The 66,948-nt window shown below is 41.8% G+C and overlaps 3 protein-coding genes and 1 pseudogene across 3 annotated transcripts; 1 reads left to right on the forward strand and 3 right to left on the reverse strand.

Moving 5' to 3' along the window:
- Nucleotides 1-2,661: 2,661 nt before the first annotated feature.
- Nucleotides 2,662-27,905, reverse strand: TRIM4 (tripartite motif containing 4). Its single transcript, XM_090276701.1, has 6 exons — nucleotides 27,235-27,905; nucleotides 19,912-20,007; nucleotides 19,009-19,239; nucleotides 13,858-13,880; nucleotides 13,508-13,605; nucleotides 2,662-4,983 (listed from the first exon to the last, which is right to left on the reverse strand). The coding sequence occupies exons 1-6, from the start codon at nucleotides 27,619-27,621 to the stop codon at nucleotides 4,397-4,399; spliced, it is 1,422 nt and encodes a 473-aa protein (XP_090132827.1). The 5' UTR covers nucleotides 27,622-27,905; the 3' UTR covers nucleotides 2,662-4,396.
- LOC150008973 (NADH dehydrogenase [ubiquinone] 1 alpha subcomplex subunit 3 pseudogene) lies at nucleotides 9,678-9,991 on the reverse strand (annotated as a pseudogene).
- Nucleotides 27,906-32,761: 4,856 nt separating the features above from the next.
- LOC150008974 (gap junction gamma-3 protein-like) lies at nucleotides 32,762-38,843 on the reverse strand. Its single transcript, XM_090276710.1, has 3 exons — nucleotides 38,771-38,843; nucleotides 33,850-34,634; nucleotides 32,762-33,279 (listed from the first exon to the last, which is right to left on the reverse strand). Exons 2-3 carry the CDS (start codon nucleotides 34,631-34,633, stop codon nucleotides 33,272-33,274), a joined length of 792 nt encoding a protein of 263 aa, XP_090132836.1. The 5' UTR covers nucleotide 34,634; nucleotides 38,771-38,843; the 3' UTR covers nucleotides 32,762-33,271.
- Nucleotides 38,844-50,214: 11,371 nt separating this feature from the next.
- LOC150008975 (zinc-alpha-2-glycoprotein-like) lies at nucleotides 50,215-56,517 on the forward strand. Its single transcript, XM_090276708.1, has 4 exons — nucleotides 50,215-50,468; nucleotides 52,382-52,639; nucleotides 55,113-55,391; nucleotides 55,947-56,517. The coding sequence occupies exons 1-4, from the start codon at nucleotides 50,393-50,395 to the stop codon at nucleotides 56,270-56,272; spliced, it is 939 nt and encodes a 312-aa protein (XP_090132834.1). The 5' UTR covers nucleotides 50,215-50,392; the 3' UTR covers nucleotides 56,273-56,517.
- Nucleotides 56,518-66,948: the final 10,431 nt, after the last annotated feature.

Here is a 66,948-nt window from a genome sequence, read left to right on the forward strand (position 1 = left end):
CAACTCTATGAGATGTATTGGTCAGGATTCTCCAGAGAAACAGAAGCAATAGCCAATGGTCATTGGCCATTGTCTCACATGAACATAGAGGCTAAGTTCCACAATCTTCTCTCTGTAAGCTGAAGAACCAGGAAAAGATGATGGTATAATTCAGTTTGAGTCAAAGGCCTGAGAACCATAGGGACTAACGGTGTAAGTTCCAGGTGGGGACCAAAGGTCAAAGAATCAGGGGACTAATGTTACAGAAACAGGGGTGTTCCAAAAAACCCCAGAGTTTGTGGCTGGGGAATGGAAAGAAGGAAGCAGCTTTCAGAATGCCTCCATGAGGCTGGTGGCTACTTTCTTATGCAAAATAGCTTTAATGAATCCAAAGCCTCAGGTAGATGGGAGGGGTCTCGGACCAGGGGATGGTATGGAAAAGGCACACAGAGCCTGAGTGAGGTTCTGTGAATGGTCAGAACTGGTTACCACACCCACTGCATCAGAGGACATAGTCAGGGATTTAAAAATAAGCGGCAGACATTTTAGCCAGGCTGACCGTGCAGATTTAACTGGGGAAAGGCGAACCATGTGAATTAAACTGGGGACAGGCTGACTGTGTGGATTTAACTGGGACTGACGATGCAGTTTTAAGGAAGGGACATACCTTGCTGCTTTGAAAAGGAACAGACTGGCCATGTGGATTACAAAAGGACTAACTATGCAGTTTACAAGGAGGCTGAGAATCCACGAGGTTCTGGATTAAAAGCTGGTGGACCCCATAACACAGACAAGGTCTCCCCAATCAGAATTGAATGATTGGCAGCTACTAGTAAAGCTGAACTGTGTTTAGAAAGTAGGGAAACGATTTCTCTAACTTTTCTAAAACTAGCCTGGTTTGGTAGGGGCGAGGCAAGGATATGTGTTTATGGGTGTTTTAAAGAATATAAGACTTAACAACAGAAATCCGCAAATAACTAAATCTATATAACTGTTAAAAAAACAATTCTTTTTCTTTTCACTAAACTCTGGTATTGAGAGTTGTAATTTTGGCGGCAGGCAATCGGGCCCCTAACTAAAGAGCCCGTGGGTTTGTTTTCAATTGGAGCAGCCCAGGGGTTCTGTAACAACAGCACCAGAGGAATCTGCAAAGTACTACATTAGTTTCCTCACATATATTTACCCTCCCGCAGTCTGCCACCTTTGGAAGGCTGAAACTGCTTTCCTTTGAATTGTCATTTCTCCACAAATTTATTGTCCTTTGTTGAAGATATTGTGTAAGCCAGAATGCTAAGCCATCTATTTGAGCTACTCTTCATTTCTCCTGTGTGATGTGTGCTGCATGTGTTAACAAACTGTTTTTCTCTTGTTAATCTTTGTTAGAATCCCATCTGAAAACCTAAGATGGGTCGAGGTAAAATTACCTCTGCTAGAGTGGTATGATAGACAGCTCATAAAAGCTTGAGAAAAGAAAAAGTTTGCAATCACTGCCACCAGAGATATAAAAGGAAGTCAAGGGATAAAAAAAAGTAAAGTTTGTTTACCAAGCAGCTCAAAGAGACCTCTTGAAATCAGAGCAAGACTTTACAGCAGAATCAATCGTCCTGGTTCAGCAGCCCAGAAGGAAGAGTGGAGGAAAGGTACTGGTAAGTTGAGTCCTGACGGAATCTATTAACTCCCACTTAAAAGTACCACAAACTGATTGTCTTAAAACCACAGAATTTATTGTCTCACAGTTCTGGAGGCCAGAAGTCTGAAATTAAAGTGTTGGTACGGCCATGCTCTCTCAGAAGCTTCTAGAGGATTCTTCCTTACCTTTCCCATCTTCTAGCAGCTTCAGGCATTCCTTGGCTTGTGATAATCCTCTTCCATATCTTCACGTAGCATTTCCATGTGTGTATGTTTGTTACAGAAACAGGGGTGTTCCAAAAAACCCCAGAGTTTGCAGCTGGGGGATGGGGAGAAGGAAGCAGCTTTTCAGAATGCCTCCACATGCCTGAGGCCGGTGGCTAGTGTCTTTTTTTATGCAAAATGGCTTTAATGCATCCAAAGCCTCAGGTAGATGGGAGGAGTCTTGAACCAGGGGATGGTATGGAGAAAGCACACAGAACCTGCGTAAGGTTCTGTGAATGGTCAGAACTGGTTACCGCACCCACTACATCAGAGGATGTAGTCAGGGATTTAAAAAATAAGCGGCAGACATTTTAGGCAGACTGTGCGGATTTAACTAAGGTTAAGGCGGACTGTGCGGATTACAAAAGGACTAACTATACAGTTTACAAGAAGGCTGAGAATCCATGAGGTTCTGGATTAAAAGCTGGTGGACCCCATAACACAGACGAGGTCTCCCCAATCAGGATTGAATGATTGGCAGCTACTGGTAAAGCTGAACTGTGTTTGGAAAGTGGGGAAAGGGTTTCTCTGACTTTTCTAAAACTAGCCTGGTTTGGTAGGGGGGAGGCAAGGATATGTGTTTATGGGTGTTTTAAAGAACATAAGACTTAACAACAGAAATCCGCAAATAACTAAATCTATATAACTGTTAAATAAACTATTCTTTTTCTTTTCACTAAACTCTGGTATTGAGAGTTATCATTTTGGCGGCGGGCAATCGGGCCCCTAACTAAAGAGCCCGCGGGTTTGTTTTCAACTGGAGCAGCCCAGGGGTTCTGTAACATGTTTGTATGTATATACAAATTTCCCTCTAATTATAAGGATACCAGTGATGCTGGATTAGTCCCAACCTAATGACCTCATCTTAGTTTCCCAATAGGGTCATACTCACAGGTAGCATTTCAACATATCTTTTTAGAGGACACATTCAACTCATAACAGCAAGTATCTTGAAGAGGTAAGGAAAACGAAGCAGAAATCACTGAATGAGGGGGTTGCTCTGGCTGAATAGAAAGACAAGCCAGAACGGGCTGAGACACAGAGAGGGAAAGAAGGGTTAGGGAGAGGGCTGGAAGTTTTGAAAGAAGCCTTGTTAAATCACTGCGGGAAAATTTACTGCAAGTCTAGGAGGAAACAGTAAAACTTTAGTAATGGTGGGATTATTGATGACTTTAATTTTCTTTACACTTTTTATCCATTCCAAATTTTCTACAATAAATGCACAGCTTTTATAAAGAAAAACAATCATTATTTTTAAAATAACTATCAAGTAACTTTCACAATCCTCTTGTGTACAATCAAGAGTAGAAAGGTCAAATGAAAAAAACATATACATAGGATAAAAACATGAAAATAAACAAAGATGAGGCTGACCCACAATCTGCATTCAATAAATACTTACAAATAAAAGTAAAGTAGAAAAAAGTATAGCCCTCCACCTCAAACAGATTTGAATTTAATCCCAACACTCCCAACTTGCCAGTTAAGTAATAATGGGTGAGTTACTCTGAAGATTTGTTTTCTCACTTGTAAAAATAGCATTTTAATTTCCATCTCACCAAGCTGTTACAAGATTCACATGAAAGCATTATGTAAAGAGGCTAGCACAGTGTAAATACTTAAGTTTTTTTCAACATTTTCAATATATTCATAAAATTGTATATATAATATATGAAATTGACAAAGGGACAGCACAATGAAGACTGAAGGCTGAGACCTGGTCAGGTGAAGAAGAGTAAAAGCATGGGCAGAGAAATGGAGGACTGTCTCAGTTTTCTGATCCAGAAAAGTGAGGGATATCAGCACTCACTGGAAAGCAGATTAATGCAACTAAATTGAATTTGGATTCTATAAATTTTTCAAGTTTCAGAAAAAGTGACATAAGCCTAAACTGTGGGATGTCCATGCTATGTGCCTACAGCAACAGTTAGGATACTTCAGACTGCAACTAACCAAAATGCAATTAAAACTGCCTTAAACAAAAAGGGAGCAATAATCTCATATAATGAGAAGTAGGGAATTAGGAAAATTCCAACAGTTTAACGCTGCCAACAAAGACCATGTTTCTTCTTCCTTTCCACTGTTACTGGACTTTCCTCAGTTCCCATACAGCTGCTAAGGTTAGAAAAGGGGCTGTGTCTTCCCGAATCCCTCTTTTTAGAAGCTACAAAAGCATTCCCCAGAAAGGTTCCCCACCTTGGAAAATTTCCCATCCTATCTTATTGGCCAGAATTACCTCACATGGGACTGTTTCTCTTGAAGCACATACCAAACAGTTCAATTAGAAAGAACCAGAAAAAAAGTAGAAAAGTGGGGCAAATGGCTACTGGGAAGGCAACAACAGGGTCTGCCATATCTGTCTGAGCACAGAACATACAGGGAGTTAAACAAAACACGAAACTGGAGTCTGACTGAATAGTACTGATATACTGCCAAGGATCAATTATGTATAAAGTGAAAGAAGAGGATGGATGTTCCTGGGCTGGCATATAGGTCAGGATTCTTGGGCAAGGAAAGAAGAGCCTCATTTCCCACCAGTCACTGGTGGGAGGACTAAAGATGCTAATGGGCTCAAACAAAAAAACGGTTGGAGATGTGAGACAAAAGAACAAGAAAAAGTGTGTAAGTGCACTCCATCCACAGCATTGTAGAATGAAACATCCCCAGCCTCGTAATCTAGGAAAACTCCCACCCGTTTAAGACCTGGCTCTGGACAGGCGGAAATTACAGGGATACCAGTTAGGGGGCAATAGCAACTGGAACTCCAATAAATAGCCCAGATGCCCACCGCAGGGGATATTTCTGAATAGTCAACAATGCCCAGGATGCCCTCCCGACACACCCCAACAGCAATCATCAGGCTACCTTGGATCTCAGCTTCCCAGTAATGTTTCCCTGAAGTGAAAACATTTTTTCCCAAAACACAGGGTAAGTGTTGAAATCTCTTTACTGAGTGTGTGGTCTGCTGAGGATTCCTCCATGCAGTATAGTAGTTCCATGCTGTAGAAAATACTGGCCAAGAACCAGCTGATGCTCCGTTTTTCACATACCTCCCTTCCTGGGAGAAGACAAGTTTGGGATGAGCTGTGTCTTCAGCTAAACTGATAGCCACTGCAGAGAAAATGAGAGCTGAGATAAGTAACACATGAGCTTACCACCAGCCCTCCTTTTCCAACTTCAGTTCCATCCTTCTCCTCCTAGCCAGTACTGTCAGGGATAAGCCTCCTCATTGCCTCTCAACTATTCATCAGGTGGGCCTAGTGGGCCATAGTATGGCCTGTAGCAACCTGAAATCCTCATTTTCCTTTTGCTCTAAAAGACTAAGACCTAGAAAATGGGGAGCTCATTAGTTCATGGCTCTAACTCTTCACAATCAGCATAAAATTTGGAGAAACATTAACAAATTCTGACTTGTTGACTCAGAACTAGATCAAGGCTATTGACTAGCTGGTTCTTCATCCAGGTACACATGGATGTCATCGTTAACAAGGTTTCTCTCTCTTGTTCCAGTTGTTCACTGGGCATCTCCACAGACCCCCAACAGAAAACTCAAAACAGGACTCATTATCCTAAGTCCCCTCCCACCTACTTGGGACTTGTCCCCCCATAAATGTAGCCTTCGTTGTCTTCTATGTTCTCTAAGGTGGAAGAACATCACCTCTACCCAACTCTCACACTTTGATATCTTGAGGTTCTTCTTTCCTTCTGACCTTCAATGGCTAACTAGTCACTTAAGTCCTATCAATACTATCTCTAAAATATGTCAGGTTCTTTTCCTCCTCTCCATTCCCACTGCCACTATCTTTACCCAGACCTCTTCAGCATCTCTCACTTTAACTCTGTCTAAAACATCCTCCCTGGCCTCCCTGCCTCCAAATTCTCTCCCCGCCAATTCTCCATGTCTCTCTAGTTTGTCTTCTTTTTTAAAATCAGGAATGGATGTCAGGTTTTGTCACAAGCTTTTTCTGCATCTACTGAATTGATCAGTTTTCCTTTTTTTAGTTTGTTAAGTGGTAAATTACATTTGTTTTGCAAATATTAAACCAACCCTGCTTTTCTGGGATAAATCCCATTTGGTTGTGATGTAGTATCCTTTTAATATATTACTGAATTCAATCTGCTAAAATTTTTAGAATTATTCTATGTTCCTGGGAAACACTGATCTATATATAGTTCTCTTGTAACATCTTAGATTTTGGTGATGCAGGCCTCATAGAATGAATGGGGAAATATTCTCTTTCAATTTTTTTTTTTGCAAGAGTTATTTGAGAATAGATATTTCTTACATATTTGGTGAATTCACTAGTGAGGCCATGGGCAGATTTTTAATTATAACACCAATATCTTTAATAGAAATTAAGTTGTTCCAGTTATCTATTTATTCTTAAGTAAGCTTTGGTCATTTGTGTCTTTTGAGGACTTTGTCTACTTTACCTATTGTGCATTGTCAAATTTATCAGCATAAAGTTGCTCATAATAGTCACTTATTATCCTATTAATATCTGTAGAGTCTGTAGTGATGTTGCCTCTCTTACTCTTTTTTTATTGACTATTGGGGTGACATTGGTTAATAAAATTATATAGGTTTCAGGTCTAGCCTCTCATTCTTGATGTTAGTAATAGGTGTCTTCTGTTTTTTTCTGGTCATTCTGGCTATAGTTTATTAATAAAATCAATCTTCTCCAAAAAGCAGCTTTTGGTTTTATTAATTTTCCTGCTATTTTTCTGTATTCTATTGTATTGATGTCTATTTCCATTCCTTTGATTACTTGCTTTATTTTGTCTTCTTTTTCCAGTGTCTTAAGGTGGAAACTGGTCACTGACTTGAGAATTTTCTTCTTTTTTAATACAAGTTAGTGCTATAAATTTCTCCTTAAGGATTGCTTTAGCTGCTTCCCACAAATTCTGATATGTTGTGTTTTCCTTTTCATTCAGTTCAAAGTAATCCTTTCTACTTCCCTTTTGATTTCTCCTTTAATTCTCAGGTTATCAAGAAGTTTGTTATTTAGTTTCCTAACATCTGGGAATTTTCCAAGGATATTTTTGTTACTGACACCTAACTTAAATGCATTATGGTCAGAAAACATACTGTATATAGTTTAAATTCTTTTAAATTTAACGAGATTTGTTTTACAGCCTACCTTGTTCTATCTAGTAAAAAGGTCCCATGTACATTTTTTTTCCCTCAAATCCTCACATAGGATATATATATATTGATTTTAGAGAGAGAGGGAGGGAGGGAGGGAGGGGGAAGGGACAGAGGGAGGGAGAGAACAGCAGCATCAATGTGAGAGAGAAACATCCATCAGTTACCTCCCGTGCACATCCCAACAGGGGGTCAAACCCACAACCTATGTAAGTGCTCTGACCAGGAATTGAACCTGCACCCTTTTTGTGTATGGGACGATGCTCCAACCAATGGAGCCATCCAGCCAGGGCTCCATGCACACTTTTTTAAAATGTGTATTCTGGTGTTCTATTTATATCAGTGAGGTAAAGTTGGTTACTAGTGGTCTTCAAACCTACTATATCCTTGCTGATTTTCTGCCTACTTTTCTAAAAATTATTGAGAAAAAGTATTAAAAACTCCAGCTAAAATTGTACATTAGTCTATTCCTCCTTGCAGCTCTATTAGTTTTGGCTTAATATATTTTGAAGGTGTTATTAGGTGTGTAAATATTTAGAACTCTTATGTCCTCCTGATGAATTAACCCCTTCATCATTAGGAAATAACTTTTTAAAATTTCTAATAATATTCTTTGCCCTGAAATCTTTGATATTAATAGTCATACCAGATTTCTTTTGACTAATGTTAGCATGTAATATATTTTCCATTGTTTTACTTTTAACATATATGGGTCTTTATATTTAGTGCATGTCTTGAAAATTATAGTTGAGTCTTGCTTTTTTATCCAATCCAATTAATCTCCATCTTTTAATTAGGATATGCAGACAATTTATATATATAAATTTATATATATACATATTTTTCAATCCTCATCCAAGCATATGTTTATTGATTTGAGAGAGAAGGAGAGGCAGAGATAGAGAGAAACATTAAAGAAGAAACATTGATCGATCACCTCCTGATTGCCTCTTGAACACGCCCTGACTGGGGTTCGACCTGCAACCCAGATATATGCCAACCAGGAATCAAACCTGCAACCTATTTGGTGTATGCAATAACACTCCAACTAACTGAGCCACCCAGCCAGGGCAGACAATTTATATTTAATATGATTATCATCTTGCTATATATTTTCTTTTAATTTTACTTTTCAATTACAGTTGACACTCAGTATTATTTTGTATTAGTTTCAGGTGTGCAGCATAGTGGTTAAATAATCATATACTTTACAAAGTCTTCCCTGATATTCCAGTACCCACCTGGCACCATACAGTTATTACTACATTATTTACTATATTCCCTATGGTACTTTACATCCTCATGACTATTTTGTAACTATTAATTTGTACTTCTTAATCCCTTCACCTTTTCACCCAGTCCCCAACACCCTCCCCTGTGGCAACCATCACTCTATTCTCTGTGTCTGTGAGCCTGTTTCAATTTTGTTTATTCATTTATTGTGTTCTTTAGATTCCATATATAAGTGAAATCTAATGGTATTTGTCTTTCTCTGAGTGACTTATTCCTCTCAGCATAATACTCTCTAGGTCCATTCATGCTGTTTCAACTGGTAAAATTTCATTCTTTTTCTGGCCAAGTAATATTCCATTGTATATATGTACCACCACTTTTTTATCCACTTGTCTACTGGTGGGCACTTTGGTTGCTTCCAAATCCTGGCTATTATAAATAATGCTGTAATGAACATAGGGAGACATATATTCTTTCATTTTAGTATTTTTGGTTTCTTTGGATATATACCCAGAAGTGGAATCACTGGGTCCTAAAGCAGTTCCATTTTTAATTTTTTGAGGACCGTCCACGGTTTTCCAAAGCAACAGTCTGCATTCCCACCAACAATGCATGAAAGTTTTCTTTTCTCCACATCCTCGCGAACACTTGCTGTTCTTTGATTTATTGATAACCATTTTGACAGGTATAGATGATATCTCACTGTGGTTTTAATTTGCATCTCTCTAACAATTAGTGACACTGAGCATGTTTTCATATAACTATTGGCCATCTGTATGTCTTCTTTGTAGAAATGTCTATTCGAGTCCTCTGTCCACTTTTTAATTGGATTGTTTGGGTTATTTATTTATGCATTGAGTTGTATGAGTTCCTTATAAATTTTGGGTATCATCCCTTAAAAGATGTATTATTTGCAAATATTTTCTCCCATTCAGTAGGTTTCCCGTTCTATTGTTTCCTTTGTTGTGAAAAAACTTTTGTTTGATGTAGTCCCATTTGTTCATTTTTTTTCTTTTGTTTTCCTTGCCTGAGCAGATATATCAGGGGGGAAAAATGTCACTAAGAGAGATGCCAGAAATTTCACTGCCTATGTTTTCTTATAGGATTTTTATGGTTTCACATCTTACATTTAAAGCTTTAATCTATTTAAAGTTTATTCTTGTATACGGTGCAAGAAGGCTGTCTAGTTTCTTTTTTTTCATGTCCAATATTCCCAACACCATTTATCGAGTAGACTGTCTTGACCCCATTGAATATTCATCTACTTTATGAAATTTTAATTGCCCATACAGGCCTGGGTTTATTTCTGGGCTCCCTGTTCTATTCCATTGATCTATATGTCTGTTTTCATGCCAGTATCATGCTGGGTTTTTTTCTGTTTTTTTGTTTGTTGTTTTTTTTGGTTTTCACATTTTTATTGGGGGCCACAGGGGAGGGGATCTCCTTCCGGTCAGTGGAGGTGTTCACAGTTTCTTCAGCCACTCCAGGCTTGGGCCCTACGGATCCTGGGGGTGGCTGGGCACGTCAGGCATGTTCCCATCATCTCGGACGGGCACTGGGTAGTTGCAGGGTGTGGCCTTGTTGATCATGGCGGCGTACTTGGTGTAGGGGCTGAAGAAGGGCACAGTTACAGCGAGGCCCGCGATGGAGAAGGACGCGACCAGCACCGGCTCCTTGGCCCAGGCATTTCTGAGGAAGGCGGCGAGTCTCCCAGCCATCTTGGTCTCGGCGGCAGCGGCGGCAGCGGCGGCAGTGGCAGCCTGTTTTGTTTTTTTTTTTACTTATTTTTTTAAATTTGTTTGTTTACTTATTTATTTTTAGAGAGAGGGGAAAGGAGAAACAGAGGGAGAGAAACATCACTGTGTGGCTGCCTCTCATGCACCCCCAACTGGGGACCTGACGTCTCTCATGCACCCCCAACTGGGGACCTGACGTGCAACCCAGTAATGTACCCTGACTGGGAATCGAACCAGCGACACTTGGCTCGCAGACCGAAGCTCAATCCATTGAGCCACAGCAGCCAGGGCTGTATCGTGCTGTTTTGATTACTATGGCCTTGTAGTATAGTTTGACTATCAGGTAGTGTGATATCTCCAATATGTTTTCTATTTGTTCCTTTTTCTGCTTTCTTCTTTATCAAGTATTGTTTATGATTCCAATTTATCGCCTTTGTTTTAACTCTGTTTTAGTGTTTGTTTTGAGGCCTATCAGAATCTAGCTTCAACTAATACTATACCACCTCACATATAATAACCGTATAATAATATATTTCCATTCTCCCCCCCAACATTCATGCTATTGTTGTTGTGTATTTTACTTGTAATATGTTACAAACTCCACAATTATTTTTTGTCTGTCTGTTTAAACATTCAACTACTGTATTAGTCAGGCTTCTCAGGAGAAATAACAAATAGGATGTGTGTGCACACATAGAGAAATTATAAGGTATTGGCTCACATGAATATGGTGACTGTCAAGTTCCAATCTGCTGTGTGTGAGCAGGCTCAAGACCCAGGGGAAACTGATGTTCCAGTTTAAAGGCCATTAGGCAGGAAGAGCCCAAGCTGCAGATGAAGTCCAAAGGCACTTCCCTCTTGCTCTGGGAGCAGGGAGAGGTGATCCAGCCCTTTGTTCTGGTAAGGCCTTCAAGTAATTTGATGAGCACCACCAATATTATGGAGGACAATCTGTCTTATTCAAGTTTCCCAATTTAAATGTTCATTTCATCCAAAACACTCACAACAACCACCAAAATAATGTTTGACTAAATATCTGGGCATCCTGTGGTCCAGTCAAGTTAACACATAAATTAACCATCACTGTTAACTTTTAATGATAATTAACATACACACACACACATTTACATTATATTATCATCATTTCAGGCAATCTTTTAATTCTAGGTTTTTTCTTTCAGTCCTTTAAAGATTTTGCTCACTTACATTGTTTCCAATGAGAAACGGGATGACACCTTTATCTTTGTTCCCCTGTAACATATTCTTTTTATCCTGTTACATTTAAATTTTTCTTTCATCACTGGTTTTGATGTAGTTTTTATCATATTTCTTTTGCTTAGGGTTTGTTGAATTATTGGATCTGTGTACTTATAGTTTTCAATAATTTGGAAATTTTGGGGCCATCATTTCTTCAAATACTTTTGTTTCATCCCATCCCACTCCTCTCCTTCAAGGACCGTAACTACCACATATAACACTGCATGTAATTGTCCCACAGTTCACTGATGCTTTTTTCCATTTTTAAAGTATTTTTCTGTGCGTTTCATTTTGCAAAGTTTCCCCTGCTCCATTTTCAAGTTTGTTAATCTATTCTTCTGTAATCTCTAATCACCTTATTTATCCAAAGCAGTGTAGCCTTCATCTCAGTCACAGTAGTATTCATCTCTAGAACTTTGATCTTGGATTTTAAAAATATCTTCCATGTCTTTTTTATATCTCTATATGCCTATTACAGAACAGTTATAATAACTGTATTAATGTCCTCCTATGTTTATTCTGGCCAGTTCTGGGTTAGTTTTGATTGATTATTCTCATTATGGGTCATGTTTTCCTACCTTTTTGTATGCCTGGTGATCTTTGATTAGATGTGAAACATTGTGCACTTAAATTGTCAAGTACATACTTATTTTTTAAATTTTCTATCAGTCTTCTTTAGCTCATCCTAGGATGCAGTTACTATGGAATAAGTTGATCATTTGGAGTCTTCTTTCATGGTTTGTAAGGTAGGTCCAAAGCACTAATCAGTGTAGTTAATTATTCCCCACTAATGAGGAAAGAGTTTCCTGAGCACTCTATCCAGTACCCCATGAATTAAGAGTGTTCCAGTCTGGCTGGTAGAAACAGGCGTTGCTCCCAGCTGAGCACGAGGAACTGTTCCTTATAATCATTTTGGAAACTTCCTCAACCACAGGTAGTTCTTCATAAGCATATGTGGATAGGTACTCTGCTGATACTCAGGGGGTGCCTCTGTAGATCATCAGGGTTCTCTCTCTGTACAGCTCTCTCCTCTCCAGTACTCTGCAAACTCACTTTTTTTGTTCTCCCTGGACTCCCAGTTCCATTGCTCATCTCAGGGAGTCTACTTGACTCCACCTCTCTGAACCCTCTCTAAGATGGCCTGAAAACTCTCCCAAGGCTACAAGCTAGATTAATCACAGGGCTCTTCTCATCTGTTTCACATTCCTCAGGGATTATTGACCTTCACTGCCTGATGCCTAGTGTTTTAAACACTGTTGTTTCTAGTACTGTGTATGTTTGGGTTTGTTTTTTGTTCTTTTATTTTTAATCAACTAAAACAGTTTCAGGAAAAAGTACCTGTTACTTCATTTTAGCCAGAAAGGGATATTCACAACATGGTGGTCTTTTTTTTTTTTTTCAATCCTCACCCAAGGATATGTTTGATTTTTAAAGAGAGAAAGGGAAAGGGAGAAACATCAATGTGAAAGAGAAACATCGATTGGCTGCCTCCCACACACGCCTTGACCAGGGATTGAACCCACAACCTAGGTATGTGTCCTGACCAGAAATCCAACCCGCAGCCTTTTGGTGTACAGGATGTTTCAACCAACCACCTGGCAGGGGCTCAAAACATGGTTCTTAATCAGGGATGTGTATGAGAATTGCCTGCATAGCTTTTACAACATGTACATGCCTTGTTAACTTCCCTAGAGATCTACTAAGTTTGTCTTCAGCGTTTCCTACACTAATCTTCTCAGCATCAGCTCCTGCCTTACAGTTTAGTCCTCCACTCCATTTTCGCCATACCTTTAGCTCATGCTGCTACCTCTGCTTGGAAGGGTACACTCCCTTTCTCCATATGGTAAGCTTCTATTCATCCTTCAAATCCCAGAACTGTCAGCTCTGATGTGAACACTTCCTTGCTTCACCCCCTATCAGAGCTCTTCCTTGTACTTCTGTAATATTTTATTCATATTACCAATACACTGAATCCCACAATATTACAATGATATGTGTTTGTGTCCCCAATTTGCTTATGAATTGTTAGAAGGAATAGCTCTTTTTCTTTTTGTATCACTGGTGCCTTATAACACATAATACATGTTAAATAACTGTTTCTCGAATGAAGCATATATCCATTTATTCCTAAGTAGTTACCGTTTTTCCTGACCCTCCCATTAGCTGCATACACTGTATCCTCATTCCTTTCCACACTTATCTCTATCTGTTCTCTTATATCAAAGACTTGCAAGGAGCTCCAGCTCCTAGAAATTCTGCTCACCTTGGAATCGCTTTAGCATTTCCTTCATCATTGGTACATGGCACTGTATCTTCACCTCTGGAACTTCAAGGGAATAGTTTACATCCTGGTTCTCACTCCTAAAAAAAGTACAGAAGGCAGGTCCTCTTAATAGACAACTAGAGCCACTAAGACCTCAACCCCCATGTGAAGGTTCCAAGCCCAAAGCTTAGACAACTTCTCTTCTATTCCTCCTTGCAAAGGTGAATAGAATTCCTTCTCCATAGACCCCTTATTCATCTATGGAGCATGGCCTTGTTTCCCCTCCGCTGAAGCTGTATCTTTACTTTACTTTTCTGCGCTATCCCCCACAGGAGAGAAGAAGTTCATACCTGGTCAAAAGATCTTTTGGATTCTGTTAAAAGAAGAAAGAAATAAGTAAGTTATGTACCTTTCTCTTGAGATCTGGTGCTCAAATTTGTGAGCAGGTATTTTTCTGTCAGTTACTTTTGTTTATGTCACATATGATCTCAGCAATAACTTGACACAATGTAGTTTTTTCTCGTGAGCCCTCTGTACCATCTGACAATGTCGGTCAATCCTTTCCTTTAAATCTTATTCTTCCTCCTTTAGCATTATGACATTAACTCTTTCCTGCTCTTGCTAACTTCTCCACCTATTCCCTTTCAATCAGACAATAACAAATGTTGGTCAGAAGGTGGTGGGAATATACAATGGTTCAGCCACTTTGGAAAAGAGTTTGGCAGTTTCTTAAAAAGTTCAATATAAATACACCACACAGCTCAGCGCCTCTGTTCCTACTATCTACCCAAGAGAAATTAAAACATATGTCCACATGAAGATTGGCAAACAAAGTTCATAGCAGCATCATTCATAAAAGCCAAAAGGTGAACACAACCCAAATGCCCACCAACTGGTAAAAAGAACAAAATGTGGCACGTTCTACAATGGAATACTATTCAGGAATTTAAAAAGAAATGTAATATTAATATATGCTACAATGTGAATGAACCTCAAAAACATTACACTAGATGAAATACATACACAAAAGACCACATATTGTATGATTGTGTGATATATTCAAGAAAGGAAAATCTATAGCGTCAGAAAGTAGGTGGTCTGAGGCTGGGGTTAAGAACAGAGATTAATTATAAACAAACACAAAGGGATCTTATGGAAATGCTCTAAAACTGGACTGTGGTAAAGATTGCACAACCTGATAAAATTATAAATACCACTCAATTATACACTTAAAATAGATATATTATATCTCAAGGAAGCTGTTGTTTTTTTAAAGGAATATATAAAAATGGTTAATTATCATTTGAAAAAGGACTCAACCTCATTATTTATCAAATGCCATCTACATTTCAGGAGAAGGGAAGAGGTGCTGAGTAAGGTCATGAGGTAACATTACACATCATTTAGGATGACTAAAATTAAAGAACTGACAATTCTAAGTTGTCGGCAGCCGTCCGTCTCGAGAGACGATGGTGTAGCTTCTTAAGAGTCTATCTGCACCGCCGAGAATGGCTGTGCAGTCCGACTCGGGAGTGACACGGTATCTGTCTCCTCCCGTGTTGAATCGACATCTTACGATGACGCTGAAGTGTCCTCTCCAGTGAAGCTGAAGCTACAGAGCCTGGGCAGGGTGATATGGAGGGTCTGCTGTTGCCCATGCAGCAGACCCCCCCTCTCTTCGCAGCTGAAGGGCCCAAGGGAAAGACGGAGTCGATACAGCTTGGCTTCAGGTGCGCCGCAGGAGTTGCCGGTGTTGACTACAACGTCAAACCGCCTTAGGGACTCCGGCTCCGGATTTTCTGTCGGGGTTTACTCCCTTAGCCTTTCCCCTGAAGAGGTATGCCGCAAGGCAGCGGAGGTTTTTTGGAGTCAGAGTTTTCCTTCTCTGATGTGCCCTGACTGGAAGATCGAACCAGCGACACTTAGCTCGCAGGCCGACGCTCAATCCACTGAGCCAAACCAGCCAGGGCTGACAATTCTAAGTACTGATGAGGATATAGAGAACTGGATCTCTCACACATTGCTAGCTATGGTGTAAACTGGTACAACTTCCATGACCAGGAATTGCTCTCACTGGTGCATAACTGACAGAAGATGTACACATATGTGTACCAAAAAAGAAATGTTCAAAACTGTTTTTTTGTAACAGTAAACACTGGAAACAACTCAAATTTTGCTAAAGGCAAAATGAATAATATGTTTCATATATTGATATAATGGAATACTTTCACCCTGTCTGTATCCATGGTTTATCTGCAGTTGGTTGTATCTATGGATGCAGATGAAAAGACTAGAAAATATGTTAAATTTTTGCTGACTATGTAGTTAGACCTACCATGGTTATATCTGTACTAAACATTTACATTTTTTCTTGTTATCATTCCCTAAAAAATACAGTATAACAACTATTTACATTATATTAGGTATTATAAGTAATCTGTAAATGATTTAAGTATACAGGAGGCTGTCATGTTCTTTTGTTTTAAAAGACTTTATTTATTTATTTTTAGAGAGGGAGAGGGAGGGAGAAAGAGAGGGAGAGAAACATCAATATGTGGTTGTGTCTCGTGCACCCCCAACTGGGGACCTGGCCTGCAACCCAAGCATTTGCCCTGACTGGGAATCAAACCGGTGACCCTTTGGTTCACAGGCTGGCACTCAATCCCACTGAGCCACACCATCCAGGGCTGCCACGTTCTTATTAACATCCTTCTCTCCCTGAGCTGCATCTTCTACCCTTAAATGTAGATGCTGCAGGTAGGACCCCTGTTCTAGCAAGTCTCCCAGCTGCCAAATAGCTGTTACTGTTTAAATTCCAACAACCAGTGAAAAGCAATAAATGGAGCAGAGGCTGTGCATGTATGCAAATACTTTGCCGTTTTATAATAGGGAGTTGAGCATCCATGAATACTGGTACCTACAGGGGTGGGATTCCTGCATGGATACCAAGGGATGACATACTACACAGCAGGTTTTTCAACATCAGCACTTTGGGCTGGATGAGTCTTTGCTGGGAGCTGAAGGGGCAGAATGTTCTGTGCGTGCAGCATCCATGGCCTCTACACCTAGATGCTACTAATAACCACCTCTGAGTTGTGACAGCTAAAAGTGTCTCTAAACATTGCTTGCATCCTGCTATGCAGTGATGAAAACAAATCATCTACTGCTACCTACAACAATATGGATTAATCTCAGAAATATAATGTTGAGCAAAAGAAGCCAGACACCAAAAGAGTGCATACTGAAAGAATCTTCTTCAAAAACAGGCAAAACAAAACAGTGTGAGAAGTCTGAAAGGAGACTAGCTTTAAGGAGGAGGGAAGGGATGTTGATTGAGGGCATGAGGAGGGCTTCTGGGATGCTACTCATGTTGTGCTTCTTGACTTGGGTGATGGTTACATGGGTGGGTCACTTTATGATAATTTTTCAAGCTTATGATGTCTATATCTTTCTCTGAATTTTATACTTAAAATTTTTTTAAACATGTTTATTTTACTATAACAATAAAAATATTGTCAAAATCTGTGGACACAGTTAAGCAACACATAAAGATGAAAGCATACAACAAACAACAAGTGCTGGCGAGGATGTGGAGAAACGGGAACCCTACTGCACTGTTGGTGGGAATGCAGACTGGTGCAGCCACTATGGAAAACAGTATGGAATTACCTCAAAAAACTAAAAATGGAACTGCCATTTGAACCAGTGATTCCACTGCTAGGATTATACCCAAAAAATCCTAAAACCATAATTCAAAAAAACTTATGCACCCCTATGTTCATAGCAGCCCTGTTTACAATAGCTAAGTGCTGGAAACAGCCTAAGTGCCCATCTGTAGATGAGTGGATCAAAAAACTGTGGTACATCTACAAAATGGAATACTATGTAGCAGAAAGAAAGAAGGAACTCCTGCCATTTGCGACAACATGGATGGAACTAGAGAGAATTATGCTTAGTGAAATAAGCCAGGTAAAGAAAGCAAAATACCATATGATATCACCCAATACAGGAAACTAAAGAGCAACACAAACAAACGAACTAAATAGGCAAAGACTAGAATAGTAGTCAGTAGGGGGGAGGGAGGAGGGAGAGAAGGGGGATAAGTAAGGGAAGGGTCTAGTCAAGGAACGTATATGAATGACTCATGGACATGGACAACGGGGAGGGATATGATTGTGGGAGAAGGGGTGGGCTGGGAGCGGGGAGCAATGGGGGAAAAATGGGACAACTGTAATTGAATAACCAGAAAATATAAAATTTTAATATATCTTGAAAAAAATAAAAATAATAAAAATAAAGATGAAAGCATAGCTTAAATATACGTATGGTATCTAAATGTAATGATTTCCAAGAATTGTCTAGAACTTTTACAACTTGCTTGTGCGATGAAGTTCCAATCACATATCCAAACATATACTCTAGCAGAATCTCTGAAATAACACGTTCAAACACTTAAAAATACAGATTTAACATCTAGAATGCTTTTAAAAAAGTGTATCAGCCAACGCAAGTGTGAGGTCAGACAAATGATTAAAGAAGATGGAAGTAGATCACAGAATAGAATCTCAAAGCCTCTTAGAATTTATTTTACTGATCTATTTATCTTCCCATCCTGTTGTTTTTTACTTATTCCTTCACTTTTAGCTCACAACTCACTTCCATTCTTCTTAGAAAACACAGAAACACTAAAGATAAAAAAAAAAAGTCTGTTGAGCTTAATTATTTTTTTATTTGAATGTGTCCCTGCAAAATACATAGTATTGCTTAGGTATGTATTTTTAATTTATGCTGTGAATTAAAGAGTTCTTGATGGACTCTGTCTCTTGCTTTTTTCCTTAAGCATTCTCTTTTTAAGATCTATTCCTGTTGCTATGTATACACCTAATCCATGTCCACTTTTTGCCAGTCCCTCTTTCAGTAATGGATACCCAGATTGTCCCCAATACCATTACCACTACAAATAATGCTACAGTTGAAATCATTATCTGCTCTTATCATTATTTTTTTTCCTTACTACTTTTTGGTTTTGCTCTGTAGCTCTCTTCCCCCCTTCTTGAACTGGCATGCTTAGCTCATTTATACGTGTATTTACCCTTTTGTTTGCTGGTAACTACAGAGTGGGGCAGAAGTACAGTTGTGAGTATGCAAAACACAGAATTTATTCTTGTATTATTTATTATTGTATTATTTTCCATAAGAACTGTAAATCTACTTTTGCCCCACCCTGTACAAATGTGTAAATGAGACAAATACAAGTCTTAGATGTGCTTCAGATCTTAGATAAACTATTAGGCCAAGAGAATCATACCTACCTTTTACATTAATTTCCTTTGAGTAGTAAATCTTTGATTCTTTCATTGTATAATGACAGCAGTAATATAGTCATCAACAGAGAGAAAACATTTCTTCTATTAAACCCACTCACTAAGAAAGACATACAGCTCTAAAGACAAGAGAGTTCAGTTAGTGTTGTTAACTAACCTCCCCTCCGCCTGTCTCACCTGAAGCAACTCCAGGATTGAACTCTGGTTCTTCTTCTCAACCTCTAAGATGAGCTCCTTCAAGGAAGTGATTATTTGATTGAGTCTTAATGTGTTCTCAGCCTGTTTCTTCTTTGTCTCTTCTTCTTCTTCGCTAAACCTTCGGAGAAACAGCTGCTCTTCATCATCCAGGAAGTGGTGCAGCTTTGCAAACTCTGCACTGACTCTCAATTGCTGATTCTTCATCTTGTCCTAGAGCCACAAGAGATCTGCTCGGTCCTTATTTCTGTCTAGTCCTTATTCCTAAACTCTTTGCACATGACTCCCCAATAATCCATGGTCCTTCCATTTTAAACACCTCCTCCAGAAAAGCTCCTGCCCAGCTCCCACAAATTTCCACTACTCTATTTACACTTACTTGATATCTTTAAACTTGTCTTTATAGTAGTAATTCAATTCTTTGTAACATCTGAGTCTCTACTATTGCTAGCAATGCCTTCTTTGTATACCTTCTAAACTAAAAAGGATGTTCACATCTACTATTTAGGTTAGTCTTCTGAATACGTACTGTTCAGTCTTGTTAAATCTTTTGATATGCGTGTGTGCACACACATATCATGCCTCCCAACTAGATTAGCATCTCTGAAAGCAGTCAATCTACTTTCTGCAATGTCATGGACCCAAACCAATTCCAACCTTAGGAAAAAGTAGGAAAGGGGCACTACTTTAAAGTAGAAAGGAGGATGAAGTATATGGAACTCACAGGTCTGCAGGGACAGACACATACTTTCCATTCTGTCACCTTATCTGCAAGGGGCCTGACAACTGATGGCATCCTACAAGCTCCTCCCAGTGAATTACATAAGCAGCTGCAGACTGAAATGGCCTCAGAGGCAAGAAATGTCCAAACACTTCTGCGGTTACCTTCCACTCTGCAGCATTCTTCGCGTCCATGTCCTGTAAATGCTTGGCTTTCTCCATCTTGGCCGTTAGACTACATTGAGTCTTAAGAAGTTTCTCCTGTCAGCAGAAACACATATCAGAGAGAAATCATCTTTCCAAGCATCTTCTTTGGTCAAGAGCTAAAAGCCACCTAATCCAAATAGAAAATGATATCAAGAAAATGTTGAAGACGGTCACAGGGCATCTTCAGAATAAAAAATATTCTGGTCTTAAATAGTCACAACACTATATAGAGTTTGCCTATTAAACTGGCAAAAACTAAAAATTGTTAGAGGATTAATAAATACCTAGTATGGCAAGGGAAAAAGCCTCTGGCACCATAATAGTAGGAAAGTATAAAGTTGCCATCTTTTTGAAGGGCACTGGCAAGATTTAACAAAATTTAAAATGTGCATAATCCTACTTCTAGTAATCTATGCAACAAAACACTATCTAAAATAATGAATATATACAGGGATGTTCACTGCAGCATTTTCATTATCAATGGGAAATTATTAACTAAATTATGGTATATTGATATTCTACATCAATTTCAGGCAGCTCTCTCTATACTGACATGTTATATTAAGTTAAAACTAACCTATAAAACAACAGTATTTTATAATTCTGTTTTGCAAAGAATGTGTGTATGTGTTCGAATAGAAGGAAAATATGGGAAGATTTACACCAAAGCATTGTTAACACTGGTTATTACCAGAGGATAGAAATGGTTTGAAAGTTGGGGGCATGAGGAGGGGAGACTAGAAATTTTATAAATTTGTTTTGTTTGAATTTCTACAAGAGGCATATGCCATTCTGTAGTTTAAAAACCCAAATAAGCTATTAAAAAATAAAACAAGTCAGTCAGCATTACCCAAGTGGGCTGCAGAGGCGAAGCACCTGAGAGCAGAAGGTCAGACCTGACCTTGGAGACAGAGCAGGCAGGTTAGAGACCAAATGGCTGCAGAAAGGAGGAGTCCAGATTTACCCCTGGGTTCTGGCTTGAGTAACTAGATGGATTGTAGGTTATTCACCAAGTTAGAAAACATAGGAGGATGAGCAGTATGTAAATGGAAGGAAAGAAAATTAATTCAACTTGAATAAACTGAGTGTGGATATTTGCAGGACATCCAAGTGGATAGATATAGTTTGCAGTTAAGAGTCAAGAAAGAGACGTAAGCTGCAGAAGCAGATTTAAGGGTTAGAGCACAGGTAGCAGTTGAAGCCCATGGGTGTGAGTAAAATCACCCAGTCTAATTCTACAGAATAGAAAAAAAAAAGGGTTAAAGCTAATACTGGAAACAACTATAAGGGGTCTGCAGAGAATGAAAATCATGCAGAGAAGCTGCAACGAGTGGTTGGTGAAAAACCATGAGATAATGGTTTCTTATACATGAAAGAAAAGAATATTTAAATTAAAAACTGGTGAAAACTGTCAAATGCTGAAGAATGGTCTAGGGCAATTTTCTGTAAGTCTGCATGTATGTCAAAATAAAAAACAAGAAAAAAAAAGAAATGAATAGAACAAAGAAATTAGTATAATTAATTTTTTAATTCTTACCTAGGGGAATAATAAAAACTAACAGGTATCACTTTTCTTCCAATCATTTATAAATGGCAATGCTTAAAGTTAGATCATTTAAAACACAACACCAAAGTTGGCGGGACATGGGGCAACCAGAACTCACACAATATTGGTGGGTATGTGAAATGGTACAAGCACTTCAGAAAAAGTTCTAGCATAAAACTAAACATACATTAATCCTAGAGTCCAGCAATTCTACCCCTTATCCCAGGAAAAATTAAAACATGTCTACAAAAAGACCTGTATGAGAATATTCATAACAGCTTCATTCAGAAGAGCCAAAAACTATAAACAGCCCAGGTAGCTATTAATAGGGAGATGGATAAACAAACTGAGGTATGGTCCTATGAGGAATACTACTCAGCAGTCAAAAGTAACAGTACTGATAGGTACAAATGGATGAATTTCAAAATCAATGTGCTGAGCATAAGGAGCCTATATAGAAGAGTACAGACTATATGATTCCATTTACAGGCAAAACTAATCTTTGGTGGAAAAACAAAAAAACCCAGAAAAGGTAGTTGCATTGGGTAGGGGGAGGGAGCAGAGACTAACTGCGAAAAAGCATGAAGGAGCTACCTGGGGTGATGGTAATGTACTTTCTCTTGAGTACAGCTTGGAAGTGTACATTTGTCAAAGCTCAGCAAATTTGCACTTAAGATATGTGTATTCAATTGTATTAAATTTTGCCTCAAAAAGTACCATAAACAAATGTTAACTCTGATTAATGACAGGCACACTAAAATATGGGAGGAAGTGTACTGTCTGCAATTAACTTTAAAACGCGTCAAAAGAAAAGAATTGATGGATGCAGAAAGAATGTACACAGATGAATAGATAAGTGATAAGTAGAATAAAATGTTAATGGCAGAATCCAGATGTGGGTATAGTTATTATAAAATTCTTCCAACTTTGATGTATGTTTGAAAATTGCATAGTAAAATGTTGAAAATAATATTGGTTTATAAATGAATTTATATAGTTCTGTTATATATCACAAAATTATCTGAGCTACTTTCTAACAGTGTTTTCTAGCATTATAAAATCTATTTATTACCCCTAGTTGTTCACTTAAATAGGTATATAATCCTGCTCCTCAGTAAACTAAGTAATTATCTCAAATAATTTTATTCCTTTATTCAATTATACAACAGCCACTTTGTGATCACTGTCAAATCTGATGTACACATGAGGTTTGTAATGAGATAAACAGCTCCTTTGAATATGACCAAGACTTTTTTTTAAGTTTTCACTTCTGTTTGATAATGAAAAAATAAATAAATAATCTTTTAAAGTTTTTAATTATTCTAGTATGTATGCATTATCCTGCATGGTTGGTTCTGTTACCCAAGACTCTAACTAAATCTTTCCGAATCTTGCCACAATTGGTATATAAATAGGGTCCCTGAGTAAACTTGCGAACCCTTTGGGGAGATTAGAAAACTCCCTCCCTGCAATAACAGAAACTGCCAGGAGATGGCAGGAGAGCAACACCAAGCATATCAAAGCCGGCTAGTTTGGGGGGCTTTTTTTAAAGCATTTTCTCTTCATTTAACATCAGAAAATTGTATATAAGACCATATATATAATAAAAGTACATACACTTACAGAATGAAAATATTTTCTGCTTGTGATCATGTAGTTCAAATAACATTAAACTTTAAATAAGATATGAATTTCAAACTAGATCCTCACAAACTAGTTCCGTATCTGAGGAAGTCAGCCTCACACATTTCCTGGGTTGAAGCTGAAGACAAGTCGATTAGATGGTCTCTTAAATACCAACACTGCTCTTACATTCTGTACATTTCAGTCACTGTAACCTCTGCATTCAATCCAAGCAGATGTATCTCCAAAATAAACATCGAATCAGCGCACTTACTGTCCCCATTGTCACCCTTTAGTTCGAGTCACCATCATCTCGTCTGGACATATATAATAACCCCATGACTGGTTTTGTACTTCCAATCTTGTCCTTCCCTCATCCAATATCCACAAAGCAGCCAGAATAATCTTTCTAAAAACCAATCAGATCACATCACTACCTTGCTTAAGACTCCATAGGCTTTACGAATCACCAGGAAAATTCAAACACCCATAATGGCCTGATATAACCCCACCCTAACCTACATCTTCCTACCCATTTTATGCTGCTTTTCTTCTCACTCATGATGCTCCAGGTGCCTAGACCTTGTTCCATAAGTATGTCCAGCTCTTCCCAGCTTCAGCACCTTTTCACTTGCTCTCCACTGCCTGGAATGTTCTTCCCATAGTTCCTCGGATGGCAGGCTCCTTTTCATCCATCAAGTCTCAACTGAGATGTCATCTCCTCAGAGAAAGCTACCCTGTTACTTCTCTGGCATGGCACATTATTTCTTTCACAGTATATAACAGTCTGTGATTATTTCATTTATTTGTCTGTCTATTGTCTAACCCCTACTCCCACCCCAACTAGACTACGTGATCCATGAAAACAGTCTTTACCTATCTTGTTCACTGTTGTATTCCCAGTGCTATGACTGGTGCTGTAGTACAGTGCCTGACACAAAACGGATGTTTAAGAATTATTTGTTAAATGAATTAACAGCAATGGAGAGAGTAGCTTCGAGGATCAACATACTAAATACTGACACAGTGATAAAAAAAGCAGTGCTTGGAAGCCTTTTCCATGCAAATAATCTGCTCCCTCAAGTTTATGAAGCTATTTCTCTTTCTCTGTTCTCTTTTTCTCCTCCACCACCAATGCCTCATTCTCTTAAATAAAACAACTATGTTCCAAAAGACTTTTTGAGATTTCCATCTGTGAAAGTATTAAATGTAGGTCTATGGTTCTCTATCCCGTATGTACATTAGAATCACCTAGAGAACTTTTAAACAATGCTGATACCAAGGGCCCCACCAAGTGAATCAAAATGCCTAGGGTAGGGTTGGGGGAGGGGTAAGCCTGGCATGAGATTTCTTTAAAATGCTCCCAGGTCCTCCGAATGTGTATCCTGAGCCACTGGTGTGGCCCAAAGAGAGCAAGCAGAGTGGAATAGGAATTCATCAAAGGTGATTTTTTGGATGCAGAACTCAGGAGCTCAGATCCTGAGAGGAAGCATCTAGCACACTGTTTGTGGGGCTCAGGGGTAGACACAGGATGGGGGATATTTTCCAGGGATTAGAAACTCCCAACTTTTAAGGCACAGCCCACTCATCTGAGTATGTGCTGGAGATGGTATGCTTGGAAACGGGTAGCTCCACCCAAGAGCAACTTAATGTTTTTCTAACTAACTGGTGGTAGGAACACAGGGTGCAGAGTAGGTCACATACCAGGGAATTCCTCCTAATGATGTGACTCCTGAACTACCACCCAGTTCAACCTTGTGATATTCAATCCATCCCAACATTATTCTTACCTACTCACTCCCCACCTGTTGGACATATTTTTTAAACCTGAAATCTCACCTCTTTCAAGAAGTCTTGTTGGCTAGATTAGATGTAGCATAGTGAATAGTATAATAGACTAGGAGTTAGAGGACCACAACTTCAACTTTCCTACTTTCTAGCTCTGTGACCTTGGGCCAGTGACCTCACATCTCTGTGTCTCGGTTGCCTCATCTGCAAAATGGGGATAATAAAATCCATCTAATAGGGCTGCTATGAGGATTAAAAAATTACTGTATGGAAAATGCTTAGAACTGGATGGTACACAAATAATCAATAACTGATAACTACTATTATTATTTTGCTGAGGATTTAATATTTAAGGGCTATGTTCCCCTTTCATACCCATCCACGTTATTTGCCTCAACCCTCACCCACAAATGTCTTTTCTCTTCCATTTCTCTGATGGGTCCTTTCAATCTCTTTTACTGGTTTACTAAGCACTGATATTTCCCAAGCTGCTCTTTTTGCCTCCTTTTTCTTACCTGGACTGCCATCCTAGACTCCTCTCTCTTCCTCACCTACCAAGTTCAATTAGTCACCAAGTCATTCAACTCCAGCTCCTAATGAATCAATCCCCTCTTCTCCATCATGCCTGACCTGCACAAATTCAGGCCCTTACTGCCTACTGCTTGAAATGATGCAATGGCAGTCTAATTGGTTGTCTGCATTCACATAGATACCAAAGTGATCTTTCTAAAACAAAAAACTGATGGTATCCTTCCCTGCCTTTAAATCAATCCTTCAATGACTCCCCACTGCTGCAAAGAGAAAGCCATGAATAAGATCCTTCATGATATGGCCCTCAACTCTTTCTTCAACCTCCGCTCCCACCATCCTCCCTCCCACGTTCTACACTCCAGAAGTACCAAACAACCTTCAGTCCTTGTACATACTACATGCTATTCCACACCGCCACACTGACATGCTGTTCCCTTGGCTTGAATATCCTTTCCCCTCCCTTGCTATACTCATCCTTCAAGATTGAACTCATTTTTAATGCCTCTATGAAGCCATTCCTCACCGCTCACTGATCACTCTGACCTCAGATTTTCTGTGTACTTGGTACAAACTTGGGTAACTCTCACACACTGACACTACTGGTGTACATGCTTATGTACCCTATAAGACAAGGCCCATGTCTTTCTCACTGGTTTATGTCCAGATTCCAGAACAATGTCTGGCATACAGTAAGCATCAATAAATGTTATTGAATGAAGGATTTAAAGTATACTTCATTGTCCAGCTTTACATCTGTTTCCTGTCTGTAGTCAGCTCATAAAACTGTACAGCATTTTATAGTTTACAAAACACTTTAACTTGTATCATTAAATTAGTGCATTCAGCAGTACTTACTAGATACCAATTCTATTGGAGACCACTGGAGTTATACCGTCAGTAATGGAAGGGGGTAGGGCTACTCTGGAAAGGATGATCAAGGAAGGTCTTCAGACTAAAAGCAAGTAAGATCTAAAGGATGGAAGGTATGGGTAGAGAAAGAGAATAGCCCTGAAACAAAAGCAAGAAGGCCAGTGTGGCTGGAGCAGAGTAGGATAAACTGACTTATTTAAATGAATCTTAACTAACACACAAGATAGGACAAATAATCTACATTAAGTGATTTTCCCAACTGATGAAGGAAGCTATTAACAAAATCTAGCCTCATCAATCCACACCATGCTTCTACCAAATCATCAGTTGTCGATGACACCTATAGGATAGATCTGCATTGTCCAATACAACATCCAATTGCCACATGAGCACCTGAAATGTGGATAGTTTGAATTGATGTGTGCTATAAATGAAGTACACACAGATTTTAAAGACCTACTGTGAAAAAAAAAAGTAAACTATCTCACTGATAATTCTTCATAACAATGTTAAACAGTATTTTGCATAATTAGGTCAAATAAAATATATTATTAAAAATTAACATCACCTGTTCTTTTTACCCCAATAAAAATGTTTAATTAATACATGTGGTTTGCCCTATGTTTCTATTGGACAGCACTGGTACAGCAACACCGTCTCCGTGCGTTTGTTTTCAACTAGAAGCTCCCCAGAGCCAGCTCCTTGAAAGTTCTGTGGCGATGATGAGCCTTGCCCCGCCCCGTCCCACTCCCAGGTTGAACTTCGGCTCTAAGACCCGTGTAGCATAACGTTTTTGAACCTCAAGGGGATTTTCATGCTTCCACTGGGACTAGCAGTCACTTCGTGGCTCTTTTATTAAAGTTAAGTAAATGGTAAACATTCCCAGGCAATACTGACAGGCCCCCCACGAACGGCCCACTCACCCGGTAGCTCTGGAAGGCCTCGTCGACAGGCGCCACGGTGTGGTCCTGATGCTCCCGGGACTCCCTGCACACCAAGCACACGGGCCGTTGGTCGTCCTCGCAGAAGAGCCGCAGGGACTCCCCGTGGCGGTCGCACAGGCCGTGGGTCTCGGGAGCCCGGCGCCGCGTCTTCTCAGTCAGCCGGGCCAGGGCCCAGTTGGGCCGCAGTGCGGCGAGCGACGACAGCTGCCGGCACTCGGGGCAGGGAAACTGGCCGCCGCCCTGTTCCGAGCTGTGGTGCAGGCAGCCACGGCAGAAGTTGTGGCCGCACTCTATGGACACCGGGTCCTCGAAATACTCCAGACAGACAGAGCAGGTCAGCTCCTCCTGGAGGTCCTCCGCAGCCATGACGCTTCTCTTCTCCAGAGCCCGAGCCGGGTCCGATGCGAGGTGCGGGAGTGGCCTGCAGGCTCCGGGATAGCAGGCGAAGCCCGCGGCCTCACTTCCGGCCCTGGGGACTTAGTCCCAGGGCTCGGCGGCCGGGAGGCGGCCCTTCCCCGCACGGGTGTGGCGGGGCTGCAGCTCTGGAGCCGCGGGGTGTCGGTGCGTGGCTCCCCAGGCCAGGACACCAGGCGTGACCGGACGTGGGCTGTTCCTCCCCGTCGACAGTGGAGATGTGGGCAGACTCCTAGATGTAGCGCAGAATGGCAGCTAGTTGAGGGGCGAGGGCGGGGGAGGTTAGGAGGTGGAGGGATGGAGCAAAAAGGAAAAAGGATTCGGTGGACACGGCAACAGTGTGGTGGTTGCTGAGGGGAGGGGTGTATAAGGGGGCTAAATGGTAATGGAAAAAATACAAGATTTAAAAAATAAATAAAAACTGGAAAAAGAAGAAAATGAATATATTGTAACTTGAAGTAAAAACTTAATTGATTCTTAGGAACCTAATGCTGAAGTATGTTTACAGTTCTATGAAGTTCCAAACCAAGCATAAGTAAATAATGCATAGTTCAGGGGTACAAACTATGTAGTGAAGTCAGGATGGGGAGGGGGGAATAAATGTCTAATAACATTTTTTTAAAAACAGTAAGGATGAGGAAAATCCCCCTGGGAAACCTAGAGAGGAAGCAAGAAATCTAGATTTGGGGAGACGCCCAGGGCAGCGACTAGCCTGTGCCAGCACAGCTGGTGCAACTAAACCCCAAGGCGCTAATGAATTTAACTTGTCCATCAGGTTTTATTTTTCTTTTCTTAACGTATAACAAAATATTTATTTTATTGTTGTAAAATTAAAAAATGGAAGACAAGCATACATAGTTAAATTGGCGCCAGTGAGAATGGCACCGGGTATTAGACCTGTGGGGTCAGCCCAGACCTTCACAGAGTTCAGAGCCAAGACTCAAATTATAAGAGAAAACTTATTTAGTAAGTCACAGATGTAGAAGAAATGGGTTCAGGAAACAAATTACAGAGGCAAAAGAAAGGCCTTTGGGGTTTAAGAGAGGAAGGTAAAGGTAAGGCATCTGGAGGGGGCAAGGGGCTGCTCCTGAAGAGAGGGAGAGCCTTTGGTCTTTCTTTGGGCTTTTTTAAGGGTGGAAATTTTAAGGGAGGTCCCAAGAGACTATTCATCAACTTTCCAAGTTTATCCCTTCAGGGTCCTGGTCTGCACTGATTGGTCAGCACCAGGGCAGGGAGTCATTAGTCAGTGCAGCTAGTCCTGAGGTCATCCATTGTGTGACCTGTCTGGTTTTGCTGCTTTTCTGAGCCTGAGCTGAAATACAACTGAGGCCTAGATGTTATCTCTAGGGAGGAAAGTTCAGGGGTATAAACCAAATGACCAGCCATATGCTAAGGGAGGAAAGGTCACCCTGCTGGGTTAGGTCCTTGTTTTCCCAGTTTTGCACATTGCTAGGCAGCTAGGGCTTTCTGCCTTGGTGACCTTCTGTTACCTGGCCCATTCATTGTCTTTGCTCTGCTCCTGTCTGCTTAATTGCCTACCACAATTACAGTTCCAAAGCAGAGCAATACCAATATGTAAATTATTGCAGTTTTAAAAGAAAAGTGTAACAGCCAAATATTGTCCAAATAAAATTTTTCGAAACCGACTTGGTTTTGACCATTTCAGTTGAATTTTCTCTTTCCAAATGTCTTAGCTGTCCTTCAAGTCTGAGAGGTGAGGTTAAGAGTCGCTGGCTGTTCTGGTGATTTAAGTGCTGGAGTCCTAGGCAAGCTGCACCTAAGAGGGCACTGTGGACCCTTTGGCAGGACTAGAGGTATCCGTTTAGCTGGGCCTGGAGTGGGGCTAAGTAGGCACTGGGCCCATAAAGCTTACTGTCCTTGAAGTTCCTCTTTGTCAGCTTCATTCCCCAGCCAAAAGGAACCTGTTCTCAGCCTCCAACTCCAAGGTCTAGTTGAGTTCCTAGAAAAACAGGATATCCTACTCCCCAACAAAACCCAGTAACTCTCTGGAGTCCAGTGAACCTGAGAGTCACCTTTGTGTGATGCAAGCAGGGAAGGGAGTGTCTAGCCCCATCTCCTGACATCCTGATGTCCCTTTCTTCCTTACCAAGCATAGGAAACTCTAGGTGAAGGAAGTCCTTTCTCAGGGCATGAGGCACATTCATTCACTCAATGCTGATAGGGATTCTAGTAGCTAAGTTAGGGGAAGGAATCTGGGGTTAGATGGTCTTCTCCAGATTTGACTTCCCATCAGTGTTTTAGGTAGTTCAGTTCCCAGAAAGTCTGCAGGCTATGAGATGCTCTAAGCCAGCTCTGGGAGATCTGCTATGAGTGGCTGTTGTCTAAGATGCTGGAAAGGAGCAAATCCTGCAGATGCTGGTGCTGGAGCAGTTTCTAATCCTTCTCCCTGAGGAGGTTAACACCACGTGAGAGCAATAGTTGGAGAGTGGAGCTGCAGGTGGACCTGTTGTGAGGACATTGTGACAAATCTGATAGGACCAGAAGGGTGGGTGAAAATGAAAAGAAGTTTTTTAAGTGGGAATGGTTAAGATTCAGAAGCACAGATACATTGCCTTTTGGCACCCAGCTTGAAGACAATAACCAAGGAATATCCATTGAGACTTTCAGCAAATAATATGCTTGCCTGTTTCAGGAAATTATCTGTTTCTCTTCAGTGGATTTTTAACCTTGTGTTTCTGAGGTGCTTTTTTTTTTTTATTCTTCCCACTTCATTCCTATACTAATGAATGAAGTCTTTAATTCCTCTTGTGTCCCAATATCAAACACTACCCTTGCCATATTATGCTCAATGAGTATTTATTGAATGTATGATAAAATGATTGGAAAGGAGGTTTCTGCAATTTCTGTTTGGAGGGTTTTGGTAAAAGTCCCACAGAATATCTAGTTTTAAAATGTTTAAATTATACAACTAAGAAATGCATTTCTTTGTAAATTGGGATACTGTATTGAGAAGGACTCTGAGTCTTAATATGGACCAAGGAGGAAGAAATGCTCTTATCCATTACTGATGTTTGCCATGAGTGTTTGTGGTGTGAGTGTGTGTCCGTATGTCTGCTTGTGTGCTGAGGGACAGAAATGAGGCCCTCTGTCTCATTAAGGTCCTTATGTCTTCAATCCTGCCATACTCCTAAGATGAATGTCTTCTTTACTGAAAATATTGAGGCTCCCTAATTCACAATTTTTTTCATCTGGAATTTCATGGGACCCCAAATAGCCAAACAATCTTGAAAAAGAAGAACAAGGTAGGAGGACTCACACTTCCCAATTTCAAACCTGTTACAAAGCTACAGTAATAAAAACATATGGTACTGGCATAAGGATAGAATTATACATCAATGGAATAGTGTTAGGAAAATTTCCTGGCGCCAAGAGGCTGGACAAAGAAGTTGACAACTCCAGCATTACATCAAGAGTATTTTCAAAGAACTTACATATGAGGCACGTCTTGGGCAGCAGCAAGACACGTGGGTATCCTCCATGCCACATGGCAGGCACTAAAGAGTTTTATAGCACAGAAAAGGATGGGGTGGTACTGGGGTGTGACCAGCCCCAGATAAGGGGAAAACATCTTACATGTTTGCCCAGGGCAGGGCAAAGACCTGTTCCAGGGACCAGCATGCATGGGGCATAGGGTAGGGGTTGGTCAGACATTCTCTGAGGGGATTTATGGGAAGCTATCTGTTCTGGCCCAGATCTAGCTGGATATAGCTTAAGGGTCCATAGCAGTCATATTATGGGACATTCTTTCCTCCACAAATAAAATAAGAGTTCAGAAAAAAAAAATGTCATATATCTGTAAGCAATTGATTTTCAACAAGGGTGCTAAAGCAATGTTTGGGGTTATGGAGGTTTGGGGGTAATAGCTGAGGGTCATTGGGTTTCCTTTTGAGTTGATGAAAATGTTCTAAAATTGCTTGTGTTAATGGATGCACAACTGTGACTATACTAAATGCCATTGAACTGTATACTTTAAGTGGATGAATTATATGGTACATGAAATATATATATCAATAAAGCTCTTTAAAAAGGGAGGCTATCAAGGAGGAATCACAAATGATGACATTTGCTTTTTTCCATTCTTGGTCACTTGGCTGGGCTTTGGCTATAGCAGATAAGGGATTTTTATGAAGCACTTATGTAGCAGGGAAAAAAATTATTATTTTACTAGTTGTTGCCAAAGTGTCTGTTGGGGAACCAAATACCTTTCCTTAGGAATGCACCTTCTTACTTTACTTGGGGATAATTTGGAGTTGAGAAGGAGAAAACAAAACTAGGTAACTGCTCTTTGTTGAGAATTTGAGGACAAGGAAGAACTGAGGAGAGAAGCGTTCCTGCAGAAAGGTAGGAGGCTAGAATACTCTTGGACAGAAATGAATGAAAGACTCCAAAATAGAGAAACCTGCTATTCTTTCAGGTTTAAATGATCTCCCAATCACACTATGATGTGAACATCACTTACTGTTACCCCTGAATCAGTATTAGAACTCTATTGTCTTTTCTTTGTGGTATTGAGGGGTTTGAGTTTTTAAAGTAGGGACTTACCACATACTGTATTCCCTCACTTATTGTGGATACTACATTCTAGACACCACCCCCACCCCCACGATAGGTGAAAATCCGTGAAGTAGGAACCTTAACATTTATTTTAGTATTTATATATTTTTAAGGCCTTATAAACCCTTCCCACATACTTGTAAATCATTCCCAGTCCCTTATAAACCTTTCCCACTCCCTTATTAACCTTTTCCACACTTTTATAAACACTACTTATGTTCTTAAACATATTCTACACTCTTAAACCTACATAACTTTAACAACATACATATACAGTACTGCAAAATCCAACAATATAGCAAAAAATCCGTGATAAAAAATTAAATATAATATTTTTAAAAATCCGGCGATACAGTGAGGCCGCGATAAGTGAACCGCGATATAGAGAGGGACTACTGTACAGGGTGAGGCTCACTGGAGCCAATGCAGCAGCTGTTGTGAACCAAGAAGAGATTGAGAATTAAGCACAAATCAGAAATGTCAGTGATCCAGGAGACATAATCCTCTGTATTACAGTAATCTTCCTAAAGGATGAGGCCAAGTATTTGAATAAATCTAATCTATACATGCTTGGAAGGCCAGAGTTTCTGGATATGACATATACAACAAGGATGGGGTATTCAGAATTACAGGACTTTGAATTTGGGGAGCAGAGAGTGTGGAACAACAGGAGAGAGTTAAGTAGAGTCACTGAGACAGGAAGGAGAATTGTCTTCAGCAACAAGAATACCACCAACGGTAGTCGATCTTTATTGTGCAGGACAAAGAGAAGCATGGTTTTATGGAGGTTTCTGCTGGTGGACTCTGGAACAAAGCCCATGAAAATTGTGATGCTGACACCAGAGAATTATGATGAGAAAGCACAAGCAGGAGTTCTTCAAGGAAATGCTTTAGGCAGCATGGCCCACCATGGCCCTTAGAGATGCTTCAACAGCCTCTAACTTGGCATGGAGGTAAATCCCCACTCACTGGAGACTGAGGAGAAGATCCAGTCATAGCGTTTCCTTCAGAGTTGAGCCAGGTGTCTTTATAATTCTGCAAGGTAGAGAATCAAGAAGAAGCTGATATTTTTTCTAAATGGGAAGAGACTTCAATGGAAGGACAAGGAGGTACAACTGACTGAGCGTTCTGATCATGGTTCGTCAGAAAGAGTCATCAAATTGATGGGGATGGGGGTTGGGTTGGGAGCAGTGGTCAGAACATCTACCTATAACCTGGTTTTCTACTTTTTTAATTAAATTTATAGGAGTGACACTGGTTAATAAAATTATATAGGTTTCAGGTGTACAATTCTATAATGCATCATTTGTATATTATATTGTGTGTTCACCACCCCAAGTCAAGTCTCCTTCCATCACCATTTGTGCCCACTATACCCACTTCTACCTCTCCTCACCCCCTTCCCTCTGGTAATCACCATGCTGTTGTCTGTGTCTATGAGGTTTTCTGTTTGTTTCGTTTTGTTCTTGCTTAATCCCTTCACCTTTTTCTACTTTGTAATATGAGGGAGTTGTACTTCCCAGAGGGTAAGGAACCTGTCAAAGGGGGCCATCAGGACAGAGGCATCAGGCAAAGAAGAAAAAGGGACATCAGTGTCCTTCTCACCTGCTACCCGGAACTGATCTTTTGATTTCTCCACTGGGAAGTTATCATTTGGTTCCTTGTGTTTTCTGCTGCTCTCTGAAGTTGAAAGGTAGTTAGAAGAGGAAGACTTTTGCTTCCAGATCCGCCACCATCTCTCCAGGCCCAAAAGCACAAGCTCCAAAAAAGTAAAGAAGAGACAGAGCCCGCTGACCCCGAACATGGTCTTTAGGAAGATGCTCTTCTCAGTGGGGCGGGACAGATTACAGGTAATACTACCAAGGCAAGGCTCTCGACGACATGCGAAGGAGCTGGGCATCTTGAACCCATACAGATGGTACTGCCCTCCCAAGGCTGCCCCCTCAATGACCAGTCGTACCACCAGCTGTGCCACATAGGCCCAGAGCAGTCTGGGGCTTTCAGCCCCTGGGGCGTCTGTGTTGCCCTGTCCTTGTCGGATCAGGGTCTCCTCTTCCTTCTTCACCTTTCCTGAGTCTTCCCAATGCTGAATGCCATGACACATGGTGAAACCCATGTAGAGGACGCTGGGCACAGCCACCAAGATGACCTGGAAGGCCCAGAAGCGCAGTGGGGAGAGGGGGTGGAAGGCATCGTAGCAGGCAGCCTTGCAGCCTGGCTGCTGGGTGTGACACACGAATTCGCTCTGCTCATCGCCATAGATTCCGGTCCCACTGGCAGCCAGCAGCACAAGGCGGAACCCCAGGAGCACGGGAAGAAGGAGGCGCCCCACATGGGTGGAGTACCAGCTCTCCTCAGCCACCAGCCGCCTCAGGAACCTGCCACACATCCTGTTATGAAGCACAGGACAATGAGTGAGATGTGTCCCTCACTGTCCTTTAGGGGGAGTGGTAGGCCACCTTTTCACTCCTAATTCAAAGATGGGTAAGGCGAACCTTCTTGCTGTTATCCAAGGATCTGTTTGTTCAAATACTAAAATTCTGGTTGTACCTATTTATAGTTAACTGAATCATCTTTGTTAAAAAAAAAAAAGAAAGAAAAGTAAGTGTGGGTGTGACTCTCTCTTCTGTCCTCCTCTGTTCCCCACTGCAGTGGAGAGGAACGCTCTGCTTCGGGTAGAGACCAGGGTCTGTCTTATCTCTCTTTCCCTCCTTTCCCTCTCACCTAAATAGGCTGAATAGTAAGAGACCAGCATCTTCTGAAAACTAATACTTCCCCAGGTGATGGCTGCCAGCTCTGATGCTACTGTGAGCATCATCTGAACAAAATCAATGCTGACCTTGGGGGAAGTGTGCATTCTCTTGCTTTCTGCTTTTCTCTGGCTCATTGCCCAACAGGTGTGTCGGGCTGGCCTCTGCTCCCATCACAAAGTAAAACTGAGATGTGGTTACATTAGGGGGCTCCATGGGGATCAAATGAAGAGAGTAAGTGTCAAGGCTTACTTTAGTCTAATGTTCTTTAGCCTAGGAAAAGTAGAACTTTTTTTTTCTTTTTAAGAAAACACAGAGACTCTGATGTGAATCCTTGTACTACTGCTTCTCTTATCTTCCTAGTCACTTCCTTCTATAGCATCTTAGAAAAAGAGTGGCCCTACACTTGTCCAAGATTACTCTCCCTTCCAAATCTGTGTGCTTGGGTCTCTCCTTTTTGTCTTCTTGAAGGATTTGATCCCTAAATTACCTTTCCTGTAATTCAGACCATGCTTATTTCCTCTGTGACTATGAATTTGCTTAGGTTTTTCCCTTTTAACTCTAATAATAACCTGAATTTCTAAGTTAATATGGCAGCAAATGAAACATGCTTAATTTGTCTTGTATCAGCTTTCCAATTATGATACCTATAAGGATGCATGAAACAATTTTAAATGGGCATTAGTGTCATAAACTGTAGATAATAACAGGCCATATGCCAAAACTTAGGCAGAATGATCACTTCTGTACAACTGGAAGAGAAGGATGTTTCCAAAGGTTTCAGTTGACCAGAGAAATATGTCCCCATCCACCAACTGTAAGAAACCATATTTTGAGCTCCTAGAAATCAAGAGTTTGAAGCTCTGCCTGCTCCTCAGTCCCTATCTTTCTACTCTCATCATAGATTGTGAAGACTCAGAAGTTCACACCTGACCCCCTGTGGCCTCAAGAACCAACCCAGCTTGAAATTTACTGCCATGTTGTCCAACAACATACAAACAGGGAACCAAGCACCAGAGGGAAAACTGAGCTGGAGCGGCTATTTCTCTTTTCCTCGCTGGCCTCCATTCCCTCACTAGAACCCGGGATTTTTGTTTCTGTGCCACCCCTCCCCCAATCTTGCTACAGTGGTCTAGGTGGGACTCTCATGTCTAGATTCAGGGGTGGGACTTGTGTTCCAGGCCTGGACAATTAAGTGTTGTGTTGCTTTCCCCACCACATCAATTGGCTCAGAGATGGGCATGTGAGCTAAGTCAGGTCCAATCAGAGTTGAGGGATTTCTGAATCCTAAAAGGCTCTCACTCCTTGCTGGGTTTGAGTATAATGGAGTATGAGGCTACAAAAAAGAAAAAAAAATCAGTCCACTGAAATTTTCTTTCTATAAAATTGGGTTAAAATTTTTAGAAGAAACATATTTTCAGTCTTTAGAAAGATGCAAGTGTACTCATAAGTAAAAATGGTAAATTGAAAATAGAGATGTATCTCGTCTCATTGCCAAGACTTCAAAAATGAGAGTAAATGGATCTTTAAATGTATAAACCCACCACAAATAGAATAGGAGAAAGGTCAGCAGTAGCACAACTAAAATCTACTCTGAAGGCAATAGGACAGATTCTGAGGAAAATCAAATTGCGGTGCTAAAAGTATATTGGCTAATTCTTCAGAATTCAGGAGAAGAGAATAATTGAAAATAATAAAAGGTAAATAAATAAGGGAAAAAATCTATTTTCTAATTTGACTATCAAGACAACAGTAAAACAAAATCACTAGCTTACCCTATTGGATGAGAAAGGCACTTAGTGAATGAAGTACCCAGGGGAAAGAAACAGTTTCCCAATCAATGTTTAGTTAAACTGTTTTTGAAGAGATATTGAGTCCATAGAAAACCAAAAGGAAGGTCAAATTCCAATGCTGGTTTTGGGTTTTGCAACCTTGGCGCTATTGACAGTTGGGGCCCGATAATTTTTGTTGGGGACATAGGGGATGTGATCCCATGTGTTGTAAGATGTTTAGCGGCACCTCAGCCTCTTTACTCTAGATGCCAGAGCACACTTCCCTCTGACCCACAAATGTCTCCAACTGTTGCTAAATGCCCCTTGGGGTCAATGTCCTTGAGAACCACTGCTTTAGGGTAGCACTGGTCCATCACCTTTCCACTTTGGGCTTCAGTTACTAGCTCTGTAAGGAAGACGTCTGTCTGTACCAGAGCATCTCAAAGGGCTTTTTTGAGTGGGACATGATAATCTACCCATTTCCATGCTGGTTGCAAATACTCCTTTAACCAGCCCCATCTGTGAGGATGCCTGCAGCCCTTCCCTGCCTCATAAGTGCAGGGGTGGAGTGGAGGGGGTCCCTGCCCCAGAGAGGCAGCCCCCGGGGCTCTGAGGGTTTTTGCCCTTGGTTTCTTGGACTTTATCAGACTAAATTCTAGTTTGGTAAATTCTCAAGTCTTGCTCTCAGCTTCTTCATTTCAAAGTGCAGGCCCAGCACCTTCTAAAGACTTCCAGCACATTCCTAGCAGAGTTGCAGTTTAACACAGAGCAGGCCTGACATATTTTAAGTGTTGGGAATATAAGTAGTTTCCAGAGGCCCTGTCTCTAATTCTTCTCTCTCTGTTCTGTGCCCACCCCAAACCCATAGCCAGACACCGAAATGTCCTCTGAGAGGCTCTGGGAACTGAACTGGGGTCTCCAGAGCTCACCACAGAGCTTTAGGGGCTTGGAAGGGAGAGCAGAAAAAGGAGGACAAGAGGACTACTTGCCTGAGAACTGCTTAGTTTAGAGCCCCCATATCTAATTTGGAGTCTCTTTTCTGTCCTTTGGCCCATGGCTGTTATCACCAAAACTACTTATTCCACACATTTCGGGGCCTTATGTTCAGACAAAGTTGTGCTCCACTTCCAAAAGTCTGCAGATCAAAGGGAGTTTCCTATAAGCCAGAGCCTAAACACAGTCCCTCCTTCTTCATCCCCTGCATTCCTATGACTCTGTGGCTCCTCTCCACGCATCTGTTCCAGTTGTCCCCAGCCCACCTGTCTCATTCTCTGAGACACTCATCCTCCTCCTATAAACAGGTCTGCAGGTTTGTCCACAGTCACCAAAGCCCCCAGGCTGAACTTCAGGACCTAAGAACCTCAGGGCTCAGCATTGCTGGCAAAGCGCAGCTCAAGGGACACCGCTCTGTTTCTAGGACTGGAGAAATAGTTTGCAGATAAATCTATTTGGGAGAGAATTGGTAGGATCTGAGCCCTGTTAAGATTTTGGTCAGTGGAGCAATACGTGTGAGCTCAACAGTTGGGAGAGGAAGGAAAGCCACGAGTTTGAGGGGATTTTCAAATATGTAAATAATTTTTTTTAATTCCATCATGACTATGGTAAGAATTTTCCTAAGCATCTCTATTCTTTTGGAGAAAAATTTCAGGATTTTATTGGCTGCAGAATCCATCTCAGACAGTTAAGGTGTGAGCAAAGGATGTCCACCGAGGACAGTACTCGACCTGGCTCACTGGTCCCATCTCACCCCACCTGGCCTGGAAAACATTCTAGATTCTTCTATTCAAAGGGTGGTCATGTGAAGCAGAATTGGCATCACCAGGCATGCAGAATCAGGTCACATCCCCAGCTTGGCAAGTCAAATCTGAATTTTAATAATATCCCCAGGTCAGTGGTGTGCACATCATAGTTGGAGAAGGCAGTGAAGAGCCCCAGGCAGCCCCCACCACCTCTGACCCCTAGCTCTGCCAGCCCAGCTGCCCCTGTCCCAGCATGAGCACTCACCTGGCAGCTTTGAGCAGAAGCAGCAACAACAGGAGACAGAATTAGTCTCAGGCCAGAGCAGAGCGGAGGGAGCTGGAGCTCTGCACTCACAGGGTCCCAGTTCTCCCCCCAGGCCCTGCCTCCTGCCACCGCCCACTTCTCCCCCTCCCCTTTTCATTCTTGGCAGCCTTAGCAAAGAGGAAAAGAAATGCAGCTGGAGAAGCAGGCAGCCCTGCTGTGGAGAATGTCCTAAGTGACTGAAACAGGAATTTTCAGATCTTCGGAACAGGAGCAATGACTTTAGCATATTTCCAACATGAGGCCTTGCCAGCAACAACAGATAGAAAATGTCCTTAAGTTTATTTCAGGATGTCCTCTCCTGCTGGCTGGGAGAAATAGCACTGTCTTCTCCCCACCACACAGTGGGCATCTGCTCCATGTCCACTCAGCAACCCCCGGAGCCCAGCTCCTCTCCACCTGGGCCAATGAGAACTGTGACACCCGCCCCCATCCCCATTCCTGCCCTATTGCTAGAGCCAGGATCCTCTCCAAAGAGTGGGAAGGGGCAAGGGTAGGAGAGCAGGTGGGTGGGTGGGTGGGAGAGTAACTCAGGAGTGCAGAGTATGGGACCTGTTTACTCTGTTGCAGCTCCCAGAGCCAACATTGCACTCCTCAAGGAGGGGAGTTGGAGGGAACCTCAGTTCTAGATTCTGCCTCTGTGGATATTTGGGGCATCATTCCACTGGTCTTTAGCATTTAATATTGTAATAGAGAAGTCTAAGTCCAGCTGGATAGTCTTTACCATTGAAGTGATCTGGATGATGATGATGATGATGATGATTTTACCTTTTAAACCTGTTCACTTTTCAGGGGGGAATTCTATTAAGCACAACATAAAATAACCTCACACTAGCTCTCTCCTGGGCATGTTCACATCTGGTCCACAGGGAATAGTTATGCATCCTTGGGACCAACAAACTTTGTGCACACAGGCCTATTTCAATGCAGCCACATCTCCTTCCATTCATTTGCTGTGTGTCCTATCTTTTGCCTGTTTGACTTACCAAGCAGGACTCAATAGACACATTGGAGCTTCTCTCAGTAGGCCTAAGATGCAGGAGGCAACACCCAAGTTCCTTCCTCTTGGGGAGAACCAACAGCACATCTCTTTCCAAAGGTGTTCTCTCTCCCAAGTTAATTCTTTGTACTATTACAAAGAAGAGAAATGAAGAATAGAGAAGTTAAGTAACTTATTCAAGGTCAACCAGCTAGTGAGTGGAGATACTGGGATTTGAACAAGCAATCTGCAGGTGTCAAACCTTAAACACCATTATACCGTTAGCTTCCCCATTATCCAAATTACCAATCTTTAAAGAGTTTTTATTGTAAACCCATTTTAATTTTATACCCTCAAGAAAATAAAAATTCTCTGTTTATATGTTCCACATTTTTAAAATTGTTTTTCTATTACAGTTGTCCCATTCCCCCCCCCCCCCATTGCTCTCCCCACATGTTTCACATTTTAATGATTAACTCCATTATCCACTCTGGTTCCCAACCAAAAAACTTTGCTATCATCATTGACATCTCCTTCAATGCCACAACTTACCAATCTACCAACCGTATAGATACTGTCCCTTGAATTTAGAAGATGCCATACTTGAAGACTGAATTAATGAAATGCCATCCTTGTGTCTGCTTCTAGGCTTGCCCGCCTCTAATTTATTCTCTACATTTCACAAAGAATATTTAGTTCAATTCTTATTAGATTTACCAACATGTTTACCAGTTTCTTTGCTCGGTGTTGTTTCTTGAACCCCATACCTTCCTTCTGGATTAAATTTTCTTCTTTTTTATTTTTTTAACCGTCAACCACTTTTTCACATGGGTAGTGTTAAGTATATTCACGATTGTTGTGCAAAGATCTCCATAAGTCTTTCATCTAACAAAACTGAAACTTTGTATCCATTTCTTCCTCCTCTTAGCCTCTGGAAACAACTATTGTACTTTCTGTTTCTATGCAGTTGACTATTTAGATACCTCATATTGGTGGAATCATACAGCATTTGTTCTTTTATGACTGGCTTATTTTACTTAGTGTAGTGTGTCAAGGTTCATCCATGTTGTAACATCTATCAGAACTTTATTTCTTTTTAAGGTCAAATAATATTCCATTGTATGTATATATCTATGCATGTACCATGTATTGTTTATCCACTCATCCACTGATGGACATTTAGATTGCTTTTACCTTTTGGATGTTGTTTAAAAAAAATGCTATTAGCATGGGTGTGCTAAATTTTCCTCTTCTTAGAGTGCCACCTTCCATAGTCCCTCTACTGGGGACTGTTAAGGGTGAACTCTTGATCCTCTCTGGTCTTAAAAATCTTTTACTGTATTGTCAATTTTGAATTGTTACTTAATTGGTCATAGAACTCTAGATTGACAGTCATTTTCCCTCCTGACTTTAAAGATATTGTTTAATTAGCTTCTATTATCTGGTGGGTTTATAAATCTGATTTACAATCCTTTATGCAAGTGCCAGCAGACTCTAAGAAAATTGTTACAAATGTGGTTGATTAAAATCATTGAGTATATATTTGCAAATACTGTAAGTCATCACCACTTTGTGAAACTGTTGAAAAAAAAAATAGAGAACAATTAATGATCTTTTGTTCTTTATCAGTGCTTGTTTGTTGAGTTGTGAAAAAGTTTTGCTAAGATTTACTCTACTGATAACTCCAACACAAGATTTTCCTGAAATCAAATGAATGCTTACCAAGTGTTCAATAACCAAAGACCCCAAAAATTTGCTGTATAATTTACAATCCTTCACTAATAACACACTGTAGATGAACAAAATAAATTTGAAGCTTCAAGGAAAGAACTTATTTGTGAACTAACCAGATAGATATGAGAGTTACTGTTGAAATTTAAACGTTTTGAAATACAAATGAATAATAATGATGTTACACATTTTTAACAATGAATCAATATGCATATCAATCAGATCAATAGCTACTTACCATATAACAAAGGCTATGATATTTTGCTCAACTACATCTGATCCAGTGACTAGATATTGGGGCTTTTACTTGGTTAAGTCTTCAGTAATCCATCTGCCATGATCCATTCTGTTTTGCAGGGCCCAGGCGGGTGAATTAAATGGGGATACGATGGAATCCACTGCCATGCACTCCTTAATTATTTGAAGATGCCATTGATTTCTGCCATTCTTCCTGGGATGCAATATAGTTATTTATTTATTCTCTTCACCTAGTGGGGGTGCGGGGATGGACAGAGCTCACTTGTCCTTTGATATGTAATAACTTCACTGCAGTGGTCAAGGGATCTATGTGGGTTCAGCCATCTACTAATTTTGTCCATTCTGACTGTACATTCTAGAGCATGGGGAATGAATACCAGGTGGGTCTATAGAGGCAGTGAATGTAAGCTACAACTGAGAGGAAGCTAGAACAGGGCACAGTTTTTTACCAAGCTTCCACATTGATATGACGGAACTTTGGATCCTCACGGTTCTCAGTGCCAGCTCAAATCATGTACACAACCTCAAAAGGTCTCAGTACTCTCCTTCTCTGTTGGATGATTACTTGAGTAAATGGTTGTAGGTTACTCTGGGGAAGAACTCAGGGAATCACTACTGCATGCACCTCACATGGTATTGTGGGGTACTTCCAGATGGAGACCCAACCCTTTAATTGATGGGTTCTCAGTCTGCCTAACTTACTTAAAACTAACTAACAATTCTCTTTGGAAACCAAGAGCTCTGACCCCATCATCCAGGGCTATGCAGATGGTCTGGCCAGAGTGACCAAAGTCCTTGTCTAAATGTCTGAAGTGGGGGGTGGAAAGTGGAGAGATACACAGGGCCCAGGGAATAAGGATACTTTTCAAAGTTGCATGAATTTCTTCTGATTCTTCAATGGCCCCATTTATAAATGTCCACAGTGCCCGAGTCAGTGTGGGTATCAGGGGAGGAGGCCGAGGTTGGTGCTGGGGGTAGGGGGGTGGGGTCTGCCTAATTATTTCTAAGCTTCTGACAGGACCCTAAAGCACCAAGACAAACTTCTCTTTCACAATAAGTTTCTGAGGACTGGTGCCAGGAAAGGAGCCAAGGATAAAGAGAACTCTGATCCCACTTCTTTTGTCTTCCAGACAATATCCTCTTTGTCCTTCCTCTTCCCACCAGATGAGACCAGCCTCCTCCCACAGCCATATGTTGACAACATGTGCCAAGACCTGGAGCAGCAGGAATCCCAGGGTGCAAAAATCACCCGAGATTAGGGAGTAGAGAGAAGTGCAAAGGTCTGGCATATCTGTACCCCACAATAGTGGAAAGAAATATCTTCTCTCTGTCTCTCCCTCTTTTCCACAGATGGATTTATCTCTCTGGTTTGGGGGAGAATGAGACACCACCAGGAACAAGGGTTGAGAAGGGGTCAGCAGAAGGAAGGTATCAGAACAAGAAAGAAAACGTTACCCCAGAGAATTGGATATAATGGTACTGTGCCTGGGATACTACATGACCTGAAGAGAAGGGAGCTAAGCTAACTCTGGGCCCATCATCATATGAAAACCTAGAGGAAACAAAAATATAAGCTAACAATTTCTTAAGATTGTGTGGTTTAAAATCAGTAACACTTACAAATAGTCAGCAAATGCATTTCTTACCAGTATGGGAAAGATCCAACTTAGCAACAATTTAACTCAAAGAACTGGTGATTAAAGACAGCACCTTGCTTTTATTCCATGCTGATCCCATCTGGTTCATTATCTTAATTTCTAGAAGATTCTCCTTCCTGCACTTTCTACCAAATAAAGGCAAGTCCTTCTGCCCATGTGAGCATGCAATGCTGTGAAGCAGCTATTGATCCCAATGACCAAGTATTCCTTCTTGACCCTCTCCTGTCCCACAGTGGGACTCACAGTTGACCCACTCCTCAAAGTCCTCCACTTTTGCAGGTCTTTTCTCTGTGACTTTCTTACCGGGTTTTTCACACCCAGTGAAGTCTTCCCCAGGTTTTAGGCCACTGCCCACCCCAATAATTAAAACTTCTTTTTCTATGATTGTGAAGGCAGTAAGTACCTGGGACCCTAGAGCCCAATGATGGGAATACAGGATAGGAGGAAAGCCAACTTCAGAAGACCAGGGAGACCTTGAAAGACATGGACTATTCCAAAGACAGGGGAAACCAGTGGACTGGACTAAGTGTTGTGGATGAAAGATACATACAGGGGTGGGCAAAAGTAGGTTTACAGCTCTGGCTAGTGTGGCTCAGTGGATTGAGTGCCAACCTGTGAACAAAAGGGTCGCTGGTTTGATTCCTAGTGAGGTCACATGCTTGGGTTTTGGGCCAGGTCCCCAGTTGGGGGCATGTGAGAGGCAACCACACATTGATGTTTCTCTCCCTCTCTTTTTTCCTCCCTTCCCCCCTCTCTAAAAATGAATAAATTGATTTTTTTAATAAAGCATCATTCCATCAAGCAAATTATCTCAAGCTAAGAAAAAAAGGAGCTTTACAGTTGTTTGTATGGAAAAATATGTAATGCAAGAATAAACTCTGTGTTTCACACATTCATGGCTGTAAACCTACTTTTGCCCACATGTATGTACTGTTTTCACAAGACCACTTAGGCATGAAAAGAGAAGTTAGTGGGGAGGGAGTGTCAGATCCCTAAAAGATCAACAAAAGACAAGCCCAAGTACACAGACATTTCTACATTCTCCTCCCCCACAACACAGCTGCATTCTTGTTCCCCATCACTTCCCCATCCTCACCTGCAGGCCTCAGCTCTCATAAGAAATGACGTCAGAGTCAGCTCTTTACCAGACCAGAGTCAGCTCTTTACCAAACATATCTGATCTCTCAGCTCCACAACCCCACTTCTCTGAGGCTAATCCTACTTAAGAACATATCAGACTCACCCATGCCCAGGGATGTTGGTGGAAAGTGAGCCAACTTTGGGGTCAGTCAAACTTGGGGTCATATGGTAGATGTTTCACAGGGACTTAATAAAGTGATTTAATCATCCAGGGTACAATGAGTCTTCTCATGGCTGTCACGAGAATTCAGTTTTTAAAAACTAGTCTATGTAACCTTCATGAGGGTAGAGGCAGTGAGTCTCTTGATCTGTGTTATACCCTCATTGCCAAGGACATTGCTCAACATTTAGAACTTGCTCAGTAAAAACAGTCCATAGCTCAAAGTCCATGCTGGGTGCTCACTAAATGTTGTTTTTCTTTCCATAGACTGTTATAGCTACATGGGATGCTAAGTATCCTCCATTTTACACATGAGAAAACAGACTCAAATAATTTATATGGAACATACAGACTGTGAGAGGCAGAATAAGACAAGAGGCCAGTTCCTCAGACCTGGTGAACTGTTGATAAAATAGGGGATAAAGAGTGAGATTAGAGGGGACTTCTGGCTAAGATGGAGGCCTAGACAGACATGCTGCATCTCCCTCCACAACTAAGAAGAAATACAACTACCTCAAAACCAGAAGTTCCAGAACATAGAGCTGCATGGAAGTCCAACAAACAAATATATAAAGAAGGAATACTCATCCAGACTGGTATGAGGGGTGGAGCCTGAGCAGAAAGGGTGTAGTGTGGTGGTGGTGGCAGCGGCGGCAGCAGCGGCAGCAGCAGGCCAGCAGAAAGCGCAGTCACACATTTTAAAAGTGGGGAGGGAAACCTGGAGAGCATTCCCAGCTCCTGACCAGACTGCACAACTCACGATCCCAGCACTAGGGAGAATCAAGCTTCATTGCTTCTGACTGTGCAAACAAGTGGGGGTGGGGCAGAGACAGAAACTGCTGGTCTCTCAGCAGAGTCCGCTTGTTTAAATGGCCCCCATGGTCCTAGGACATCCGCAGACCCACCCACTCTGGGAACAATGGTCAGGGCAACAGCTAGAGAGGTTCCAGTCCCATATGAAAGTGGGAGAAGTACCTGGAAAAGGGCAAGTGCTGAGCAAGTGGCATTGTTCCCTCTCTGACCCCTAGCCCTGTACTGACGAATACTTAAGGCTCCGCCCCTTACAACATAACAGGAGCAACAGCTCTACCTAAGACACAGAGGCAAACAAACACAGGAGCCTGACAGGATGAGGAGACAGAGAAGTATGGCCCAAAATGGGGAACAGATCAAGGTTCCAGTGGGAGAACTAAGCGACGAGGAGATAGCCAACCTAACAGACTCAGAATTCAAAATGCTAGTGGTAAAGATGCTCACAAGCTTGACAGATATGCTTGAGTACGGCAAATTTATAAGGGAAGAAGTGAAGGCTATGCTAAGTGAAACAGAGAAAAAGCCACACAAAACCAATGGTGAAGGGAAGGAAACTGGGGTTCAAATCAATGATTTGGAACATAAGGAAGAAAAAAACAGTCAACAAGTATAGAATGAGGAAAAAAAATTTTTTTAAATGAGAGGCTTAGGAACCTCTGCGACAAATTTAAACCTGCCAACATCCAAATCATAGGGGTACCAGAAGAAGAGGAAGAGCAAGATATTGAAAGCTATGTGAAAAAATAATGAAGAAAAAGGTCCCAAATTTGGGGCACAGAATGTCCCAAACAAGCTAGACCCAAAGAGGACAACACCAAGACACATCATAATTAAAATGCCAAAGGTGAAAGATAAAGAGAGAATCTTAAAAGCAGCAAGAGAAAAGCAGAGAGTCACCTACAAACTGGTGTCTATAAGACTGTCAGCTGATTTCTCAAAAGAAATTTTGCAGGCAAGAAGAGACTGGCAAGAAGTATTCAACGTGATGAAAAGCAAGGACCTACAACCAAGATTACTTTATCCAGTAAAGCTGTCATTTAGAATGGAAGGGCAGATTAAGTACTTCCCAGAAAACGTAAAGCTAAAAGAGTTCATTATCACCAAGCCATTTTTGTATGAAATGTTAAAGGGACTTATTTAAGAAAAAGAAAACCAAAACTATGAACACTAAAATGACAACAAAACACAACTATCAACAACTGAATCTAAAAAATAGAAACAAAATTTAACTAAGCAAACCAGAATAGTAACAGAATCATAGGTATGGGGATCATTTCGAGGGTTATCAGCTGGGAGGTGGAAGGAGGAGAAATGGGGAAATGGTGCAGGGATCAAGAAGCATAATTGGTACAAAATAGACAGGGAGAAGTTAAGAATAATATAGGAAAGGGTAAAGCCAAAGAACTTATATGCATGACCCATCGACATGAACTAAGTGGGGTGAGATTGCTGGGGGGAGGTGGGTACTAGGCAGAGGGGAGCAAAGGGGAAAAAATTAGAGCTACTGTAACAACATAATCAATAAAATATACTTTAAAAAATGATTATGTATGTAATTGGAAGTAACAATGTGGAAGTTTACCTAAAACAAAATAAATTGATTCAAAGCTCAACTGCTATTAAAGCTACATAGGATAAAATAAATACTAAAAATGAAACATTAAAATTAAACAACAACAACAAAAAAAGATGGAAACAATGTCATAAACAAAGCAGAAAATGAAGCTGAAACCATTTACTGTGTATGGGCTCTGGGCCGCCAGGTCTTTAGGGTCTCACAGTCTCACACTTTCCAGGGACTGTTAGGTTGTAAGAGCTTCTGAGTGAAACACAAACACACACCAAAAACAAGGTAGCATTCTCGAGGTATGTCTACAATGGACAGATTCATCAAATTCAGCAAAGAAATCCCAGTGAGTTCCCTTGCACCCTGCAGCCCTAAAGACCAGTCAGATGCGTGAAGCAGAAAGCATCTCAATGAAGTGGCTGAGGCCTGTCTGGAGAAGGAGTACCCTGAGATGCTCACAGGGATCACCTGGACTAAGTGTTTACAGCTTCTTATGTTCTACTCACCAGCACTGAGCAAGAGAAGGGCCAAGGAACCTTGATGAGTGGGGATATAAGAGGGTAGATGACCTACTGGAAGAGAAACAAGAGAGTTTAGAGGAATGGTAGTCCTCAGAATCCTACTTAACCCACTAAAACTACTCCTAAAAACTCCAGGTTCAGGACAAAAATGGGGACAGAGTGGGACATTGTCAGCTCACTCCTGAGACTCAAGAAAGGGACCTAAGTTAAATTTCTGTTCTACTTCTGAGCTCTCCAGAGAGAAAGTAGCCTGGATAAGGCACATTGTCCTTTAATTCTCTCTCACATTAGTATTTTTTAATTGCACTGTATTGGGTGGGAAGTATGTGGAAATGTTGTCTTTGATATTTAGTAATGGAAGCAAAAACAACTCAAAAGAAAATAAACTAGCCAGTTGTGTTAAAAACAAACAAACAAACTTTGAACCCTTTGAACAACTGAAAAACGTAACAGGAAACCACATTTTCAGATCAATGAGGAAACCAAAAGTCTACATGAACAGCTCGGGGCTAAGGCAGATTAGAATGTGAGATCTCACCCAACTTAGGAGAGGAGAGGCAGGGTGGATGTGGACAAGAGGGAGAAAACCTCAAAAGACTGGAGTCCTGGCAAGCTATGGGTGAGGAGAAGAGGGCACAGAGCCACTCACACACCCAGAGAAACTCCTTGGAATTGCTGAGATTTCAGGGGAGGTGTGAAGGTCTAACATAGCTTGCCAAAAAGAGGTAGAAAAGAGTGTTGCTGAGCAGGAAGGTGTGAAGCAGCTGAGAGGGGAGGGTCACATGGTCCTGACAGGGATGCCACTTGAATTTGGGGCCAGGCCATGGGGATCTACTGGTTACACCAGGGAGGATAAAGGGATCCAGAGAACCAAATATGGGTCTTTCCAACATCACCTCCTCCCCACCCAACAAAAAACAACAACAGCTTCCTCTGCAGGCAGGACCAACTTCAAGTGAAATTTCAGGAAATCCCACCCCAGGAGGTCCTCCTTGCCACAAATTCTCCCCTTAACAATTGCTCTGTATCTGGGGGACCCCTCTGCAAACAACCCATCAGGCCACAAAGATGCACGGAGAGGCCTGCATTTCCATGTAACTGGCCTCCTCTATATTCTATGTGTTTTATTAACAATGCATTAAAAATTATCTTGAAAAAATAAATAAATACATTTTGTAAATTAAGAAAAAAATCAAATTTGTCTCAGCAAGTGAATATATGGTCCAAAAGACTAAGAACTGGTGATCTACAGGAATGGGGTATGCAGAGAAAACAGGCTGGGAAGGAAAAGACATATTAGTAAAATGTGCCTCATTCATTGCAAGACATTGGATGTTCTTTAGATGGGAGTTCTCTGGAATATGACTCCAACTCCCTTTTGAATATTCACAACACCTGCCATACTTTCAATCTTCTTCCTGAACTCTGTTTCCTCCAAATTGGCCTCAATGACACTCAGATAGGTCGGGTGCCATCCCCTTTGGTCGCTGCTCATTTATCCGATGATCTGTTTTTGTAGGTGTTTATTTGTTGTCTTCTTTCTGCCAGGAATTGGCCTAAGCACTAGGGACAGAGAAATGAGCATAATGCAAACCATCACTGTCTTTCTAAGATTTTCCCTGCTGCCAACAGAAGTTCTGTCCCTGTCAATGTCCTGCTCAACCACAACATCTCTCATGAATCCTTTTTTGACACCATTCCACACTTGACTTCCTTCTCTGATGAAGCTCTTGTTGTCACCACTGTTAGTAGCAATCAAGGAAGAGTTGAAAGAATGTCTTGATCATTCTTGGCTATTAGAAATTTTAGGCTTTTATGAATAAGTTATGAAAACTTATTTTTTCTTCTTAAGTTTAAATCATCAGGCACTATTAAGTTTTTGTCTGTTTCATCCTTAAAGCTAGAAAACCCAAAAGATTCTTTTGGCACTATTGTAGAAATCACCTGATTTTCAGACTGTGCTTTGAGTCAATACTTTCTGCTTTTGAGTTGATTTGCTTCTTCTTTAAGTGTTCCAGCCCTGTGGACTTGATCATCACAGACTTTGTCCTTTCATTTCTCAAGTCCTTCACATTGTCCTATGGTAGCAGCTGGTTGGTACCTAATATTTTGCCTTCCTGAGCATATTATTCTAGTCAACCACTCAGTCACCTCTTTGACCCTCCACTGTTTATTACAGTCTGCAAGAACATGCCCCAAATCAGCTTTTATACTGCCTGTAGCCCCAGTCTGGCCCTATAACCAACCGTAGTTCCCCTCCCTCCATTTCCCTGAGTGACTGTTGCCTGGAAACATCCTGTCCCAATTTCGGTATCAGAGACATCATTAGTTACTGAAACAGATTCCTATTCTAAATTTAAGCAGAATTACCAGTTAGTTCTTACAGTCAATGGGCGGACTGAAAAGCACAGACCAAATCACATCATGGAACAAATTATATAAACACATGCTGTTGCCAATAGGGCAAAAAAAATGCTACAGTGTGGACTCAAGACAAAGTCCCAATATCAGATTCTGTCTCAGCTCTCTATTGGCAGACCATTTGTAGACTCACTGAGATAATCACCCATCCAGTCTGGCCTGTGTGTCCTGTTTTGTCACAGTCATTAGAGGAGCCCATCCTGGCATCTCACCAGAGAAGGGATCAAAGCCCAGCCATTCCCAAAACTACACGTGGCACTCTCTTCAAGTAGTCAGCTCCAGGACATGGGAAGTCCACAGCCTTTCACCCAGACACAATGAGCATGATGTTGCCTTTCCTGCTGTCCCTACTGCTTGTTCTGGGTCCTGCAGTCCCCCAGGAAACTCAAGATGGTAAGTTGGGAAGCAAGGGCTGGGTATGGAGAAGAACAGAGGAAGGGACAATGAACAGGATAGATGGGCTGGGAGAGGGCCCCAGATGAAGCCGGGATTCCCAGTGTACAGTAGGAATGGCTGTTCATGGCTGTCAGCTAACTCAGTTCACACACTTCTAGAAGCATTGAGAGAGCCTCTGGACTCATGCTAAGTAAGACCTTAAATAATTAGAATTAAAATTTTTTAGTAGGCAAATGAACAAAACTAAGACCTAGACAAGTGAATTGACCTATCCTGGGTCACATCCAGGACAGGGCAGGGGCCATACAGGTGGAAATTTCTGTTTCTCCCTCCTTCTAATAGCTGGATGTACATGTCTGACTCTCAGGGAGAAAGACAGTGATTCCAAAGAGCACTTGTAAGCATATTAACTGCAGGACACGTCTAGAAACAAAGTCATTCCCTCATTCCACAGTTAGACATTACAACAGTGGGCCAGGAAGGCGAGTGACTGGTAAAGAAATCATATGGAGGTTGGGCAGAACCAGCGTCAATTTTAGTACAGAGTAATGAGACTTTTTTTTTTTTTTTGCATACAAAATTTCAGGATGAAGAAATGTAAGTTAAACTGTGCAGGTTTAGAATTTACAAACTGTCAGAATATATCTTCTTTAACAATTGTTCATATCTAGTTTGTTAATCACATCCTACACCAAAATGTAATTTAGTTAGGGTTCTTTAGAGAAACAGAATGAATAGCATCTATGTGCACAGAAAGAGAGATTTATTTGAAGGATATGGCTCACAGCATTTTGGCAGATAGAAGCCTGAAATCTACAGGGTTGATAAGCACACTGGATACCTAGAGAAGAACTGATGTTGCAATCTTAGGTCCAGAGACAGTCTGGAGACAGAATTCCTTCTTCCTTTGGACACTTCAGTCTCTTTTCTTATGGTTTTTATCTGATTAGAGGAGACCCACCCACATAATGAAGTGGAGTTTGCTTCATGAGGTCTACTGAGTGAAACAATGATCACATTAGGAAATTAATGAGATTAACTTCATTACTGGAACTGGATATCTACTGTGTGACCTTGAATATTAGTAACACGCATGAGAGTTATATCAGGAATCCATTTTGAAATTAATTATGAAGATGCTCCAATCATCTACCACTCTGTCACACAAAAATGCAGAGACTCATCTAAAATAAATAAATAAATAATAAAAAATAAAAGAGCAGGGACAGCCCTAGCATATCTGAGCTCCATCCTGTTCTTACCTTACACTAATCCAGTCTAGGTCATTTCCTGAGGTTTCTAGTCAATTCTCCTTCCTACACTTTCTAACTGTACATATTTGTCAGGTTCAACTCAGCAGTGCTCCAGGAACAGGACTGTTTTTAGTGGCTTAACTCAACAAATGTTTATCTCTTGCTCATGTAAAGATGAATAGAGATCAGGCAACTTTTTTGTGCTCTGTGGGGTGACTCAAGGATCCAGGCAGTTTGTATTTTCAGACTCTTCTTTTCCATCCTGAGGCCTCCACAGTCATCATCTATACAGAAGCAAGACAAAGGGTTCAAACTAGCTTGCAGGCCTCTGACCAAAGGAAAGACATCACTTCCCTTCACACTCCCTTTTGACAAAACTCAGTCATGGTCCCAATATACCTACAAGAAGACTGAGAAATATCACTTTTTGAGGTGCCAAGGGAGGAAACAAAATGGTCTCTGAAATATCATCCCCAGAATGGAAGTAGAGCCCATTCTCTCAAGTGAGCTTCCACTAGCACATGGCTGACAGCGGGGTGGAGGGAGCTGGGGAGAAAGAAGCCCAGGGACCAGGTTTCTCTTCCTGGCCCTCTGTTGTCCCACATTGGGACTCCTCTATGTGGACCCCACATCTGAATCTTTTCTCCTCTTTTACAGGACCTTATTCTCTGACCTTCCACTCCATTGGAATGTCCGGGCCCAAGGCAGACTTCTCCAGTTTTCAGGCTACTGGCTACCTCAATGACCAGGCCTTCTTCCACTATGATAGTAAAAGTGGAAAGGCTGAGCCCCAGGGCCCCTGGAGACAGGTGGAAGGAATGGAGAACTGGGAGGAATTAAGTAAACGTCAGAAGGCCAGGGGGGACTTCTTTCTGAAGAACCTGAAAGACATCATGGATTACTACAAAGACAGAGGTCAGGGGCTTATGGACTGCTGGGGTAGAAGGTCTTAGCTAAAGAGGCATCCCTGCAGTTGTGAGTGGAAAGGTGTCTGCAGGCTAGAAATACTCTCATGCCATAGGAGAAGCCAGCAGCACATTCAGAGATTCACAGACATTTCTGCATCCTCCTCCCCCACAACACATCTGTTTATTCCTCCTTCATTATCACTTTCCTCATCCTCACTCCCAGGCTTCAACTCTCACATCAAGTGATGTCAGTGTCAGCCCTTATTATTTTTTTACCCTCACCATTTTGTAATTGCTTTTAGAGAGAGGGGAAGGGAAAGAGATGGAGAGAAACATTAATGCAAGAGAGAAACATTGATGGGTTGCCTCTCATATGCACTCCAGCCTGGGATCAAACTCACAACCTTTCAATTTACGGAACTTTGCTCCAACCAACTGAGCCCCACTGGTCAGGGCAGTGTCAGCCCTTATTGTCAGACCTCTCAGCTCCACACTTCCACCTGTCTGATGTGGCTCTCACTTTAGAAGGTACCAGACTCACCCCCATGCAGGGATACTGGGTGGGGAGTGAGCTAACCTTGGGGTCATTCTGACCAGGGTTCAGGTGCTGACTCTGCCATTCACTAGCTGTTTGACTGTGAACATGTACTTAATTATCTGGTCTGAATCTGAAAAAATTGGAGCCTTGAGTTCTGCCTCCAAGAGATTCCATAAAGTTTATCTGGGCAAATTCCATGAAAGCTAGAACATAGCCTTGGAGCCCCAAAAACTAAGACAGACAATCAATATGCTGAATGTCTGAGAGAAAGTACCTAGTACAAACCATGGCTCTCACTAGCAGCTCAGGAAGGATTGAATTGAATACCTCAAACTTCTAGAGTTCCATAAAATCATAAAGACCCTCCTGTCCATAAGGAGAGACTTGGGTGGGAGGGGTCATCCGCGCTTGTGGTGTGAGGTGCCAGTGCAGCACAGAGTCCAGTTCTCATGTTTGCCAGCCCAGCACTCTTTCTACTGAATCACACTGCCTAACCTCCAAGCCAGTCAGTTGCAGGCCTGGTAAACTAATTATTTTAAATTATTATAGGATGGGTGTCAAAAGGTGAGTTTATGAGTATAAAAATGCCCAACCAAGAAATTACACGAAATCTGAAAGTTCCCAAAAGGAGGCAACTCATAAATCTGAAGGATGTAGATAGAATGGGAAGTGCTTGTGAGAAAACAGCCTGAGTTGTGCTCAGAAATAGCAAAGGGAATGACACACGTGCCTGGGAAGGACACTGAAACCAAGTCTGATTGACTGGAATGGAATTGTTGCTGTGAGTAACCATGATTAAAGAGGATAAAGTAATGAACACAAGGGTATTAGGAAATGATAAGACCTGACATTTATTGACCACTTTGTATAAGGCACATGTATCGACACATGCAATGATCACAATAACCCTCTAACACAGTGCTCTTGCCAATGCCATTTTAGAAATGAGAAAATTGATGCAAAACAGGTTATTGGCTGAAGTTTATGCAACAGGCTAGGGGAGGGTGGGGACAGATCTAGAATTTGAGCCCAGATAGCTTGAGATCAGAGCCTGTGCCAACAGCACTAATCAGTATTGGGTAAACACCTACATTTATAATCAAAATAAAGTGGTTTGGTCCCCCTTTCCTAAGTAGGTCAATTTCAAAGAGGTGTTGCTAATTGGAAAAGGAGACCAGTATTAAAGATTTGTAATGAAAATGTCAAACACCACAATAAAAGGAAGAACTTACCAACTAGGGTTGACTCAACTGGAAACATCAACTCCGTGTAGAATGGGAAAAAAGAAGAGATTGTACAATCTATCTTAAACTACAAATATCTTTTTTTATTTATTTATTTATATATTTGTTTGTTTATTTGTCTATTTATTTTTATAGAGGGGGAAAGGAGAAAGAGAGGGAGAGAAAAATCACTGTGTGGTTGCCTCTCACTCGCGCCCCCAACTGGGGACCTGACGTGCAACCTAGTCATGTGCCCTGACTGGGGATCGAACCAGCGACACTTGGCTCACAGGCCGACACTCAATCCACTGAGCCACAGCAGCCAGAGCTCTAAACTACAAATATCTTTTATTTAACTTGTCAATGTACTTCTGTGTGCTTGTGTCCAGTTCCTAAGACCTCACAGTAGAACGAAACAAAGTTCATCTAAAGAGATGCTGTGTGGGGCTAGAAGACCTGTACACAGTCTGTAGCTCTCTGAAGTCCCCTGGCTGGGAGAATGTATTTCATCTCAGACTGGCCTAAAACACCAAAGCATACTAAGTTTCCCTTTCTCAGTCAGCTCTATGTCTAGCTAAGAGTCCATCTGCCAAGATAAAAGGGGCTGAATGTTCAGATTTTAAAACCCTTTCTTCCTATTGGGTTAAAAAACTGTGTAAAAGTAAGTTATTAAAATGGAGTTGATGCCAGGTTGACAGATTTTTGGGGTGTCCTGGTAGATGCAGAGAATCACATCATGCAGGAAAAGATTGGTTGTGAACTCCGAAATAACAGCTACTGCAAGGCATTCTGGACGGTTGCCTACGATGGACGGGACTATATCAAGTTTAACACAGATATCCCCGCCTGGATGCCCCTGCAACCAGAAGCTCTGAACACCAAAGTAAAGTGGGAGACGGAAGGCTCCGTGCAGCGGGCCAAGGACTACCTGGAAGAGGAGTGCCCCCAGTTGCTGCAGCGCTACCTGAAATACAGCAAGACATTCCTGGACCGGCAAGGTACCCAGTGCTCTCTATGTCCAGCTCCCTGCACTGAGCTGAGAAAGACCAAACTGATCCCAGGCTGGGTCCTCAGAGGAATATTTCAGGCAAATCCTTTAGCCATTTCTCTATGATAGGCCTCTCGCTTGGCTGTGGGGAGAAGGCAGATGTGTAAGATGTTGGCCCAGGAAGGATAAAGATGAGTAAGTGTGAGCAGGATTGATAGTCACAGGCTGAGAAACTGTTTTGCGAAGTAATGAGAAAGAGGGTCCTGTGGAAGGGAGGAAGGAAGGGTCTCAATGACAGAGCAGCAGACAGAACTAAGGGGTGGGGCTCGGGCTGCAGGACACAGGAGCCACAAAGCCCACAATTTCTTTGCATCAGGAATCAATACACACTGGTGGGCAGGTGCTGGGAGGCAAGAAAGAGGCCACAGACACTCCATTATCCAACAGGGAAGGCTCATGGAAGCCTCAGATTCCCTGATCTTCTCCAAGTTCCCCTGGGAAGGCAGCACTGAGCAGACAAATGTTGCCTTCAGAACCTCAGCCTCCATGCTGTATCTCTCCACAGATGCTCCCTCCGTGTCAATCACAAGCCAGGCGGGCCCAGGAAACATCAGGACCCTCAAGTGCCTGGCCTACAACTTCTACCCACAACCAGTCAGTATGTACTGGACTCGGGCAGGCAATGCAGTAGAGGCTGATGAATGGGGAGCCATTCTTCTTAGTGAAAATGGCTCTTACCACTCCTGGGTGACGGTGAAAGTCCCCTCTTCGGACGGAGGTCCCTACTTCTGCCACGTGCAACACAGCAGCCTGGCCCAGCCCCTCGCTGTCCCATGGAATGAGGCGCAGGAATCAGGAGCTGTAGGCACCTCAGGATCTGGAGACCAGTAGCCACCCTTTCCTTGGGACAGGAGAGACAGGAGCTCTAGAATGACCATCATTGCCATCAGCGAGGCCCAGAGAAGCAGTGAAGGGGACAGAGAGGTGGTGAATTTGGAGACAAGGCCTGAATGCTGGGCACTGCGCTGACTCACTGCTGCATTCACCCTCAGAACCCATAATCTAATCTGCAAAATCGAATCAACACTAATCAGCTTGCCTATATGCAAAATAAATCAGATTGTTCAACTGTTAAATGCCCCAGAAATGTCAGCAGAGGCTATCATTCATCGTGCTCCCAAGCATTTGAATCATCTGAAATTCTTGGTATCCACTGGAAGCAATATGTACTGGCCATCTCAACCTGGGGCCCCCACTGTAGCGTGGCATGACCACCCGGTACCTTGAGCATTGTTCAGGTGCTCGCTGCTGAGGTCTCCTCTGGTCGGAAGGTCATAGAACTCTCCAACCTCTTTAACACAACCCAGAATCTCTCCTGTACCTCAGTTTCCCTGGCATTTCCTTGTCCCCCTGGGAGACTGCCCTCCACTCCAGCTACTCCACCAATCCCACACCAACTTGGCCTTGGGGCCACACACAACCATAGCTTATTTGGAAGGTTTCATCCTCCCGGGATGCACTCCCAGGGAAGCAAGATTCAGCTCGATGTTCTTGGACTCCTTCTAAATTCATTTGAGTGTGTGTGTGTGTGTGTGTGTGTGTGTTAAACTGAGTCACCTAACACCATGCACAGGTCTTAGCCACAAAAACAAAACAAAGTGAAACAAAAACAAAAACAAAATGAGAAAACCTGAGCAGAACTCATAGATATGACCCTTTTGTTTAGCCTTGGTACCACAAATTACCTTGACAATTCCTCAGTCTTTTAGAACTAACTTTCTCTCTCTTTGGAGGATTCTTCTGGGGATAGTTTACCAGCTAGACTGGAGGAATGAAGTACTCTGAATTAAGCAGCAAACACCAATGGATATAGGTCTTAAAAACATTCTTTCCCAATGCCTTTGTCATTTTGGCTGAACACTGCTTCTTTAACATTGTTTTCCACACTGGCCCAGTAGCTCAGTTTGGTTAGAGCATCATCTCGATATACGCCACAGTTGTGGGTTGGATCTCGGGTCATGGCACATGCAAGAATCAACCAATGATGCATAAATAACTGGAACAACAAATCTATATTTCTCTCTCTCTCTCTCTCTCTCCCCCTCTCTTCAAAATCAATCAACAAATTTTAAAAATTAACCTTGCTTCCTGCTAGAACTTGCTGTTTCAGCTAAATAGCCTTATTATTCAACAGACATATTTAGTGTTTTCTCTCTACTTCCTTTAGTCATTTATTGATGGACTCATTGAAGAATTATATATTGAGTATCTGTTTTATGCTGGAATTTACCTCAATTCTGCTTAGTGAAATAATATTTATTGTCAAGGTCCAGCTCAAATTTCACCTGCTCCCTTGACCACTGCCATGGTCACCAATTCAACATATACTCTTTTCATGCTGAGACTTCATTTGGATAAAAATAACAGGGACGCCCTGGCCAGCATGGCTTGGCAGGTTGGAATGTAGTTCTGTAAACAATGGTGGCTGGTTCGAATCCTGGTCAGGGCACATGCCCAGGTTGCAGGATCAATCCCTGGTTAAGATGCATGCAGGAGTCAGCCCATCACTCTCACACACTCTCTCTCTCTCTCTCTCTCTCTCTCTCTCTCTCTCTCTCTCTCTCTCTCTCTCTCTCTCTCTTTTTCTCTCTCTCTCTCCTCCCTCCTTCTCCTCTCTCTTCAATGAGAATGAAATAAACCTTTTAAAAATATATCAGGGAAGATTTCAAGAAAAAATTTGAGTAAAGTCAAATTCCATACTATCTAAGAATGTCACCAGCAATTCCAGACCACCCATCACAAATCCACTTTTTTGTTCCTTTCCACATGAAAGGGAAGATACATAAAATAGAAAAAATCAAAGATGGGTAGAGGTGGGGAAGAAAAGATGGGGAAGACACAAATCAAATTTTCCAACTTCTGAATCCCCATTCAGACTTTTTTCCTTTGCTCATTTTTAATGTTTTCATGAATACATGCATCCATTTATTTATTCAATAAATGTTTACTGAATATCTCTATTATAAGGCACTGAGATAGATGTTTATGTAATAAACAAATGAACCAGCAGTAGATCATTTGGCACAGTGATAAGGTCACAAAGGTGTTGGGGGGTCAAACTGGGGAGATTTTTGAATAATGCACTAAGGTTCTGACATTTATTCTTAGTGTAAGAATTGAAGGCTTTTTTTTTAATTCTCACCTGAGGATAACTTTATTGCTTTTGTAGAGAGTAAGGGAAAAAGAAAGAGAGAGAGAGAGAAAGAGACATCGAAGTGAGAGAGGGACATTGATCAATTGCCTCCTCCTATGCACCTGAACCCAAGATCGAACCAATGACCTAGGTATGTGCCCTGACCAGAGATCAAATCTGCAACCTTTTGGTATATGGGGTGATGCTCCAACCAACTGAGAGCTACAGTTAAAGATTACAGTTAAAGGCTTTTTGATAGTAGGGTGATGTGATCAGAATTGTGATTCAGGAATATTAACCAGATATTAATGGGTACAGTGGATGGGAGAATGAGCAGAGAAACTAGCTGCAGAAACCTCCCCTTGTGGTCTAATGGCAAAGGTGCAGCTGGCTGAACTCACCGGGGCAGGGTCTCCTCCTTATTGCCAGGAAATCCTTTGGCTCCCATAGAATCTAATGAAGCCAAGATGGCTAGATTACTGTCCCCAACAACAAGAGAGCTTCAGGAAGTGGAAATGCTTTCTGCTTGGGAGGTTATAATTGCCATGGATCATTCTTCAACTGAAAGAATGCAGAGATTAGAAAGAACCCAGGTGGCCAAAACTAAACTTTACCCTAAAGCCAGGCTGGCAGACACTGCCTCCTGTCCCTCCAGCCCACCCTGCCTCTGACTGCCCCAGAATGCAGAATAGGGAAGACTCCTAGACAGCCTCACGAGACATGTCCTCCCCCAAACATGCTGCTCCTTCATATAATTTTACTTTACTCTGTTTTAGTTCATTTTATTTTATTTTTCTCTCTCCATGTATGAAGATTATGTTCATCATAACTAGAAAGTAAACACCATTGGACCAGCCTCAGACAACTCAAGACCCCTCTAGTTTTTCTTTTATGCAGTTATTTTCCCAATTCATACACATCCTCACATTGCAGACCCCTGGCTGTTTATAGATCAGCCTCTCTTTTATACACCTGCTTCTAGTAGGTTCTCACCTTGCTAGGCAAATGAGTCAAGGTGAGCAGCCCCCAAAGCTGTTGTGATAGACACTTCTTGCCCTCTTCTCTGTCCATCATGAGTTATGAAATGCCTGTGCTATGACTCTTATTTTGAGAGATCACATTCTGAGGTACTGGTGCATTAGGGCTTCCACATGTAAACTGGGTGGGGGACACAATTTAGCCCATGACATTACTCCTGAGAGCTTTCTCAGCTCCGTGCTGGTACTTATTTTATGCATTGCAAAACTGTAAAAGCTTTTGAGGTAAGTGTGTGTCTTCTTAAGGATTCCAAGAATGAAGAATTAAGTCCTGAACATTCTGGATTTTAATGTTGGAAAGTGAGCTACTTAAATATATTGCTTTTATGGACCCAGTTAAATGGACTGCTTTCATCCCATGTTCTGTGTTGTATTTACCACAATTCCTCATTACTTCAGACATACCACGTGTGCTGAGGCATGTGGCTTAGGGCACAGGCTGCCTTTTCAGCACCTGCAATCTTGCAGGATTGTGTCCACCAACACTGTTTGATGTCAAGCAACAGACACTGGCTGGCTAGCTTTAGCCAGCACCACCCTCCCCCCACAAGAGGACTTTATTGGTGAAATTTTAAGTACCTCATGGATTCAAAGGAGCAGCTGAAGAACCATCTCTCAGGGTGGCAACAACAAACAGATGGGAAATATTGGCAGAAAGGTGGCCACTATAGCGCTAAAAGGAACAAAATGCCTAGGAGCGGATGGACATTTTCCTCGATGTTGATCAGGTTTTTGTGACCCAATTTACATAGGTTATTGTTTGCAACCAGGTTACCTACCTTTGGCCTGGAATCTGCTATTTGCCACTTCTCTTTAGGAACCCGGGTTAGAGGCTCTCTCAGCACTCCTGACTCCAGCTCTCACACATCTCTCGTCTCCTATCCAGCCTTCCCCGTGATCAGCAGAGCCCAGAACAGCCCTCTGTGGAGGAACCACCCAGTCTGGCACCAAGAGCACTGGGAAGAGTCTTAATTGGCGCCTGCAGACACCACAGGACAGAGCATTAGGCAAAGGACTGAACACACGAGGGGGAAATGTTGTTTGACAGTCTGTTAACAAGAAGTCAGACTTTTCACACACACCCCTCCAAGAGAAGGGAGGTATTTTTTTCTGGAAAGATCTAGTTCAGGTTCCTGCTCCAAAATCAGGGACAAGAGGCAAGGATGTGGATGTCACCTGGAGATGAGTTGCCAGGTAGAAAATGAGGAGGAAATGAAAGTCTACTGACTGAAGAGTGAGACACCCTTCTCTTGACCTTCCTTTACTCTCCATCTTTAGATAGTGTATCTCAGGGCCACACATCTCCTCCAGTTTATTTTTTAAATGGAAGTTGTGTTTCTGTTTCTTTATTCTCACTGTTGTTTCAGGAGTGGGTTTTCAAGAGAACAGAGATGAAAGCACCCTTACCTCACTATCCTCCAAGCAGCACTCCGTGTTTCCTCTCACACTGGGAAACGTCGCTGCCCCGCGGACGATGGCATCTGGGCTGGTCTCAGCCTGTTCCTCCAGCCCCACTTTCAGAGCTTCTCACTTTCATTTTTCTTTAAGTATATTTTATTGATTATGTTGTTACAGCTGTCCCAATTTTTCCCCTTCGCTCCCTTCTGCCCAGTACCCCACTTCCCTCCACCAATCCTACCCCCCTTAGTTCATGTCCATGGGTCGTGCATATAAGATCTTTGGCTTCACCCTTCCCTATATTATATTTAACTTCCCCCTGTCTATTTTGTACCAACTGATTATGCTTCTTAATCCCTGCACCATTTCCCCATTTCTCCCCCTCCCCCCTCCCAGCTGATAACCCTCCAAATGATCTCCATACCTATGATTCTGTTCCTATTCTGGTTTGCTTAGTTGGATTTTGTTTTTATTTTTTAGATTCAGTTGTTGACAGTTGTGAGTTTGTTGTCATTTTAATGTTCATAGTTTTGATCTTCTTTTTCTTTAGTAAGTCCCTTTGACATTTCATATAATAATGGCTTGGTGATGATGAAGTCCTTTAGCTTCACCTTGTCTGGGAAGCACTTCATCTGCCCTTCCATTCTAAATGATAGCTTTGCTGGATAGAGTAATCCTGGTTGCAGGTTGCCTTTCATCACATTGAATACTGCTTGCCAGTCCCTTCCTGCCTGCAGAGTGTCCTCTGAGAAGTCAGCTGATAGTCCTATAGGCACCTTTCCGCCTCTCTCTTGCTGCCCTCAGGACTCTGTCTTTATCTTTCACCTTTGGCATCTCAGTCATGATGCATCCTGGTGTGGTCCCCTCTGGGTTCAGCTCGCCCGGGACCATCCGTGCTTCCCGGACCTGTATGTCCATCTCCTTCGCAAAATTGGGAAGTTTTCCTCATTTTTTTCAATTCTTGCTTCCTCATTCTTCACTGGTTGACTGGTTTTTTCTTCCTTATCTTCCAAATCATTTATTTGAACCCCAGTTTCCTTCCCTTCACCATTGTTTTTTTTGGGGGGTTTTCCCTCGTTTCACTTAGCATAGCCTTCACTTCTTCTCTTCTGCGTTTGCTGTATTCAAGCATATCTGTCAAGCCTGTGAGCATCTTTATCACCAGTGTTTTGAATTCTGTGTCTGTTAGTTTGTCTATCTCCTCATCTGTTAGGTTGGCTATCTCTTCATCACTTAGTTCTCCCACTGGAACCATGATCCGTTTCCCCTTTTGGGCTATATTTTTCTGTCTCCTCATCTTGACAGGCTCCTGTGTTTATTTGCCTCCATGTCCCAGGTAGAGCTGTCGCTCCTATTACATTGTCAGGGGCGGAGCCTTAGGGATTCATCAGTACAGGGCGACCTGTTTCACCACATTGTGGCGCTGTATGTGGGGGAGGGGTCCAAGAGGCAACAATGCCACCTGCCCAGCAGTCGCCCCTTTTCCAGGCACCTCTCCCACTTCCACAGCAGACTGGCGACCCTCTAGCTGCTGCTCTGACCGTCGTTCCCAGGGTGGGTGGGTCTGCGGACGTTCTAGGACCATGGGTGCCCTTTTAACAAGAGGACTCTGCTGAGGCCAGCAGTTTCTGCCTCCACCCCAACCCCCACTGGTCTGTACAGTCAGAAGCAGTGAGGCTTGATTTTCCCTGGTGCTGGGACCGTGGGCTGGGAGGTCCAGTGAGGAGCTGGAAACGCTCCCCGGGTGTCCCTCCTGACCTTTTAAAATGTGTGACTGCACTTTCTGCTGGCCTCCCACAGCCACCACTGCTGCCACCACCGCACCGCATCCTCTGCACCCCGGCTCTGCCCCTCCTACCTGTCTGGATGAGTATTTCTTCTTTATATCTTTGTTTGCTGTACTTCCATGCAGTTTGGTTTTCTGGAACTTCTGGTTGTTTCTAGTTTTGAAGTAGCTGTATTCCTTCTTAGTTGTGGAGGGAGACGCAGCATGTCTGACTACGCCTCCATCTTGGCCCGAAGTCCCTCACTTTCGTTTTTCACTCATTGTTGAATTTTAAAAAATGAAGAAAATGAACTATTTTTTTAGTGTTCTTTCAGCTTTTTACTGTCTTTGAGATGGATTTAACTTCTGCTCTTACATTCTGCATATCCTTGCCTTTTAAAAATTTCACCCAGATAACTTGTTCATATGTGCCTGCACCTGAGGTCAAATTTCTTTTTGGTTTTTATATGTATTGTCTTTTTCAAGTCCTTGATGTCTTCCAAATTTTTCATCATTTTTTAAACAACAACAAAAAAAATCTTCTTAGAGCTATGTTTTTTCTGATATTTCATGCCAGCCAACTTTCTTTAAGGACATTGTGACATATTAAAAGGATTATATTTCTTTTCTCTTGACCACCCTTGAAAGGGGACAGATATCTCAAGAGACTGCTAACCACCAAGGTGTGCCTCTTTCCACTGCCTGTCCTGGGAGGTGACCCTAAAGAAGAGGTGATTGCAAGGCCCTAGATGAACAGAGATGCCTCACACACACTTACCCAATAGAGAATCTTGGATTTATTGCACTGGCTAGAGAGTCAGATCAATTTTTTAGTTCTTGCTCAGTCCCTGTAGGACAATTTCAAGTCAATTTCAGGAAGCCCACCCCCAAAGGTTTCCCTTGCAACAAATTCTCTCCTTCTTAAAAATTCCTCAGTCAGGTGTGTTGGGTGGGGGAGAGAAATTAGGGGAAAAGGGGACAACTGTAATTGAAAAACCAAAATAAAAAAATAAAATAAAATAAAAAATTCCTCAGTCGCTTTAGGAGAGCATGTGGTTCTGTGTCAGGGGACCCCTCCGTAAACATCCCATCAGCCCTTAGTGTACGTGGAAAGACCTGTGTTTCCATATAGCTGGCTTCTCTTCATTTTGTGTTTTAGATAATGCGTGAAGAGGTATCTTTTCTCATATTCATTTTACTTTATTTTTTTCCATTACCATTTCTCCCCCCTATATTCTCTTTCACGTCCATCCCTGCTCTCCTGCTTACAATCACCACACTGTTGTCTATGTCCATTAATTCTATACCTTCTTTCACCTCCATCCATTCCCCTCCTACCTGCAATTACCACACTGTTGTCTATGTCCACGAGTTTTCTCTTTATTTACTTTTTTTCTCAATCCCTCCACCCCCACGCCATCTGCAGAGCTGTCAACGTCCTCTTATCTGTAAGTCTGTCTCTATTTGGTTTGTTAGTTCAGTTTGTTCATTACATCCCCACAATGAGGAGATCATATGATATATGTCTTCCTCTGACTGGCTTATTTCACTCAGCATAACATTCTCCAGTTCATCCATGCAAAAAAGTTATCTTGAAAGAAAAAAGTAAAAGAATAAATACCTTCTAAAAATTAAGAAAAATAATTGTCTTGGCAAATGAGTAGATTGCACTGAAGGCTAAGAAATGTTTAACTAGAGGGATGGATATGCAGAGAATAGAGGCTGTGGAAAAAAAATGCAAAGTGGAATGTGTTTCATTCATTGGAAAACATTGGGTATTCATTGGGTGAGGAGGCTTCAGAATTTGACTCTAATATCACTTTTAATATATATCACCCCATTGGCCCATCCCCTTGGTATTCCCCTTAACTCTATTTCCTCTAAAATGACCTCAATGACTCTCTGGTGCTGTCCATTCTGGCCTTTGCTCATTTATCCATTGATCTGATTTTATAAGTGTTCCTTCATTATCTTCTTTCTCCCAGGCACTAGGCTAAGCACTAATGACAGAGAAATGGACATAACACATACTATCGCTGTTCTTACGAAATCTCCCACCTGCTGTCAAGAGAAATTTCATTTGTCCCATGTTCTGCTCAACCACAATATCTCCCATGATGCCATTCCCAATGCCATTTCACTCTTCTAATGAAATTCTTATTGACACCCACCTTCAATACTAATTATAAGATTTATAGAAAAGTCTTGATTACACTTGGTTATTAAACTTTTTAGACTTTTTTGATTAACTTATGAAACTTTACTTTTGTTCCTAGTCTTTAGTCATTAGGCATTATTAAGGTTCATTTGTTTTATCCTTGCAACAAGAAGAGACAAAGTATTCTTTCTATACTATCATAAAAATTGCCTGGTTTTCAGACTGTGCTTCGAATCAATAATTTCTGACTTTGTTTATTGTCTTTTTCTTTAATTTTTCCAGCACTTATAGACTCAAACATCCTAGATTTAGTCCTTGAATTCTCAAGTCTTTCACACTGTCCTATAGTTGCAGCATCTCAGGAACCAAAATTTTGCCTTCAATGAGCATTATGTTTTAGTTGACAACAAGACATAACTAAGTCAGCTATTTGACCCTCCACTGCATATCAGTGTGAGGTAGCCTTGCTCTTGAGAAATTACCTGGAGACCACTCTAGGGTTAAACAACAGGTTTATTGAGGAAAAAACAGGGGGAAAGTGTGGAGGAAAGAAGAAACTCCGGGACCAACTCAAGGACCTATAGGAGCAAGGGAAGTGAGGGAAAGGTAACTCCCAGTCCACCTTTCTGGCATCAGAGCAAGGAGAAAGGGCAAAGGGAAAAGGAGAAAAGGAGAAGGAGGAAGAGGGAAAGGAAAGGGGAGTGGAGACTCCAATCATCCCTGTGGGCCTGTAGGAATCACCTGCCTATGCGTCTGCAGGTGCCATCTCCACACCTTGTCAAACATACATTTTGGTTAGGGTGAGTTTACCCATCAACACATTTGACAGGTTAATTTGCATATGGTTCATTTGCATACATCAAAAGTTTGGGTGGGCAGTCCAGCTGCTGCCATATTCTGACAATCAACGCCTATAAGAACCTTCCCAAGATCTCTGTATTTTCACTGCCTTCAGCTCCAGTATGGCCACACATCCAGCCAGGTTCCTATCCCTCCATTTCCCTGAACAACTGTTGCTTAATTTCAGTAGCAGTCACATCTTAAATCGGTTGCTGAAACAGATTCCTATTCTGACTTTAAGCAGAAAATAAATTTATTTACCTATGCATTCTAGCATCAGTGGAGAGACTGGAAAACCCAGACTCAGAATTGGGCAGGAGAAGAACAAGCCGAATCACACCACAGAACTAGTTCAGTAATCACATGTTGCTGCCAACAGAAGGAATAAATGATGCAGAATGGAACAATGACAAGGTCCAGTTCCTCAGATCACCTGTCTCAGCTCTCCATTGGCAGACCGTCTGTAGACTCAGTGAATGCTACATCCGCCCTGGCTGGCCTTGTATCCTGTTTTCTCAGTGTCAGGAGAGGAGCCCTCCTGCCACTCTTGCTGGCCTGTGCACTCACCTCACCAGGGCGGGGCTCAAAGAGCAGCCATTCCCAAAACTGCACCTGACTGTCTCCAAGTAGAATGCTTCAAGCTCCTAGACCTGAGGGAGAGCCTTCCAGTCAGGAACCACAAGCACAATGGTGCCTATCCTGCTGTTCCTACTGTTCCTTCAATGTCCTGAAGTCCCCCCAGAGAACCAAACTTCTGAGTGTGGAAGCAAAGGCTGGGTATGAAGGAAAATGGGGAGGAGTTGAAAAATGAAACAGTAGGAATGGGTGTTCAAGGTTCTCAGTTAACTCAGTTCACACTCTTCTAGACGCATTCTGGGAACCTCTGGACTTACGCTAAAGCAGACCTTAAAGAATCATGATTTTAAAAAACCATAGTGTACAGATGAACGAAACCAAGACCCAGAGGTGCAACGGAACTTGTTCTGCGAACACAGCCAGGACGGAGCAGGGCCCATACAGGTGGATCTTTTTGTTCCTTCCCTCCTTCTAATGACTGGATGTACCTCTCTGACCCTCAGGGAGAGAGACAGCAACCCCAAGAGGCAGATTAGAAGGAAGGTTAACTGGAGGGATGATTCTAGAAGGAAATCTATTCCTGCACTCCATAGTGAACCT

This window comes from Furipterus horrens, unplaced genomic scaffold, assembly GCF_987537825.1.
Source record: "Furipterus horrens unplaced genomic scaffold, mFurHor1.1.pri manual_scaffold_5, whole genome shotgun sequence".
NCBI classification, from domain to species: Eukaryota; Metazoa; Chordata; class Mammalia; order Chiroptera; family Furipteridae; genus Furipterus; species Furipterus horrens.

Bases quoted from the DNA above. Each gene is read 5' to 3' on its own strand.
- TRIM4 (XM_090276701.1), bottom strand. From the start codon at position 27,621: ATGGCTGCGGAGGACCTCCAGGAGGAGCTGACCTGCTCTGTCTGTCTG. The intron at 19,240-19,911 runs GTAACCGCAGAA...TTGTGGCTCTAG, and splicing joins AGAATGCTGCAGAGTGGAAG to GACAAGATGAAGAATCAGCA. The intron at 13,881-19,008 runs GTGAGACAGGCG...TTCTTTTAACAG, and splicing joins CAATCCTGGAGTTGCTTCAG to AATCCAAAAGATCTTTTGAC.
- LOC150008974 (XM_090276710.1), bottom strand. From the start codon at position 34,633: ATGTGTGGCAGGTTCCTGAGGCGGCTGGTGGCTGAGGAGAGCTGGTAC.
- LOC150008975 (XM_090276708.1), top strand. From the start codon at position 50,393: ATGAGCATGATGTTGCCTTTCCTGCTGTCCCTACTGCTTGTTCTGGGT. The intron at 50,469-52,381 runs GTAAGTTGGGAA...CCTCTTTTACAG, and splicing joins CCCCCAGGAAACTCAAGATG to GACCTTATTCTCTGACCTTC. The intron at 55,392-55,946 runs GTACCCAGTGCT...ATCTCTCCACAG, and splicing joins GACATTCCTGGACCGGCAAG to ATGCTCCCTCCGTGTCAATC.